We start from the raw sequence: 70874 nt of genomic DNA on the forward strand, positions 1-70874 counted from the left end.
CAAATAAAACGTGAATTTAGCATGATCCAGGTGCCAAAAAAACCCTAAGCCTGTTTGGGCCTTGCAGTGAAACTGAGCACGTAAGTGAGGGTGGGGGAGAGCAAGCGAGTGAGGGACAGGGGATGGAGGGGGCGGGGAGCAGGGGGTTGGACTAGATGACCTTCTGAGGTCCCTTCCAACCCTGATATTTTATGAGGGGCTCAGGAAGGGGCAGGGCAAGGGCGTTGGGGTTTTCTGGAATTAGAAAGTTGGCAACCCTAGCTGGGGCAAGGGGCTGTAGCTCATGTGCCCTGGTCTGTCTGACCCAGCTCGCTGTGACGAAACCTGGTGGGGTTCGGGTGCCTGGGAAGGGTGTGGTTAACAGAGGCCCCATAAGGCAGCCGCGCTCTGGCAGGCCCTTATGGGACTCCCCTGTCGGCTAGCAATGGGGGCATAGCTGAGTCTGGCTGTACTACAACAACCAGCAGCCCCTGGAGCCCGCCCCGCCCCGCCGCTCCACTCGGGCCCCGCCGCACGGTGCTCCTGGGAGTTGCAGTCCAGGCCTTGAGCTGGCTGGGGCAGGGGGAGTGAGAGGTGCTGGGGGCCGGAGCCGTGCTGGGGGCCGGAGCCATGCGGAGGTGAGAGGGGCGGGTTCCTGGTGATACGGGGCTGGGCGGGGTATCTCGGATCTCGCAGCTGGGCGCTCGTGACTCCCCCGGGGGCAGCCAGGGCCTGGGCTGCTGCAGGGTTCGGGCAGTTGGAGGGCGGGGAGGCAGAATAGGGGTGGCTCTGTGGAAGGAAGTGGGAGTGGGGTGCTCTGGGGTAGGGGTTGGGGGTGTTCTGGGGGAGGGAGGAAGGAAGGGGAGGTGGGGGGAAGGAGCAGGGTTGGGGAGGAAGGAAGGCTGGGGCATGCTGGGGCCTGCAGAGTTGTGGGTGCTCTGGAAGGGAGGGGATGGGGAAAGGATGATGACTGGGTGTTGGGGATGCTCAGGTGGGGGGAAGATGAGGGTTGGGGTGCTTTGGAGGAAGAGGGGGAGTTTGGGGGCAGGAAGGAAGGATGGGGAGTTGAAGTGCTCTGGGGGAGGAAGAGGGGGGGTTGAAGGTGCTCTGGGAGAATGATTTCCTTGTATGCAAGTTCCTGTGAGATTCCTCTAATGCAGACAGCCTGTACGTGAATTCCTGCATTGCCAGCTCTTGTGATTTTATTGAGTCCTACAATACTTAGTGTTTTTCTTAAAGCCCCAGTTCCTGGAATCAAGAGAGGGCAACAATATCTCAGCTTCCATTTTTAAAAAAAGGTACTAGCTCTCGTGATGGCAGAGAAAAGCTTGAAAACACCAAATGAGTTTGCCTTAAAGGATCTTAAACCTCAACACAAATAAAAAGCCCAGTATTTATTATTTTAAAATAAATCTAATTATTTCAGTGGGTGGCCCAAGTCATGATTTTTGAGGCTTTGGGTTGGCCACCTTGGAATCTTTCATGAGCCCGTCACCCCCTGGAGTGAGTGAGGCCAGCCTGTCTGCTCTGCAGTGAGAGATTTGAACAGTATCCATTTGCTACCAAAGTTCAATATCACTGATGCAATACCCTAAAAACTTCTGTGTTAATTTCTACTCCAGTTAAACACAGGAGATGATGGTGAGATGGGGAGAGTCTTTGGCAAGGGCAAAACCAAGTAGAGATTTTAAAAAAGCAAGTTCCTATTTAACACAGAGAGGGGTCATACTAAATTGGCACATCATACCAATAATAGATAGTAAAACAAAATATCATAATGCAACTATATAAAACCATGGTATGCCCACGCCTTGAATACTGCATGTAGTTCTGATCGCCTCATCTCAAAAAAGATATATTAGAATTGGGAAAAGTACTGAGAGAAGGGCAACAAAAATGACTAGGGGTATGGAACAGCTTCTGTATGAGGAGAAATTAAAAATGCTGGGCCTGTTCAGCTTAGAAAAGAGACAACTAAGGGCAGATGTGATAGAGGTCTATAAAATCATGAATGGTGTGGAGAACGTGAATAGGGAAGTATTATTTACCCCTTCACATAAGAACTGTGGATCACCTGATGAAATTAGTAGGCAGCAGGTTTAAAACAAACGTAAGAAAGTACATCTTCACCCAATGCACAGTCAATCTGTGGAACTCATTGCCAGGGGATGTTGTGAAGGCCAAAAGTATAACTGGGTTCAAAAAAGAATTAGATAAGTTCATGGAGGATAGGGCCATCAACTCCGTGATCTGGGTGTCCCTCCATCTTTGACTGCCAGAAGCTGGAACTGGACAATGGGATAGATCAGAGGTTCTCAAACTGTGGGATGGGACCCCATTTTAATGGAGTCTCCAGGGCCAGCATTAGATTTGCTGGGACCCAGGGCTGAAGCTGAAGCCTGAGCTCCACCCCCACCCAAGGTGGCGGGGCTTGGGCTCCGGCCCCCTCCTGGGGTCATGTAGTAACTTGTTTGTCAGAAGGGGGTCACGGTGCAATGAAGTTTGAGAACCCCTGGGATAGATCAATTGAAATTGCCCTGTCCTGTTCAGTCCCTCTGAAGTATCTAGCACCAGCCACTGTCAGAGACAGGATATTGGGCTAGATGGACCATTGGTCTGATCTAGTATGGCTGTTCTTATGTTCTTATACTGGCACTTTCTAAACTTTCATTTAAAAACAAAGTGAAGTTTCTAGCTATGATTGTTGTGAAGAAACCTTCACCCAACACTGGGCTGTTTGCCCAAATGTTCCCCAGTGCATGGCTGTCTGCCTGAGTTTAGAGGCAGCCTGAAACAATTGCCCTAGGAGAGGTGTGAGCAGCTCCATTCATACCAATAAAGTATTAAAGCCTGAATCTTAATAAGTGTTTAGACCTCTGCATTGTTAATCATTTCACTGTTCATAACTTTTGCCGGAACATCCTGTGCCTCTAAGATTGGGAGTTGGGCTTGAGAAGTGTATCAACTATTTCTTCCCTCCCCCTATTCTGACCTTGGTGCAGGCTCTGAGAGAAGGAAACAAAAAGCCACAGAACAGTAGATGCCAATGTCCTTTAAAGTTCTGTATGAAATAACAAATGCAAGGCAATGTGCCATGTGTGGAGCAAGTTCTCCCTTAGAAAGGCAGATTGATAATCAAGTTTATAACTATGTTCAAGCATGCTGCCAACTTTCTGCTTTCTTTGACGGTCTCGGATGGCTTTATTTTTTATTTTTTGGGGGGGGAGGGAGGGGTTTGCACTGAGTCATTTGAAGCTAGGTAGGATTATTTTTTTAAAATAGATCTTCCATAAATAAAAATAAGGTAGGATTAATTTTTTAAAATAGATGTTCCATAAATAAAAATACAGGATTGAATGTGAATAAAAAAAAGTGCTCCTAGGATATTTTTAATTTTCCAAAAATCATCTGTGTGCCTTTCTAATTGACATCAGTGAAAGTTCTGCCATGAAGGTTATTTTTAGTTCCAGCTTGTGCTTTATAGCCCATCTGGACTGTCACATTGTCTTCCTAGTGTTCTAATAAAGGGCTGAAAGACAGAATATCTGTAGAATTATCAATATGGTAGATTTGGGTGTGGGGGTTGGGGAGTAAAGCACTCTCTGTAACTTACTGACTCCCTCTGTTGTGTTTCCACGCCCAGGGTCAACAGCAGCCTGTCTAGCGATGATCTCCTCCTGGAGGATTTGGAGACAGAAGGAGAGAGGCAGCTGAAGAGCCTCCTTCATCATCAGCTTGATACTGCTGTCTCCATTGAACAGTAAGTATTGAACTAGCCAGCATTTCCCAGCAAAGCACAAGGCTAAAGGCTGCCCTTGCTGGCACTTGGGTGCTGGCCAACAGAGCATATTCAGATTATTGAGGGCAGCACCACCAGCTGTACAACAGCATTAATGCTGTAGCATGCAGATGATGAGAAGATATTGGTGTAGGTGAGTCATTGACAAACACATGGAGGCAGGTTGCACAAGCAGAGCTTCCTGTGCTGTCTCTCACTCAAGCAGTGAGCACTGGAGCATGGTTCTTTCTCCCAGCATTCTCATCATGCAAACACATGGTGTAGTTAGATTTTTCAGCCACTAGGTGACACTGCACATAATAGAAATATACACTGCTTGATGCGCCCCTGCCTTATAATCTTATAGTATCAGGTAAAAGAATGTGGAATGTGCCCAGGTTAGAGAGGACAGCCCTTCAGAAGCACAGCATCTCTGGTGCCCATGCTAGGCTGCCGGTGGTGAGAGTGTGTCCAGGTTTATCTAAAGGCTAGGATCCTACCCCCCACACTTAACTTCTGAGCCCTAAGGACTTCTCACTTTGCTGTTGATTTGTGTTACAGGTGCGTGTCCAAGCGGCGATGCTTCGCCCCAGCCGCTCTTTACAAGCCCTTTGGAGAGGAGGCGGCAGGGACTCTGACCTTATCGCAGTTCCAGGCACTGCAGGAGAATGAGCAAGAAACAGCCTCTCTTCGAGAACTGGGGCTCTCAGACTCAGAGATCCTGCTCTGGAAGAACCATGCTTCAGCAGATAAGGTGGGGAAGGAGCTTTACTAGCAACTGCAGGAACCTGGAATCCAGCATAGAGGGCCCTCTAGAACATAATGGAATCTGGAGTCCAAAGCTCTGCAGAGGGTATTAATAATAGCCAATAATAAATTGCAGCTTTTAAGGCACCTTAAGCATTCTACCAAGGAATGGCTAACAGTACGTCTACGTTCCATAGCGCTGCATTCACAAATAGGTAGAACCCTGTGCGGATACAAAATCTATATCCGTGGATGTAAATCGGTATCCACAGAACTGCAGGGCTCTATCGGGAAGTGCAGTGGCAAAAGCAGCAGCCTGGCAGGCTGCCGCTCCCAGAAGCCAGTGCCCTGCGCTGGCAGCTCCTCCTGCGTGGTTGTACCACCTCCAGCCCCGTCTATTGGGGCGGGCACCACGCTCACCGGCAGCTGTCCCTGGTTGCACTAGTGCAGTGGGCAGTGCTAGGAGCGGTACAGCCCAGCTGGAGGAGCTGCTGGCGCAGGGCACTGGCTCCTGGGAGCGGTGGCCCGCCAGGCCGCTGCTTTCGCCACTTCGGTTCCCGGTAGAGTTCCGCAGATACTGATTTATATCCGTGGATATAAATTTTGTATCTGTGCAGGGCTCTACAAATAGATCGGCGAACAGGAGCAGATGTTACCTATTGCTCAGTTAAAGAGAGCCAGAAACAGGTGGGTATATGGATACAAGTAAATAAGGAGCAAAGTAAATGAAATCAGAACTATCAGTAAGGTCAGATGAGAATGAGCTGCGTGTCCTTTTAACCCCCTCTGGGTCATGGGTTCCTAGCTTTGAGTATAATGCTGTCTCTGCCTCTTGTCGCTAATAAGCGTCCCTCTAGTCTGAATTGGGTGGGTTTTCTCTTAAGCAGTGCTGCTACTGCGTTTCAGGGCTCTGGGCTGGGGGCAGCCCCTGAAGCCATGCGGGAACGGCTGCGAGCCATCCAGGAGAAGATCACAGAGCGCCAGCGCATTTTGTCCCTGCCGCAGAGGTTTGCTGGCAGCAAACAGCTGAGCCGGCGGGAGATGGAGATTGAGAATGCGCTCTTCCAGGGGATGGACCGTCACTCCTTCCTGCGGGCACTCTACCACCAAGGTACACGGGCTCCCCAACGCCATCATGGTGGGAGTAACTCACTGAGCACCTGGGAGTGCAGGAGCAAGTGTTCTGTGAACGTAGATCTGGGGTGTGTCCTTCTTGCCCTTTCTCCCTGAAGAAATGGTTCTACTTCTGGACCCTGTGATGCGAGGGGAGGAGCTATTTTCCTTTTGCCCAGAGCATCTGGCATGAACAGACCATTTTAAAGAAAGGACTTTCTAGCATATGAGTCTGCACAGAGTCGCTGTTGGAATGAACACGCCCCCACTGGCAGGCTGAATTCGGCGCTGACAGCTGTGCAACACAGTTGGTTCACTGGGATGGCATGGGTGTAGCTGGAGACAGAGTTCAGCCTGTATATATAATAGCAGCATGTAACCTGGTTCTGTTATTAATTATTTATACTGCTGTAGTGCCTAGTGGGCCAACCAAAATCAGTGCCTATTGTGCTAGGCAGAGTGAATACACAAAGACTGTACCTATCCTGAATTTCTATCAGGCTAAATGTACAAGACAGACACAGGGTGGGACGGAAACTGAGCAGGAAAGTGACTTGGCCAAGGTCACCCAGCAGGGTCAGTGGCAGAGTCAGAACTAGAACCCAGGTGTCCTGATTCCCAGCCCAGGACCCTCTCCACTTCACCACACTGCTTCTCACCTGAGCATCACTTTTCTCCTGCCCCTTTGTTGTATTCTCTCTCACAATCTGACCCATATCTAGCACTGCCCTAGGCGACTGCGGAAACGCACCATACACCAGATCATAGCGAGGGTCACAGTTAAAGGGGTATTGCAAGCCTAACAATTAGGTTTTGTTTGTTAGAAAAACTGTTTAAAGAAGGTGCTTTTCACGACTTATTTAAAAAAATGCCTTTTTCATTACTATTATTATTATTTGTTGTTTGTATTATTGGAGTGGTTAGGAGCCCTGGTCATTGACCAGGGCCCCATTGTGCTAGGCGCTGTACAAACACAGTACGGAAAGATGGTCCTTGCCCCAAAGAGCTGACAATCTAATGACATTGGTACCCCATTCCCACCTACTGCTGCAGCGTCCAGGAAGTGCAGCTGCCCGTGGACTAACCCCTCTGGTGTTACACTGCACTCCGCTGGGACACTAACACAGTAAAAAAGCACCCTATTTAATGCTACATGGATGGGGGGAAAGTTTCATTTTTGCCCTTGCTTCCATTAAATAAACCAAGGCAGATGTTATTGGTAACCCAGGCAAGGAAGCTCCTTTAAATCCCTGATTTTTAACCTGATAGTGTCCCTGAAAGCTCAACAAAATGTGTTTGTTCAAAATAACATTTTAAAAAGCTGCATGGCAGGAAATAAGCTTCACTAGCTATAAGCACGGACCAGGTGGAGAAAGGTCTCTGCTAGCTGGAGCGCAGGGGAACCAGTCAGTGTGCTGATCTCTGGAACATATTGAAATCAAGTGGCAGATTATAAAGTCCACAGGATAATTGAGTTGGGAATGAGAGTCATAGATAACATTCTGGTAGAGTTGCTGTTCTTCCCAGAAACCTGTTCTAATCTAGAATACCATCAGTTACTGCTGGCAGCCTACATTTTGCCTTTCAGCAACCCCCAGTCTCCTGCTGGAGGCTGGACTGAGCTGCCCCAGAGCAGAACGTCCGGTCTTTGGGGCCCAGGCTCTAACTCTATCCAGTGATCTATCTATTTACTTGTGGTGGTGGTGGGTTTTGTCATGTCACCATATTTCTTTACTGTGGATTAGATGAAGCTCAGAAGAGGATGGTGAATGAAAAGGATCCCATGGGTCACTTGGAGACGGTCTGTCAAGAGATGCTAAAAAAGCCATTGCCCGGGGAATCCCAGTCTACAAAAAGTGATCCATGCTTGCCTTGCTTCCCCTCCCCAAGTGGACCTTTGGTTAAGGGTACCACACAGCTTCCAGACCAGGGAGAGCAGACAGAACAGTGTGGAGGTCCCAGCCTCCCCATGATTAAGACAGCGGGGACTGTGGCCCAGAGACCCACCCTGGGGCCTGCAACTGTAAAGGAGCCTGTGGAGTTCATCCCAGAAGAGGAGATCCGCAAGAATCGTCTCTCGGAGGAGGAGATCAGGAGCATCTCCCGATTTTCCTCCTACGAGCCGGGAGAGCCAAGCAAGGTATGATAAACGTCAAGCTGAAGGTAATAAACTGGGTATGTTCCCCCTTCCCAGTTATTATTGTACCATATAAGCTGGGTGCAAAACTGGATGGAAAACCGTTCCCAGAGAGTAATTATCAGTGGTTCACAGTCATGATGGAAGGGCATATCGAGTGCGGTCGTGCAGGGATCAGTTCTGTTAAGTATCTTCATCAATGATGTAGATAATGGCATAGAGAATACACTTATAAAGTCTGCGGACGATACCAAGCTAGGAGGGGTTGCAAGTGCTTTGGAGGATAGGATTAAAATTCAAAATGATCTGGACAAACTGGACAAGTGCTCTGAAATAAATAGGATGAAATTCAATAAGGTCAAATTCAATAAGGTCAAATCCTAAGTGGAAGGAAAGATTGTTCCTTCCACTTAGGAAGGAACAATCAGTTGCACCTGTACAAAATGGGAAATGACTGCCTAGGAAGGAGTACTGCGGAAAGGGATCTCGGGGTCATAGTGGACCACAAGCAAAATATGAGTCAACAGTGTAACACTGTTGCAGAAAAAACGAACATCATTCTGGGATGTATTAGCAGGAGTGTTGTAAGCAAGACACGAGAAGTAATTCTTCTGCTCTACTCCACGCTGATTAGGCCTCAACTGGAGTATTGTGTCCAATTCTGGATGCCACATTTCAGGAAAGATGTGGACAAACTGGAGAAAGTCCAGAGAAGAGCAACAAAAATGATGAAAGGTCTAGAAAACATGACCTATGAGGGAAGATTGGAAAAAATTGGGTTGTTTAATCTGGAAAAGAGAAGACTGAGAGGAGACATGATAACCGTTTTCAAGTACATAAAAGGCTGTTACAAGGAGGAGGGAGAAGAATTGTTCTTCTTAACCTCTGAGGATAGGACAAGAAGCAATGGGCTTAAATTGCAGCAAGGGCAGTTTAGGTTGGACATTAGGAAAAACTTCCTAACTATCAGAGTGGTTAAGCACTGGAATAATTTGCCTAGGGAGGTTGTGGAATCTCCATCATTGGAGATTTTGAAGAGCGGGTTAGACAAACACCTGTCAGGGATGGTCTAGATAATACTTCTTCCTGCCAAGAGTACAGGGGACAGGACTAGATGACCTCTTGAGGTTCCTTCCAGTCCTATGATTGTATGTCCTAACGCAGAGCTCTGGGGACACTGTTCTGGCACCTGTATTAGATTTCTGGATTCCAAGGCCAGAAGGGGCTAGTGGGCAGAATCCTAATGGGTAAAGATTCCTGCTTGCTAATGATGGAGCATCACCAAACAAGTGTGTGCAGTTGCCTCCCAGCCAAAGGAGAAATAGTTTCCTCTGCTGAGGGAATAAAGATGATCTTTGGAGTCGACAAAAGAGATTCCCCTGCTTAAATACTCCTAGGATACCTAACTGCCAGCCATGCTTCAAACCCAGCCCCAGATGGACTATAGTGGGAGGAAGATCTCTGGCTCTCAGAGACCTAGACAAACATAGGGCCGCCTCCATAACTAGTTATGAGCAATCTGAATGCCTTCCCACAATGCTATGTTTAAACCTTGTTTAACAGGCAGCAAGAGCTCATGATATAAATAACTGGAGCCAACAAGAACCGATGTAGATATAGCATGATACAGCCTCAAAAAAGCCATAAGATGCCCTCCTATATATGCCTGTCTCTGTCTTCTAAACATACAACCACCAGTGTGGGGCAGGGGGAGGGCTGTAGGGGGGTGAGAGGGGCAGCGTCAGCCCCTCCCCATGTGGAGCAGAAGGGGCTGTAGGGGGGCGAGAGGGGCAGGGCTAGCCCCTCGCCGTGTGGGGTGGGGCTAGCCCCTCGCCGTGTGGGGTGGGGGGCTGTAGGGGGGCGAGAGAGGCAGGGCCAGCCCCTTCCGGTGTGTGGCAGAGGGGCTGTGGAAGTGAGAGGGGAGTTAGCTGTATAGAGATGGCCCTTCTCACACAAGGCTGTGGTGTCTCTTTCTCTCTTCCCCCCTATTGTTCTGGGGGCTGATTAGGTGCTGTATTTGAAGAACCTGAGCACTCGGGTGACAGTGAGGGAGCTGGTCTCGCTGTTTGCTCGGTTCCAGGAGAAGGATGGCCCACCGATCCAGTTCCGCCTGCTGAGTGGCCGCATGAGGGGCCAGGCCTTCATCACCTTTCCCAGTGAGTTGCTCAGCTGCATCTCGCAGGCCTTTCCTGATGAATTATGGTGCAGTGTCAGCTCCACAGTGCACTGTGCTGGAAGGGCTATGCTCCCTGGGGTAGGAGGGGAATTTGGCCACCATGCTTATCTGACCTCAGCATCCCCACACTGCCCCAGTGATGAATTCCAGCCCTCCCATAGAATAAGGGGGATTCAGTGTCATATGTTCACTCAGTGCTGGCATTCCCCACACACTGCTCTACCAATGAGCTCCCAGCACTATGCTGTATAACAGTGCACAAGAGCTAGAAATAGCCAGGAGAAGGCCACATGGTCCTGAGGTCTGTGCTTCAACCCAGTGGCCTTGAGAGCAGAGATGGTTATAAGAGCAGTTATATGTGCCCTGTAACCTGAGCTCACTTTACTCTCCTGTTCCAGGTGTCAAGGTTGCACGGGAAGCAATGCTGCTGGTGAACGGCTATAGCCTGCTGGGGAAAACGCTGGTGATAGAGTTTGGGAAAAGTAAGGTGCAGTCATCAAGTGCTGACTCTGCCTCCCACAGCTCGTGTGCCACAGACAGTGCAGAGAAACCCACTACCAACTAGTGGACAAGTAATCTGTGGGGTGTGTGTGGATCCTCATGGATTGTGGTTATTCAGCTGTTGGAACAGTCCTTTAATGCTCTGATTCTGAGCTCAACATTCAGGTATATAAGTCCCAGCTTGGGGCAGGGGAGTCCTGGGAGCTAAGTTCCTTCAAGTGAGACGCAGAGGAAAGCTAGAGGCAGCCCCACTCAGCATGGGACAGAGGTGACTCTTAGGATGACAGGAACAGAGGCAACCTCACCCGGTGTAAGGCAGAAGGGATGCTGAGGTCAGTGGCTTGGTAACAGACACTGGTCTGAAGGAGTCTGAGGATCTTAAATTGCTGTGTGTTTGAACACTCATACCATGCAGCATATTCTGAGGGCTGAGTCCTGTGCTGTATTCCATTCTGTATATAGTTTAAACAAATAGCTTTATGCTGTTTGTACAGGATGCCTGTTTTGTCACCACCTCCAGGGTAAGTGATAGCTGTTCCCGCCTGTTTATAGCTGTATTTTGGTGCTGCCGTCTGAATGGCCTTTAAGGGGGGAGAATATGTAAATAAATGTGTTCAAGTTGTATTTTCCTAGTGCATGTCTCAGTTCTCCAGATGCTCTTGAGCCTTTTGCCCTCTCAGTATTGCAGGAGAGCTGCATCCATCATCTCCTTTGCCCGGAAATCTTTTTGGAGACTGTAGAAGCCTTCTGCATAGGGCCTTTCTTTTAGGACCAGGTATATTGTGCTTTGCAGACTCTAGATAATAACAGCAGATCTCACTCCTTCCTCACAAGTTACTGTACTGGAGCAGACCAGCAATGGTCTGTCTGGTCTGGGAGCCTGTCTCTGACAGTGGATAGCACTGGAGGGTTCAGAAGAAAGACATAAATGCCCCTCCCCTCACCCCATAGCACCACGATTACATCAGTGTATTTGATTATACTGTGCTATGTGACTGGGAAAACGACTTGACCCCTCACTCTTGATCCACTAAAGCCCCGAAGCACAAAGATTGGTAGCCTTTATAATTTTTCCTAGCTAGTCTCACTGCAGATGCTGTTCTTGATATAAATGTTCAATTGCTTTCTGAGAATTATGCTATTTTCTTCAGGAATAGCCTCCTCTGTCAATAAATATGGCAGGCCATTGTAATGCTTCTTCTCCACCAACCTGACTGTCTCTGTAGAGAAGCATTTGAGATTCTCTTGCCCTCTGATTGATGGAACCAGATTTCATGGCTTTAACAGAGATGAGCTGTGCAACACCTGCCACACACCCAGAAGGGATGCAAATTCCCTATAACAGCTGGTTCCTTCCCCAAGCATCCAGCTATAGCCCTGCTGTCTGTTGCTTTTTTCTCCCCTTGTCTAGTCTACCCCTAGCCTGTCAGTTTGATTTTTCTGGCTATTGTCAGCTCTCGGTAGCCTTTCATCGTGTGCCATGCGCAAAATCCAGGCTTGAGTTCAAATGTCAAATGGAGCGATGTGTAGTGTCCTACTTGCAATGCTGGCGGGGGTGGGGGTGGCTTTGGAGCAAAACAAAAGCAGAATGCAGAAGTGTTACTACATCCAGTCTTGAAGAATGCTCTACACAGTACAACAGAGCTCTCTGGCTTTGGTCCTGACCACCTTTGTCCTTACAAACTCTGGAGGCTTAATTCTTCAAAACAGCAGCGTGATAGGCACAATGGCTGAGGAGCATTCTTGGACTCTTCAAACACCAGAGTTCCTTTGGGCCCTGTCTGGTGACCTCAGCCTGCTTAGTTCACATTGCCACGGAATGTTTGTGCGTCACAATGGGGATGGTTCCAAGCTCAACACTGGCTGGGATTTAAATTTAATTTCATAGGGAGCGGAGAAGGTGGAATTTTCTTCCACTTTACAGGAGAGTAGAAAACAGAGGGACATGCCAGAGGTAGGTCTAAATTACCTATTTTGTTTCCTTTCATTGGCAAGTTTTTTAATTCAGGTTACACCTTTCATGCCCACGCTTCCCTGAACGTCTGCATACTTGAATGATCATACAGAACTGGTAGTGGGACTGGGGATAGGATTAATTGCTGGGCAGGGGGCAGGCAGATAGGGTGAGAGCTCCAGCAACAGGGGCCAAAATCACCTTACCTAATACATTTGGGCAAGTGGGGTGCATTAATTGTTACATGCATGCACTGAGATTGGGTAGGGTAAGTTCAAAAATCAAGACAGACCAAAAAACACAATATAGTCCTTTTAAAAAAACAAAAAAACTCACCATTTTTTGGGTCTGACTCATGATTTTTGATCTCTAGAGATTGGCAGTACAGGAGTAGGGTTAGGGGGTTACCGTATTTCAAATTCCCAAATAGAGAGCACTACTGGGGGGGAGGAAGAGCTGAGGTAGTGCTGGTGGAGGCACTGCCTTCAGAGCTGGGTGCCCAACTAGCAGCTGCCACTTTCTGGGCCTCCAGCAGCAGTGCGTAAGTACAGCTGGCAAAATCACAAACATTTACTCTTTTCAAAAATCTTCCCTGATAGAGATTGGTTTCCTGACCTGGACATATGGGAATCCTAGTTACAGGAGAGCCAGAGTGGGGGCAGCTCCCAGAGACAGAGACGGGCTGCTGCCCCAGGCGGTGGGTATGCAAATACGTCCAGGCCTTTAGGGAGCCCCAGGTGGGGGATCTCTCATTAGGATAGGTGAGAAGTCCGCCATATTGCTGTACGGACGTGGAAATGTCCCTTTGGAGGTCGCCATCTTTCTGTACTGCAGCGTGAAGGGGGAATCAGTATTGCTGTAGCGCAGGCCGTGAAGACCTCCATGTTGCTGTACGGCAGCGAGCTCCTAGCAGGGGTTGGAGCTCCCTCCGGGTTGGGGGCCGCCATATTGCTGTGGTTGAGGGAGAAGGGGGCTCTCGGCGTTGCTGCAGTCGGAGCTGTCACTGCGCGGCTCCCCGCCTTCTCCCGCTGGAGCCCGCGGCGCGGAGCGCTGGGCCGCCATGGCCCGGAGGCTGAACACGGAGCAGGGCATCCGCCTCAGCGCGGTAGGTGGGGGCCCGGATCCGGGTCCGGGGCGGCGGGTCCGGCCTGCGGGAGCCCGTCCCTGACCGCCCCGCTCTGTCACTTTCCCCGCAGATGAGCCCGCGCTACCTGCAGAGCAACAGCACCAGCCACACGCGGCCCTTCAGCGCCATGGCCGAGCTGCTGGGTGAGGCCGGCTAGGCACTGGGGATGCTCGGGGAACTGGAAGCTGTGCGGGGGGTAGGGCAGGGGGGCTGGAGGGCAGTGGGGAGGGTGTCCAGGCACCGGTAGCTGTGCTGGGGGGCGGGGGGGCAGAGGGGTTGGAGGGCACTGGGGAGGGTGTCCAGGTGTCCAGGGCACCGGTAGTTGTGCTGGGGGGGAGGGCAGGGGGGGTTGGAGGGCACTGGGGAGGGTGTCCAGGGCACCGGTAGCTGTGCTATGGTGGGGGGCAGGGGGGTTGGAGGGCACTGGGGAGGGTGTCCAGGGCACCGGTAGCTGTGCTGTGGGGGAGGGCAGGGGGGGTTGGAGGGCACTGGGGAGGGTGTCCAGGGCACCGGTAGTTGTGCTGGGGGGGGTTGGAGGGCACTGGGGAGGGTGTCCAGGGCACCGGTAGCTGTGCTGTGGGGGAGGGCAGGGGGGGTTGGAGGGCACTGGGGAGGGTGTCCAGGGCACCGGTAGCTGTGCTGTGGGGGAGGGCAGGGGGGGTTGGAGGGCACTGGAGAGGGTGTCCAGGGCACCGGTAGCTGTGCTGTGGGGCGGGGGTCAGAGGGGTTGGAGGGCACTGGGGAGGGTGTCCAGGCACCCGGTAACTGTGCTGTGGGGCGGGGGTCAGAGGGGTTGGAGGGCACTGGGGAGGGTGTCCAGGCACCGGTAACTGTGCTGTGGGGCGGGGGTCAGAGGGGTTGGAGGGCACTGGGGAGGGTGTCCAGGGCACCGGTAGCTGTGCTGGGAGGGGGCAGGGGGTTGGAGGGCACTGGGGAGGGTGTCCAGGGCACCGGTAGTTGTGCTGGGGGGGTGCGGGGGGGGGGTTGGAGGGCACTGGGGAGGGTGTCCAGGGCACCGGTAGCTGTGCTGTGGGGGAGGGCAGGGGGGGTTGGAGGGCACTGGGGAGGGTGTCCAGGGCACCGGTAGTTCTGCTGTGGGGAGGGGCAGGGGGTAGGAGGGCACTGGAGAGGGTATCCAGGCACCGGTAGCTGTGCTGGGGGGGGGGAGGGGCAGGAGGTTGGAGGGCACTGGGGAGGGTGTCGGGCACTGGGGAGGGTGTCCAGGGCACCGATAGTTCTGCTGTGGGGAGGGGCAGGAGGCTGGAGGGCACTGGGGAGGGTGTCCAGGGCACTGGTAACTGCTGGGGGGAGGGGCAGGGCAGGGGGGGTTGGAGGGTACTGGGGAGGGTGTTCAGGGCACCGGTAGCTGTGCTGGCGGGGGGGGGGGGGGGCACGGGGGTTGGAGGGCACTGGGGAAGGGTGTTCATGGCACTGGTACCAGTTCTATATACTATATTAGTGGTTCTCAAACTGTGGTTGAGTTCGTTTTAATGGGGTCGCCAGTGCCAGTGTTAGACTCGCTGGGGCCCAGGGCAGAAAGACGAAGCCCGAGTTTTTAAGTGAGGAGAAACTTGGGGTATGCAGGACAAATCATATTTCTGAAAGGGGTATAGTAGTCTGGAATAGTTGAGAACCACTGTGCTAAGTCACTGTGCATGTGCTAGGCAGGGCAGCTCTGCCAGGGAGAGGGGAAGCAGCCATCTGAGTCTCAGCTCCCTCCTCATTTAACAGTGATGCAATTCTTTAGCCTCATGTTTGAAGCTCTTATTGACCTGAATGTGACTGGTGCAGCAATGCCTATATGTGTCTTGTCCAACAGCAGGAATGTAAAATTAAGAACACTGTTACATTTTGCTGTTGCTATTCGGAACCCTATGGACAGCAGTAAAGCTGTGGTTTCATGCTGCTTGAGAAAACTCTGAGCAAGTACTGAGGACAAGGAGTCATAAGCAGGCTAGCATAGGGTAGTGCAAACCTCTCTTGTGGCATCTGGGGATTGAACTTTACATGTCCTGTGCCTCAGGTAGGCACAATTCGATGGAAAGTTCCACAATTGGATGCAGAAGGATGAAATGTTCTAGGACAGGCAACTTAAAAAAACCAAAGTGTTGGCTGTTTGAACTTGCTCAGAAATTTGGAATGTTAGAATAAATTCCAGGTGAGATGGAATAATGGCAGTCAAAGGGGCATGATCACTACTTAACCCATGATACAGTGAATATTATCATCACTTTTGTGGTGTGTGTCTACTTACATAATATAATATATATTACCGTGGTTTTGCAATTATCATACATTCTTTGACTGCCTCCTCTGACCGTCAGTCCATGTTCCTTTAGCAGTTTCCAACTGTGCAAACTTCGGAGCAGCTACAAATAGCCAGTCATCTTAATTTTTTTTTTAAGCATCTTGCTGAAGTGATTCTTGCTTTCACCTCACATGCAACATTCCCGCCACCAGTTCTGTCAAATTCTACCTGCCTGATGCTCAAGATTGGCTGTGATCAGTCCTACATGGGCTTAAGGGCTGATATTTTATGACCCTTCAGGATTACAAGAGAGCTTCCTCTTGAGACCTTCCAGGGCTACAAGGAAGTGTCCCAAGATATCAATCTTAAAATCATGTTCTTTTTATGTATAGAAAAGGCACTTTTTTTTAGAAATTCACATTGACTTCCTCTAAGCCCTATATAAGTGAACTGAAGGTAACCATGGTACCTGGGTTACAATGCAAGGGTTCCAATAACATTTTTATTTCTAAACCATTTTCAAAACAGTTCTTCTGTAATGCGTGTAGCACATACAGAATACACAAGGATGACGTGGGGTTGATTTTATTAGCAATTGTTTGAGATGACTCGCATAACTCATTTGTGGCTTCCTCACTCATAAAAAATATGCCCCCCCCCCCACCTCATTCTGTTTAAATCTTTTTGTGTTATACAATAGTATTCCTGTATTCTCTGTATGTATAATTTATATTTACACACTCTTCTGCAGATAAGTTATTTTCTTGTGATAAGCAGTTTTGGGGAATATGGGAGAGATTAATAAGACAGGGACCTTTCAGCTTGGAAAAGAGACGACTAAGTGGGGGATATTATAGAGGTCTATAAAATCATGACTGGGGTGTAGAAAGTAAATAAGGAAGCGTTATTTAGTCCTCATAACACAAGAACTAGGGGTCACCAAATGAAATTAATAGGCAGCAGGTTTAAAACAAACAAAAGGAAATATTTCTTCACACAACGAACAGTCAACCCATGGAACTCCTTGCCAGAGGATGTTGTGAAGGCCAAGACTATAACAAGGTTCAAAAAAGAACTAGATAAGTTCATGGAGGATAGGTCCATCTATGGCTATTAGCCTGTGTTTGCCAGAAGCTGGGAATGGGCGACAGGGAATGGATCACTTGATGATTACCTGTTCTATTTATTCCCTCTGAAGCACCTGGCATTGGCCGCTGTCGGAAGACAGGATACTGGGCTATATGGACCTTTGATCTGACCCAGTATGGCCTTTCTTATGTTCTTATGGTACATCCTCTATCAGACATTTCCTTGTATTTGGGAGAAGAAGGGTTCAAGAATGCTTTCATTTCCAAGATCTGAGGAGATGATCTGTGTGTCAGGAATAGTTGAGGACCATGAGTATGCCTAACTGGCCAGGATTTTTCCTTTCACAGACAATGCCTCAGATCCAGGTGTGACGGCTAAGCTTCTCTGCATTGATGTTGTGGAGATCAAGGGGGAGCTTTGTTTGACTTTCACAGATAATGGTGCTGGAATGACGCCTCACAAACTTCACCGTATGCTCAGGTAACAAGCTAAAAATTCACCCCAGATATGGTAAGAATTCACCCCAGATGTGGCTTTGATACCGTAGATTCAGATCTTGCAAGCAAATGTTGTCGTTGACCCAGGGTTCTGGACTTAAGGAATCCTGATTCCGATGTACACAGGGCTCTCCCTGTGGTTTCTCTTCTCTTCCTTTCCCTCACACTGTGCAAAATTCTAAGATAACTGCTTTTAGATTTACCCTCCCACAAGCTGCTTTTTAACATACAGTGCATGGTCCGGGGACTCCTGACCTTTTACATTCAGGGCTGTTCCATACACAGGGTTCCTCATGTAATAACTGTCCCTGGCTTAGCTGAAGTAATTTGGCATGAATTAGAAGCCGTAAGCAAGAGAACATGCTTCAGTACAGTACATGGGGCAAGGAGTATTTGCTTAAAATAAACAAATGTCTCCTGGAGTTAGTAAATGAAATCAGAAGTCCATGAAATCATTTGGGGGGGAGGGATAGCTCAGTGGTTTGAGCATTGGCCTGCTAAACCTAGGGTTGTGAGTTCAATCCTTGAGGGGGCCATTTAGGGACATGGGGCAAAATTTGTTGGATGATTTAATTGGGGATTGGTCCTGCTTTGAGCAGGGGGTTGGACTAGATGATCTCCTGAGGTCCCTTCTAACCCTGATATTCTATGATTCTATGATCTCGTTTCTGAAGACTTGTAGTAATGATGAGTTGCCCATCTTGTCTCCCTTCCCTTCAGAATGTTAAAATGGCTTGTGGTTTTAGAGAACGTGACTTTTCTTTAATCTTTCATTCTGTGATGTAAGAAGATAGGCTTTCCTCATTGCCAGTTTCATGCCTTCTCATTAACAGTGGTAGAGAGAGACACGGCCTGACTCTCTACAGTGAGGAATTTCAATTCAATTTTTATTATATAACTAACTTTAAAAAATTAAAATTTGACTTGTTACTTTTTATTCTAAACCACAGAATATCAAATTTGCCTCAGTGTAACATCATCTAAAATATTTTTTATCCCTAACACTCAATAGCATTCTCTAAGAGATGACCTCTCATCCTGTCCCCTGCCAAAGGCATAAAGATCAGCTGGATGCTCTTGCAGTTGGGTCCTAGGGTCAAATTCTCAAGAGTTGGCTCTCTCAGTAGAGTCTCCACCCCTCACTCAGATCTGCCACAGCCTGAGTTCAACAAACTTTAGGGTGTGATGCAAGGCCTGCTGATCTTATTTGCTCTTGTTTAGGTTAGTTTATTCCTCTTGTGCTTTAATTGTATCTGCTGGTAGTAGTCATACTAGACGCCATGTGATCATCATCCTTTGCTGAGGGTAGAGAAGGGCATGGAATCTGTATCTTAAACACCAAAAAGATGTGCCTGAGCGGCTATGGCAGTAGGTGCTATGTACATTGAAGAAGCATGTTAGAACTGGCAGTTAATTTTCCAGGAGTTTATCATAGACTAGAAAATAGTAAAAACTTGCTTCTGCATCTTCCTGTGCCTGCCTCTTCCGTTATGCCTCTGTGACTGGCAGATGCCCGGGAACATCAGCTGTCTACTCCTTCGGGGCCACACCAGTCACACATTCCCATCTTCCTGCTTAGTCTTGGTGCTCATGTCTGTCTTTCCTAGGAGCATCACCAAGCCCTCCCTCCTTTCTCTCCCTAGGCTGCAGTTCCAGTACATCTGTGGGTATTTCTCCTCACTTGGATGCTGCTGCACTATCCATTGTCCTGTTCTGCTATTTCTCCTCTCAGAACAAATGCCATGTAACCTCTAGGTTTCCATTAGACCTAATAATAATTTTGCTGTTTCCAGCAGGCCGTCTGCAAAGCAGATAGTCACTTGCGGTAGGGCGTGGTTTGGTTGTTCCTCTGCAACAATTTGTAGCTAGATAAGAAAAGGTGGGGGACAGAGGCAGAGAATCTATCATTTCTTCAAATGCTGTGAACACAAAACCACAATTCTTCCGAAAAGTCAGAGGGGTTCAGGAAGTGAAAACCAGAAGCCTTAGCCCCTTCCTGCTCTGTGTGGTGAGGGAGGAAAGCAATGGATTGGTCTCTTATTTCAGGTTCTCTTGAGTTAACATGAAGTGGCTGTGAAATTGAAGTGGGGGAGGGACAGCAGGCCTCTCTAGCTGTTAAAATTCGAAGACTGAGATCATTTCACTTGGGAAGCTCATTGCAAAATTCTTCCCCAGAACTAGAGAGAGACGCTTTCCAAATCTTCAGTAGGACTAATCTAGGGTGAGCTAGAATGAGGTGTGACAAAGCCACAAAGTGACCCTCTTTCCTTCCTACATCACTTCTTCACCCTTCTTGTCATGGTGTGTGGTGGAGGGGAAGGACTGACTGTCTCATGCATGCACACCAAGAGGAAAGAATGAAAAGAGAATTGGATGGAGGGGCCCAGAGTTGCTGACACATAGATACCTATGTGGAGGACAGATAATGAGAGGCGGGAAGGGAATTTTCTGGTTATTTTTCCTTATTCTCCCCTCCCTCTCCAAAGGCAGCCACCATATCAAAGAGCCACCTTTTATTAACTCTCCTGACTGCAGACTATTAAGTGTAGAGTTATAAAAATGGGTGAATTGGACATGCAAAGCGTTAGAGGAGTAATGGAGTAGTGCTGTGGGCTTTAACAAGTACAAGGTTGGTTTTAGTAGTTTGGGTCACAGTGGCTGAGTCTTGAAGATGCACTTCTTATCTAAACTGCATTGTTGCAACGTCTTGAAGTTCTTCTTCACATATCATGCTCTACTGGTGCGTTAGGCTGATCACATTGAGGTAGCATGTAATGTAATTGCAGTATCAGTGAGGCGTGGTGTTGTCAGTTTGTTGTGACCCATGAAGTAAAATATGGGCAGTCGTGACAAACCCTTTCTTGAAAATCAGGGCAGCGGGCATTGTAGATGCCTGAACCAACCTCGATTATGTATCTGATGGGAGGGGAAGCTGGACTCTCTTCAGTCTTGCCAACCCCTACTGAGGATTTTATTCCACTTGGGGAGTAAACATGCTTGTTTGTCTAATGTCTACTGTGCTGGCATAGTCTAGTGCTTAGAGCACAGTCAGACAGGGACACATGGGGTCTAATCCTGATTGTCATTAGCCTAGTGTGCAAACTATGGCAGATTGTTTCACCTCTCTGTAACTCATTTTCCCCATCTGTAAAAGGAGGATAATGAGCGCCACATTCCAGAGTTATAAGGATTAATTAATGCTAGAAGTCCTTGGGCAGAAGGCACTAAAGAAATTCTAATTAATTATAAAACTTACACTCACTGCCACATAGTGCAATAAGAAGCACCACTGTCTAATGATTAGAGCATAGGATTGGGCATCAGGAGAACAGGATTCTAATGACAACTCTGCTACTGGTTTATTGTGTGACCTTGGGTAAGTCTCTTAACCTCCCTGAATCTCCATTTGCAAAGTGCTTTGAGATTTTTTGGATGGGAAATGCTGTATTAAGGCAAAGTATTATTCATTTCATAGAATCATAAGGTTGGAAGGGACCTCAGGAGGTCATTTAGTCCAAGCCCCTGCTCAAAGCAGGACCAATCCCCAGACAGATTTTTGCCCCAGATCCCTAAATGGCCCCCTCAAGGATTGAACTCACAGCCCTGGGTTTAGCAGGCCAATGCTCAAACCACTGAGCTATCCCTCTCCCCACTTTGTGAGCCAGGTGACCACCATGGAGTTCCACATTTAAAATTGCTTTCCACTCCAACTATTCCTCTTCCTGCTCACCTCTGTCTATCAGACAGCTCTCCACTTGACTGACTGACTGTGTGTGATTTGCAGCTTTGGCTTCACAGACAAGGCAGTGAAGAAGAACCACCCATCCATTGGAGTGTATGGTAATGGTTTCAAGTCAGGCTCCATGCGTCTGGGAAAGGATGCCATTGTCTTCACCAAGAATGGAGGTGCACTCAGCGTGGGGCTCCTTTCGCAGACCTATTTGGAACGTGTCCATGCTCAGGCTGTTGTTGTCCCGGTGATACCATTCAACCAGCAAAACAATATCCTTCCCTGTAAGGCAAGAGTGGCTGTGTAATCTGAACCATCTGGGTGGTGAGGCAGGGGTAGGAGAAGTGTGGTACTGAGGAAGCCCATGGGTCACTGTTTCATGAGGCACCATTGTTGCATAGTGTCTTCACACAAGGAGATATATCTGGGTAGCCTCCCACAGTGTCACCTGCATGTGCTGCTGCCTCCAGGTAACATCTGTGGAGGGCGTCAGCCCTATGGAGTACTAGGACAAGGGTGGACAAACTTTTTGGCCTGAGGGCCACATCTGGGTGGGGAAATTGCATGCAGGGCCATGAATGTAGGGCTGGGGCAGGGGGTCGGGGTGCGGGAGGGAGTGTGGAGTGTATGAGGGGGCTTAGGGCAGGGGGTTGGGGTGCAGGAGGAGGTGTGGAGTGCAGGAGGGGGCTCAGGGCAGGTGGTTGGGGTGCGACAGGGGGTTGAGGTGCAGGAGGGGTGCAGCAGGGAGCTCAGGGCAGGGGTTGGGGTGCAGGAGGGGTGCGCGGCGGGGCTAAGGCAGGCTCCCTGCCTGCCCTGGCCCCATGCTGCTCCTGGAAGAAGCCAACCCCACGGCCCTGGGGAGGGGGAGGAAAGGGCTCCGCGCGCGCTGCACTCTCCTGCGGGTACCTTCCCCGAAGCTCCCATTGGCCACGGTTCCCCGTTCCCGGCCAATGGAGGCTGGGGGGTGGGTGGGAGGGGAGGGTGTCTGAAGGCGAGGGCAGTGTGCGGAGCCCTCTGCCCCCTCCCCCCCGCCTTCCTCCTGATGGGTGCTATGTCCATGTACATCCCCTGCCTATGCAGTAGTGTCTGAATTTGTAATGTCTCATTGGTAGTGAGGAGAGGGGAAACCAGGGGCAGTCTTGTTCTTTCTTTGACTCTGTGGCTTCTAAAGAAAATGATTGTTACGGAAGACTCTGGGCCCAGCCTCGAGGCCATCCTGAAACATACGCTCTTCAGTACTGAGGAGGAGTTGCTTGCTCAGTTTGATGCCATTCCAGGCAAAAAGGGCACACGGATCCTCATCTGGAACATCCGCAGGTACAGGGAGCCAGGGCACATAAGGAGGGATGAGTGGGAAATGATAGGTTCAGCCCTTTGTAAGGCTGAGGGGAGAAAGAGGTAATAACTCAGTAGCCTAAGGATTGAGTACAGTAACTCCTCACTTAACGTTGTAGTTATGTTCCTGAAAAATGCGACTTTATGCGAAACGATGTTAAGCTAGTCCAATTTCCCCATAAAAATTAATGTAAATGGGGGGGTTAGGTTCCAGGGAATTTTTTTTCGCCAGACAAAAGACATTATATACATATACAATATAAGTTTTAAACAAACAGTTTAATATTGTACACAGCAATGAATGATTGTGAGTGTGTGGTGGAGTAAGAGGGTGGACTATTTCCCAGGGAATGCCTTGCTGCTAAATGATGAACTAGCACTTGGTTGAGCCCTCAACGGTTAATACGCTGTTGTTAATGTAGCCTCATACTCTACAAGGCAGCATGGACTGAGGCAGGAGGGAGGAAACACAATAGATGCAGGGCAGTAGCTGCAAACACTTCCCTGGATAACATGGGCTCATCATCATGTTCAAAAGCCTTATTGACTTTAATAAGGCTTTTGAACATGATGATGAGCCCACGTTATCCAGCTGGAGCGCACCAGTCCCTCCTCCTGACAGCACATCCACGACTGCACAGGTGCTGACTTTCCAAAGTGCTGGGGGGTGCATGCATGAGTGAGAGAGACATGCATTGTCCCTTTAAGTGTGCTGACCCCACTTCAAGCAACAGCTTCCATCAAGCTCCCTCCTTTCTGTCCCTGAGTCCGGTCTCCCTCCTCCACTTTGTGGAGAGGGTCTACGGAGGTGCGGGGGATGGGGGGGAGAGAGGGGCAGGAGCAGGGGGACATCCTGATATCAGCACCCCCCTCCCCCCAGCAAGCAGGAAGCTCCCAGGAGCAGCTCCAAGGCAGAGGGCAGGGCAGGAGCAGCAGGGCAGTGGGGGGAGGGACAGCTGAACTGCTGCTGGGCAGCTGCCAAGCCACATACCTTACAGGGAATTTAGGGGAACTGGGGGGGGGGGCTGCTGGCCCCCCCTGGTTCTAATCCCCACAAGGCGGGGCTGCTCTTCCAGAGAATCCTGCAAGCAGTGGACAAAGCAATGACTACAAGGGAGCATTGCACAACTTTAAATGAGCTTGTTCCCAAATAGTCAGCACCATAACAACAAAACAACAGCGTTAAGTGAGGAGTTACTGTACCTAGACAGGCCCAATTTGCACCAGGGTCAAATACCCAGTTTTATGCAACTTGCTATGTTTGGGTCTTTCAAGTGTAACAATGGCAGCGCCTACTCCACAAGTTTGCTTCTTGGGTGGATCCCAGTCAGATCTTCTGGCATTTGTGACTAAATATGTTTTGCTGCTGCTCTTCCCTCCTGTTAGCCCTGCAGAGCCACCACAGCTAAGGGCTTGTCTACACTAGCAATTTACATTGCTGCAACTTTCTTGCTCAGGGGTGTGGGGAAAAAAAATCCTGAGCACAGCAAGTTTCAGCACTGTAAAGCACCAGTGTAGACAGTGCCCCAGCACTGGGAGCCATGCCCCTTGTGGAGGTGGTTTTTTTTATTTTTTTAGAGTGCTGGGAGAGCTCTCTCCCAGTGTTGCGCCACGACCACACAAAGCTTTAGCATTTCCAGTGTAGATTAGCCCTAATAAGAGAGAATCTTCTGAAGTGTATTCTCCCTAGTGGGTTAGCATGGGTGTCACTGAGGGCCTGCAGATCTTTTATTAGAGCTTGTGGCACATGAGAAGTGAAGAACCCAGCTTGAATCTCAGAATTTTCAGGCTTGGCCCTCAGAAATACTTCATTTTATTTGTAGACTGAGCACATTTGATACAGAAGTCATTGAGATCCCAGTAATGAAACTGCACGGTACCCTCTTTAGTCACTTTTCGCAATAGAACTGCACTTTGATGACCAAGATCCTGCTTTTGGTGCGTAGCGATATAAAGGTCCTGTGTGTTGCTCATTAGAGTAGGGTGCTGCCTAAGTCTCTTTGCAAAATTTCCCCTTTACCTATTATTGTGTAGTGTTCTGTGTCAGTTGTCTGTCACATGCTACCCTAAAGGTTTTCACCAAGAAAGTTGGTGGCGACTGGACATCTAACATAGTGAATGCCAGTGAAAATGAGCTAGGATCAGAGTCTAAAATAGGGAAAGAACAAGTCAAAAATTACTTAGATAAGTTAGATGTCTTCAAATCACCAGGGCCTGATGAAATGCATCCTAAAATACTTAAGGAGCTGACTAAGGACATATCTGAGCCATTAGCAATTATTTTTGAAAGGTCATGGAAGATGGGAGAGATTCCAGGCAACTGGAAAGGGACAAATATAATGCCCATCTATAAAAAGAGAAATAAGGACAACCCGGGAAATTACAGACTAGTCAGCTTAATTTCTGTACCCGGAAAGATAATGGAGCAAATAATTAAGCAATCAGTTTGTAAACACCTAGAAGATAATAAGGTGATAAATAACTGTCAGCATGGATTTGTCAAGAACAAATTGTGTCAAACCAACCTGATACCCTGTCAAAGAAAGCTAACAAGCCTTGTGGATAGGGGGAAGCGGTAGATGTTGTATATCTTGACTTTAATAAGGCTTTTGATACTGTCTCACATGACCTTCTCATAAACAAACTAGGGAAATACAACCTAGATGGAACTACTATAAGGTGGGTGCATAACTGGTTGGAAAATCATTCCCAGAGAGTAGTTATCAGTGGTTCACAGTCATGATGGAAGGGCATAACGAGTGGGGTCCCGCAAGGATAGGTTCTGGGTCCGGTTCTGTTCAATATCTTCATCAATGATTTCGATAATGGCATAGAGAGTACACTTATAAAGTTTGCGGACGATACCAAGCTGGGAGGGGCTGCAAGTGCTTTGGGGGATAGGATTAAAATTCAAAATTATCTGGACAAACTAGAGAAATGGTCTGAAGTAAATAGGATGAAATTAAATAAGGACAAATGCAAAGTCCTCCACTTAGGAAGGAACAATAAGTTGCACACATACAAAATGGGAAATGACTGCCTAGGAAGGAGTACTGCGGAAAGGAATCTGGGGGTCATAGTGGATCGCAAGCTGAATATGAGTCAACAGTGTAATGCTGTTTCAAAAAAAGCAAACATCATTCTGGGATGTATTAGCAGGAGTGTTGTAAGCAAGACACGAGAAGTAATTCTGCTCTACTCCGCGCTGATTAGGCCTCAACTGGAGTATTGTGTCCAATTCTGGGCACCACATTTCAGGAAAGATGTGGACAAATTGGAGAGAGTCCAGAGAAGAGCAACAAAAATGACGAAAGGTTTAGAAAACATGACCTATGAGGGAAGATTGAAAAAATTGGGTTTGTTTAGTCTGGAGAAGAGAAGACTAAGAGGGGACATAACAGTTTTCAAGTACATAAAAGGTTGTTACAAGGAGGAGGGAGAAGAATTGTTCTTCTTAACTTCTGAAGATAGGACAAGAAGCAATGTGCTTAAATTGCAGCAAGGGCGGTTTAGGTTGGACATTAGGAAAAACTTCCTAACTGTCAGAGTGGTTAAGCACTGGAATAATTTGTCTAGGGAGATTGCGGAATCTCCATAATTGGGGATTTTTAAGAGCAGGTTGGACAAACACCTGTCAGGGATGGTCTAGATAATACTTAGTCCTGCCTTGAATTGCAGGGGACTGGACTAGATGACTTCTCGAGGTCCCTTCCAGTTCTATGATTCGGGGAGGGGGCATGGTGGGGCCAGGCCAGCCCCCCACGGGGTGGCGGGGAGGGAGCACCACACAGCCCCGCTCCACCCCCAGCTCTGCTCTGGCCCAGCCACCGGCCCCTGACCACTCCCAGCCCCACCCCCAGCTTTGGCCCCGGCCGGGGCACTACTCCCAGCCCTGCCACTGGCTCCGTTCCTGGCCCACCCAGAGGGGGGGCAAGTGGGGCAATTTGCCCCGGGCCCCACAGGGGCCCCCACGAGAGTTTTCAGGGGCCCCCATGAGAGTTTTCGGTGGGTCTTCAGTGCTGCCGAACACACCCGGAGCGAGTGAAGGACCCGCTGCCAAAGACCCGGAGCTTCTTCCGCTCCGGGTCTTCGGCGGCAAGGGCTTCTTCCACTCTGGGTCTTCGACGGCAATTCGGCGGCGAGGGCTTCTTCCGCTCCGGGTCTTCGGCCGCAATTCGGCGGCGAGGGCTCCTTCCGCTCCGGATCTTTGGCGACGGGTCCTTCACTTGCTCCGGGACCTGCCGCCGAAGTGCCCCGAAGACCTGGAGCGGAAGGACCCCCGCCGCCGAAGACCTCAGGCCCCCTGAATCCTCTGGGCGGCCCCACCACCCTGGCCCCCAGCTGTGGCACCCTTACCCCGTCTGCATTCTCCCCCCTCACTGGGAGCTGCAGCCCCGCTCCCGGCCCTGGCTAGCAGGAGACGGGGCGCGGATACGGTTAAGGGGAGGGGGGGGCACAACCCTGAAAAGTTTGGGGACCACTGCTGTATAGCTTGACTGCTATTGCTGATACAGAGTGGCTGGATAGGATGTCCTGATTTTTGTTTATCATGTTTTTCAGAAATAAAGATGGGAAGCCTGAATTGGACTTTGATACAGACCAGTATGACATTCGGATATCAGACTTCAGCACGGAGGAATCAGAGAATGCTGGGAGGAAGGTTCCTCCTCGCCTTGAGAAGGTTCAAGAGTCCTCTGCACCAGAAACTGAGTACTCCTTACGGGTGAGTTAGGGATGCTGGAGTTACACCAAAGAAGTAGATTGGTCCTTGCCCTGTGTCTGTCCTAGATAAACAGTGTGAGCTAAGAGTCTGTGTTGATGTTAGACATGCCAGGGCCCCTCAGTGTAGCACTTCCCATGGAATTAAAAGCTGTGGAATCCAAGCTGTGTTTGCCTGGAAAGGACTCAGCTACTTGGCTATACGGGACTGATTGTGTTGTCAAATGACTTCACTTTTTTCCCTAAAGGTCTCCAGTGAAGTCTGTGTCCATAATACCTCTTTTCTTGCCCTGTCTCCTGCCCCCAGGCATACTGCAGTATCTTGTACCTGAAGCCCCGCATGCAGATTGTTCTGCGACAGAAGAAAGTGAAGACTCAGCTGATCTCCAAGAGCTTGGCTAATATTGAATATGATGTGTACAGACCTACCTCCACGGTATCCTTATAGCTGCCTCTAACCTTTCCTGCCTCCTGGTGACTTCTTTGCATCCAGGGTAGCACACAATGAGGATCACTTGTTTCCCAATTGAAATTAACTCCTCCTTTATACTCAAAGCTGGATTGGGTGGCCTGGAGCAGCAGTGTGGAGAAGCCGAGGTTTGAAATGAATTTGGAGACTGACTTTTCTTCTCCTGCCCTCCCTTTACCCCCATAGAGGCTAGATCCCAACCTGAATAGTTCAAGAAAGAGCCTTGAAAACTGTTTGTTGGAGAAGGAAAGGGTATGTCAACTTACTGGATGGAAGCCCTTGCATGTTTTAAGTCTGAGTGAGGGTCCAGATGAGTGGAAGGAATCTTCATGCTTCAGTAGTCCTGGCAACTGAATTCCAATACCAAGCTTATCTGATGTTATCAGCACAAACCTATTTAAACCCGTTTAAAGCTATAAACATCTTTAAAAATATATAGGGAAGAATCCTCAGTATAAACCAGGGCCTGATTTCTATGTACAAGACCAGAACTTGTGTATGATAAAAGGGAAACCTTGCTCCATGCTCCCCTCTTTAACCCATTTATCAGCATTCAGTTGCTAGCTTTATTTTTCCTGACTGAATGGAAAGCTTGAGATCTGTGTTCATTTCATTCATTTTTTTTTTGCCTGTTAGCTGTATGAATACACGATTTTTCTTTACTCTTTGTGTGCGTTTTGAGAACACACTGACTGAAGAAGAGAGACATGATTCCAAGTCAAGGCAAAGCACAAAGCGAGCTGTGCTTACCTAGATGTCTATTAAAATATCCCTGAAACAGAATGTGGCTTACATTTAATATTAAATAAATGACATTTTGTAAAAATCTACCCTCCCCCTAAACACACTTAAAAAGTGGTTCTGCTCTGAAAAGTGACTCTGCAAAATGGTATCCTGGGATTCCACCTGTCTCAGTTTCCACATCAAATGTGAAAAGAATAAAAAGATGGAGTTGTTTTTAACTTCCAGCCCTGCATACTCAGCCAGGGATCAGAGACTCAGCATGGGTCCTTTCTTGTTTGTGCATCCTGCTCACTATTAAAGATTTTACAGATTTAGATCCTGCCTTCGGTGACACTCGAGCATAAGTATGCCTAAGTGGAGTTTAGTAAGCGATGACAATGAACAAGAAGGAATGGACTTTGGCTTGTTCTCTCACAACTTTGTTGGTTCTGCAGAGCCAACATGCGTAAAATGTAATATATCCCTGACGCTGAAGAATAAAAATTGTTAGAATACACTTAAGGTAACCCCAGAAGGTGACACACAATGAAAATATACCATCTTCACATATATTCCGTAAATGTGGGAGCCCTCTTAAAGGGATAGGCCAACCAGAAGGATACTTCTGGTGTAACAAGATTGTTCTTTATAAATAGCTTCTATTTTTTTAAATCTAGTAGCAGAATTTCTTCCCCAGAACTGAAACTAAGTGAAGTGGGTGTCTGCTGAATTTCCTCTACCTTTGTGGGCCTTGATGTCTTCATTTCATTATTTCTTGAGGTTTCTTTGGTCTTGTTTACAAAGCCAAAACAACCAAATTTAATCACGTTTTTAGTCATTTGCTGGCCCGTCTGGGTTATAACTCAGTTTGATCGTGGTTCTTTGGTCAGAACTTGACTGCTTTATAACAAAATTAATATTGTAGCCTTTTTAGAGACCTAGGGTAAAACATGTTATTTTAACCTATCTGTAACAGTCTTGTTCTGTCCAGACTGGCTGTGTTAAACTGTTGGAACTCAGATGGGCTACAGTTATGCCTATCCACCTTTTTTGGCTGTGTATGCCGGGCCTTCCTCATTCTACAAAGGCCAATGCTCAGCTCTGCTCTCCTGCTAAAGAGGCAAAGGTGTTGCTCTAGTCTAAACAGCACAATATCTGCATCACACAACCTACATCATGAGGTTGAGACATTGAAAACTTGTGGGATTTACCTCTCTTTGGAGACACTTCACCTTCTGCTGTTCTCCATCAGTGGCCCCTTTCACACACCCCCGCCACCCCCAACCACACACACAATGGCCTTCCCACAAAATGCCATTCATTTCTTTCTTCCTCCTTGGAGCTTGCTGTTTTTTCTCCTTTGACGAGTTTTCTCTCAGAACAAGAGGGTGAAGATCACCTTTGGGTTCAATTGCAAGAACAATAGCCACTTTGGGATCATGATGTACCACAACAACCGACTCATCAAGTCCTACGAGAAAGTGGGCTGCCAAATGAAGGTGAGTGATCAGTGCTTCCCCTCTGCTCTCAGGAATGGGGGAGGAGAGAGGAACATGGCTTCACCAAAGGTAGGCCCTGTCCATAGATCCTTACTCTGGTCCCATGGGCCTCCAGGTTCTCACCAGCTTAGCGCAGGAGTTTTGAACCTGGTAACTGGACTGTCTGTCCCCATCAGCCGTTTACTATACATATATCCATATTGTATACTTGTCTAGAAGCTGAGATCCAAGTGCGTCCTCTGAGATTATTTATTGCTGCTATAAGGGGTAGATGCTGGTGGGGAACTCAAGTTGTGAAAGTCATCCTCTTTGCTCAGCCAGACTGCTCCCTTCTCTGAGTGGTGTACTCATTACAGAATCGTGTGTGCAGTGATGGGGCAGCATAGCTGTGCCAGCAAGCTGGCTGTCATTCCTTTGCTTCTAGGGGTCATCTTAAATACAGATACATTGGTGGCTTTCAGAGTAAGGAAGCTAGATGATATTCCAGGTTTATACCCTATGGATTTGTGCTTACGCCTTTCCTTGTCCGCACTGTCTCAAAGGGATCTGCCAGCTGGGGATTGAGATCAGGCCCTTGGAGATTGTCAAGCGTTCATATCTGATGCATGTTGCTGCTGTACATGGCACATGCAGAGGTGTTACCATCAACTCTTGTATCAGAGAGGGGATGTGTGGTAACTTGAATCTTGTTGCCAGGATTCCAGGGGAATAGGAATTGTTCTCCTGAAGGTGCAACCTCCTTTTCTGTAACCAGTATGGCTGAAATGATTGGTTTTCTTCCTTCTTTTTTGACCATTGGTGTAGGGGGATGGCATGGGCGTGATCGGGGTGATTGAATGCAACTTCTTGAAACCAGCACACAACAAACAGGACTTTGAAGAAAGCAAGGAATACCGGTAAGGGTGGCCTGCCGCTGGGGCTACTGCTATGCATGGGCTTTACATATGAAGTAGCTCCATGTTGGCCTATCTTCCTTCTGACACCCCTACCAGAAAATGTCTGGCCATGTTTCTGAGCAGTCTGGAGAGACCTTGCTCTCCTGGATTGAGAGAGGGACTAGTCTCCATATTCATCTAGTGCTGGTTTTCATGCATGTCTCCACCCATGAACCCTAAACCGTGCCCCAGAGATTTATCTGAAATAGAACAGTGTGTTTTCATTCACTAAAGCAGTGCCCCACAGCTGGAAAATTAAACCAGTCATGTCCCCCACTTGAACCCTGTCATGATAGCAGGGCAGCATGAGAGAAACTGGCATTGGCACTGTTCCATGTCCCCCCCACCTACTCAGTTGGACATACCACTAACTTTGGGGAAATGCTGCGCTATAGAGATGAACATTTACAAATGAGTGTAAGCATCAAATTTAGAACGGGCAGTTGGGGAGGGAAGGGGGGTCAGAGCAGACCCTGCCGTTTGTCTTTGCTTTGCAGATAGCCAGCTGCTCTTAAGTTAGTGCAAATAGCTACCAGAGCTCTGGGCTGCTGTGCTGAGGTTAGGGGCCCCCTTGTCTCAGCAGGAAGTGAGAGGTGAGATGTTTGTGAACGCCTCTCTGGTCTGTCATCTTCATGACCCCCTCCCCCACCAAGCTGCTAGGTTATTGACTTGACCAGAACTTACATCCTTCTGAGGTGCACGGGTTTCATGCTGCTGCTCGATGGGGGCTTTTGCTGTCAATCTGACACCAGGAAGCCTGTTTTATCAGTGGAAAGGGTATATTATGGATGCAATTAATCCTTGAATGCAGGGGCTCCCTAAAGTTAAGGGAGACTAGGCGTCCCCAAATCTTGCTCCCTATAGCAGGCTGGTCTGTAGAACAAGAAAGCCAGTAATTTGGGTTGAGATTTGGCTAGGCCTGTGCTTTGTGTTCCCATCTGAACATGGCTATCTAGAATTTGGACTTTCTCTTTTCATAACTGTGTCAGGTCTCTCTGCATTGTAAGGTATCCTCTGGTGAGTGTGATGAGACATTTTCTGTTGGGATGTGTAGGAGATAGCGAGACTGTCCCCAAAAGCACTTAAAGACCTTATTCTGATATACCGGCCTCATCCAAATGCAAAGGGTAGAAATGCAGTTTTCCTATTGGGAGAAGAAAACCCTATGTCTGCTCCACCCTCTCTACCTGTGCACAATACCCATGCTTGGGCTTGTATCTAATTTGTTTTAAGTTAATTGATGCTGGCCTTAGTCCCAGTGATTACTTGAATCGTATATAGCAGCCAGTGGCTGGATGAGACATTTCATTAGGCTACCTGGAAATGTTAGGAGGCTTGATGGCTTCTCTTTGGAGGGTGTGGGGGAATTGCCCAAAGGTTCCAGGCAGGGCTACCCAGGACTAGTTAGCTGCCTGGGTTTGGTCTTAGCCCGTGAAGCCTCAGTCTTCCTTGGTAAAAATTGTGTTTATACTGTAGCCGAATTTTGGGGCCAAAGATGAGACCTTAGCTTCTGTGCACAGCCTGACCTTGAGCCCTAAAGGATGCAGAAAGTATAGGGTGAAGTTCTCTAGCCTGTGTTGTACAGGAGGTCAGATGATCTTAATGGTCCCTTCTGGCTTTAAACTCTGTGAAAACTGGGGTGCTCCTACCCCTGGTTTGGAAAGGAAATGACCCTGACTCTGAACAAAAAGGCAATCCTGCTCCAATGAGAGGCTCTAAGAGCATTTTGGGCGGCAGAGAGTAAGACCCCAGAGATCTTGAGCATCAGGAGCCCTGTGTACTGGTAACATAGGGTGGTATTGGCAGACTTCTGAAGCTGTGGGACGGGTGATACATCAGGGTTATTCTTGGTACAAATCTCGATGAATGTTCCAAAACCCAAGCTGTTCCTGCAGTGGCACATCTGAGTGCCTTCTCCGTCCCCACCACTGTCATATCTGAGCACCTGTGGTTACTGAAGTGAAAGGCAGAGACAGGCAGTAAAGGAGGTTTGCTTCTTCACCTGGGTTGTTACTTGTGCTACCTGTTGTGACTTTCAGTGGAATTTGCCTGATTTTCACTGCTCTTGCCTTCCCTCTAGACGGACAATTACTGCACTGGGACAGAAACTCAACACTTATTGGAAGGCGAAGGTGGCACAGATGAACTTGGGTAGTTCCAGTGCTGTCAATGTGATAGCGTGAGTTCGAACATGATATTGGTCTAATTTTAGTGCAGCATTAAAAGCACTGGGCCTTTCATCTGCAGAGAAGGGGTGGGGAGTTGAGGAAGGGCAGAGAGTATGGAGGGTTGATTAGTATCCCTTTACATTGGGAGATCTAGCTGCAAAGGCTGCTAGTGTAATAAGTTTTTAGTGATCTCAGCTTAGTTCACTGGCTAATGTTGGGGGTGAGCAGGACATGTAACAATAGTGAGAATGGAGGGTCATTGGCAAACGTATGGAGGGTACTGTGACTAGGATAATGTGGTGTCCCAGGCTGGGACGTGCAATGCCTTGGCTGAGCTACTTGTCCGGATTAGGTGCTAATGCAATCGAGCCTTCACTTTTCATAGCTCTGATATGAACAGCACAATAGTGAGGTGAGCAATCTATTCTGAGGGAGCTATGTGCAGCAGACGGAGCATGGCGAGGTGTGGGGTTGAGGCGATGGGGAATGGGTATGGTGCTGATGGCTATCGCTCCTCTGCAAGGCCAAGCACTTTATGTCCACAGGGAATCTGTTGCTGGTGATGGGGAAGGAGTTTCACTGGGGGCTGCTCATGTTATACAAGCACTACCTGCAGAGTGAATGGGAACATCTGAGAATGGACAGTTGTTAAAAACGAAACTAAATAGGGACATGCACTGCCAGAAACTGTAGACCAGGCTAGCCAGCCACACAGTTGCAGCACTGGATGCAGTGTTCTCAGTATTCAAGGGATGAAATATAGGGCAGGGGTAGTTCTTTGCTTTGTATCCTAGTCCATGTATTTCTCTTTCCAGAGGGAGACCAGACCAGACTTGGGTGCAGTGTGAGGAGTGTTTGAAATGGAGGAAGCTCCCTGACAAGGTTGATCCTGCATCATTACCTGAGAAGTGGTTCTGTCATCTCCATCCCCACCCCAAGTACAAGTAAGGAACTCATCTATCTCAGTCCTTGTCTGAACTTTCTACCCTGCTGCCTCCCACTCTTAATACAAACACTCACTGTCCCAGTTTTTGCTGACCCCTGCTTCCCTTCCCATGTACATCTGCATAGACCTTGAAATATAGACGCTTACCTGGCCAGCCCTTATTATTGCCACTCGGAAAATATAGGCATGGAACAAAAATCCCACTTGAAATACAGGTCCCCACATGGGTGGAGGTTAATAGAAGGATGGCTCAAGATTCTGGACTAGGATGGTGGCTGTTTAATATATTAATTGGTGATCTGGAAAAGGAGGTGTCAGATTACAGATGACACAATTTTCAGTCAAGATGAGTGGATTGTGAGCAACTTCAGCTGGGTCTACTTAAACTGAGTAGTCGGGGAGCAAGATAAACGAGTGATAAAGATAAACACAGGAATGGGGCAAGGATGCCAGACCACTGATCTCGAGGCCAGGCCTCCCGTAGGGCTGTCCTCTCAAAGGCCAGAAGGTATGCCTCTACATCATCCTCCCTTGTCATTTTCTGCAGCCAATGGCTGGCCCGTATGAGCCGTGTCCCATCATGGCCGCAATTCAGCTCTGTAAGGGACTTTACCTGGTTTACCAGTTCCCGCAACATAGCTCAGTCTTGAGCAGCCTGGTCCATCAGCAGACCATTAGTCTCTTGCTGCAGCCGCACTGCCTCCTGTTGTGCAGCTGCCTGGACACGGGTAGCCTCCTGCTGGGCCGCCGTAGCTTGTATCAGTGCCCGCACTACGTCATCCATCGTGGTGAAAAAAATAAACCCTCTCCCTTTTTTTTTGTTTTTTTTGTTTTTTGTTTAAATCACCCTCCTTCTTCCGCCGCGCTGTGCACCCCAAGATCCCACTCCTGACACGAGTGTGACAAAGTTCCTCCTCTATCTTGGTGGGTCCTGCGCTTATTGGCGGATTTTCTTGCCTCAGAGATTCACCATATGGGTTGGGGAACAGCCCAGAGACCTTCCCCTCTGGAAGAACCCACAGTCCAGGTCAATTGGGAGGTTTGGGGGGAACCCGGGCCCGCCCTCTACTCCGGGTTCCAGCCCAGGGCCCTGTGGACTGCAGCTGTCTATAGTGCCTCCTGTAACAGCTGCATGACAGCTACAACTCCCTGGGCTACTTCCCCATGGCCTCCTCCAAACACCTTCCTTATTCTCACCACAGGACCTTCCTCCTAGTGTCTGATAACGCTTGTGCTCCTCAGTCCTCCAGCAGCACACCCTCTCACTCTCAGCTCCTTGCGCCTCTTGCTCCCAGCTCCTCACACTCCCACCACAAACTGAAGTGAGCTCCTTTTTAAAACTCAGGTGCCCTGATTAGCCTGCCTTAATTGATTCTAGCAGCTTCTTCTTAATTGGCTCCAGGTGTCCTAATTAGCCTGCCTGCCTTAACTGGTTCTAGCAGGTTCCTGATTACTCTAGTGCAGCCCCTGCTCTGGTCACTCAGGGAACAGAAAACTACTCATCAAGTGACCAGTATATTTGCCCTCTACCAGACTCCTGTACCCCACTGGTCTGGGTCTGTCACAGAGTGCAAAGCAATTCAGGTTAGAAGGAACAATCAAGGTTACTCATACGTACAGATGGTTTATAAATTAACTGTAACCTCTCAGGAGAAAGACCTAAGATCATTATGAACAGTTGAGTGAAAACATCTGCTCAATGTGCCATAGTTGTGGTTTAAAAAAGAAAAACAACAACCGTCAAGGTGTTACTAGGAGGGTAGGGTACTTTAAAAAGGGATAGAGAATATTACTGAGACTATTATAATGCTTTTATATAAATCACTGGTAAACCCAAACCTGGAATTCTGTGCCTACTCATGGTCACCCTATCTCACAAAGAAGAAGGTCAATGAAAATTATTAGAACCATGGAAAGACTTCCATAGGAGGAGAAATCAAAAGGATTAGGACCGACTAGTTTAGACATACTAATAATTAGTTAGTTTAGACTAACTAATAAATTTGTTAGTCTCTAAGGTGCCACAAGTACTCCTGTTATTTTTGCGGATACAGACTAACACGGCTGCTACTCTGAAACCTAGTTTAGACATAGGACATACTGGATGTATACACAATAATGAATGGTGTAAAGGTGGTCAGTCGGGAACTCCTCTTTGCCCTTTCTCATAATATAAGGACCAGGGAATATTCAGTCAAATTTAAAAGTGACACGGAAACTCAGTGTTTACACAGCACATTAGCCACAAGGTAAAATGGAGGCCAGGAATTCAGTAGAATTAGATATTTTTATACAATTCATATCCACAGTTGCAATTTTTTTTACACTAGTGTATAAGGGATGTAAACCCTCCTACTTCAGGTTATAAGCAACCACTAACTGTCTGGGATTAGGAGTTACTTTTCCCTATAGGCATATTACAGTCTAATTGTTCGTTATGGGGGTCTTATGCTTTCCCCTGAGGCATCTGGTATTGGCCACTGTGGGAGGCAGGGATTGCCACACTTCTTCTCCATAGTAACTCATAATTTGAGAGGAAATGACACACATGCAACAATACTTGACGCCGTAAACTCAGATCTTAAAAGCTTCGCTTTCTGCCTCCTCATCTGTGTAATTTTAGGAGGTAAGTGGCTTGTTTTCCCCTAAATATTTTAAATTTTGTTGTTTCCAGGCTGCTCCCATAGCTCTCTTTGTCTGAAATAGATGCAAAGGTTATAAGGAAAGATAAAGTACTGAAGAGTCTGAGAGAGCAGCTGGAGACGTATACAAAGATCCTAAAGATTTGGGGAATTCGTAGGCGACAATCAAACTGTACTCTCTCATGCTCAAGCATGACGGACTGATCTCATTGCAGAAGCTGCTCAGCACCTGAGGAGCAGGAGCCCAGTGATGAGGAGATGAGCCCCAGCTATGACCGAAAATTCAGGAAACAGTTAAGTATATGCTGACTCCATCCTGCAGATGGACTAGCCAACAGCAAGGGAGTCAGCAAACCAATTTTGTTTTCCCTCCCCAGTCCTGTTGCTGCTTTTGCCCATTCAACCCAACCAGGGAGGGGGAGAAGGAAACAGCAGTACCTCTGCATAGCAGCTCAAGGTCCAGGTGACATGTCCCAGTTTTCTCACAGGAGGTGCACATGTCAGTGGTTCCTGGGTCAACATCAATGATGTCCCCTTGGTTTCTCTCACCCACTTTCTAGGATCTCTATCTCTGAAACTAGACTTCGGTAGTTAATCCAAACTGCCTGCTCACTGGAGTCACAGAGGTAATACCATGAAAGTGTTCTTGCACTGTGGTAATAAACTCTCCTCATGCTGTGGTATCTTAATGTCCTAAGTCTTGCCCATGCCACCTCCCAACTGTTTCTCCTGGCAGAGATAAACTTCAGATCCTGGTTGAGCCTTACAGAGAACGGAAACTGAATGCCTTCTTCCTTCCCATCATTTAGAGAGCAGACCGCAGAGAGAAAGAGGAGGAGGTCGTCATCATCTTTGGAGAACCTGGAACACCAGGTGAGAGGAAGGAAATGACTGGAGAAGGCTTTGTCATGGTCTGGAGAGTGGGGAACCCTGCTCTGTGCTGTTGGGGATGGCAAAGTCTCTGCCCTGCCCCGGTCTTTCTTATTTCTGTCTTCTGCTGAGAGGAGCTGACACGAGGATCACGGTGTATTGGCTGGAACAAGAAAACCCTGTGTATGCACAGCTTGGACATGCAAACACCAGAGCAATATTAACACTATACTTATTAACAGCGTGACAGTGCTTAGGAGCTCCAGCTCACATGCCATTCTTTCTCCCAAGCCCTGTCTTAATCAAGGGGCTTGATCTTGCCCCCTCTCAACACAGAAGAGGGGTCGGTGAGGTCCCCCTTCCCGTCCTGCGGTCGCAGGGCTGGTTCTCTCAGGCCCTTTCCCACTTTCAGGTTATCTAGTTATATAAAGACTGATGTTTTGAATTTTCAGGAGCACTGTCTTTCGGACACGGCTGCCCAGGATGGGTTCTCCGGGCAGCTCTGGACACTGCAGCGTGCGATCAGGTTGGCCGTCCTTTAGGGACAATTCCCTCCCAACAATCATCATGGTATTAAAACATCTTCCCGCTCCCATTCCAACCCCAGCCTAATCTTGTTGCATGCCCTCTTCCCAAAGATACCCTCATGTCGCATGCTAGACTAGTCTTTCCCTGATCCATTGGGAAGGACAAACCTGGTGAGGACAGGAGGACTTCTCACTCCCACCTTCTCTCCTCCCCATAAGCCACCTCCCAATAAGCCATGCATACCGTGAAGCACGTAAGTAGATGAGACTTTGATCACTGTTGCAGAGTATTTGATCTGGTTTGAGACTAGGAGGTTCTCTGAGGTGTTACTCTGTCCTCACTCATGTTTGTCGTGTCTTCCCACAGTAGTGGCATCAATCCCTCCTCTCTTCCCTTAGTCATTAATGTTTCTTTTGTGACATGGTCATTCCACAATATCCCCAGGTGCATGCCCGTGTATGTGTAGAAAGAAAATCAGTTTGTCGCTTGCATGCATCCCTCTGTGCATGGACATTCTCACAGAAGCACCAGGAAACGCCTCACATCCTGGCATGGAGAAGCTAAAGCACCATTGCCTGAATTGGGAAGGAGATGAACTCTTATAGTTCTAAACACTAACCGTGCCACCTGTGGTAGTGACTGGGGAAGTGGAGGAGAGAGGAATTCCCCTTCGGGACAGTGACCGTGCAGTAATTTGGTTCGGTTCTCAGCTGGTAAAGTCTGCTGAGGTGGTTATTGCAAGGGGGACCAGTTCAACATCTAGCTGGCAGAGCCCCTGAAGTGGTAACCGCAAGGGGAATGGGTGAGGCCTGGATTTGTAGAGACTTGTCTGATGGTGATGTGGGTGCAGTCCATGACCCATCAGAGAATGGTGATGGGGGTGAGTGGACGTTGGTCTTAGCTGGCAGAGCCCCAGTGATGGTACCTACTAGGAAAATTTTCTTTTAATTCCCAGTTGGTGGATCTGCTCGAATGGGGACTCAGGCTGAATATTCAAGTACACTCCTGTGCTGCTTTCAGTTTGGTTAAGTAACTTTTTCCAAAGCTGCAGCTGGCATGTGAGAGGGGCTGTTTGTTTTATTGTTTCAATGCTCCCTTCTTTGCCAGGTATTATCCACTACACCAGAGCCCTGTCCTGCTCAGAATAACAGTGTAACACGTGTGGCAAAGCAAGAGCCTGCAGAAGAGGGGCCTGATGGGATTGCTGGCTCTCTCACTCCTCCCCCTGCTCTTGACAAGATCGGTGCTGTCTGTCTGACCACTGGGCCTTTGGAGCAAAATATACCACAGACAGCTTCAAGGTAGGTGCGATGGTGCAAACAACTGCCTCCTTATCAATAACAACCCTCCTCCTGTTGTGGGACACCCACCCTGTGTGTGAGATTCTATGTGGGGGCAGGGGTATGCTTGCTCTTGGAGTGTAGGGACATGAGGCAGAGAGTGAGAAAGGATTATCTGAGAATCTGATTAAAGCAGGTGTTGGCTGGAGCCAGAAGATCTGCCCTCATTCCTCTTACACTTTCCTTTTTTAACTACAGATTCTCTGAACACAATTCAGCTTTCTTCTTAGTGTTTTCTGGCCTTGAAATGGGAACACGGAGAGCTTTGATAAATGGATTGCAAGGCCGTCTGGTTTAATTACGGCTTCAGCTAGTATCTGTGTATCCTCTGCTGAACCTTCAGTGCTGAGGTTATAGCAGCACTCAGTGAATCACAGTACACGGGGGAAGGGATGGTGGTTCACTTAATTCTCTAACAAGTACCTAGGGCATGCATGACTAGGCTTCTCCAGTCCTTGACATTGGTACCTATGATGCCCTCCCTTAAATGCTGAAAGGACAAAGTTTGGAATATTGCTAACTAATCAGGATCACGTTTGCAGAGTCGTTTTTCCTTTTGTGTTTCTCTTTGAGGTGAGCCTCTTGCCGTTTGTGACACAAATTTGATTTTTTACCTTAGCCTAGGACAAGGAAAGTGGGAGCAGGGTGGGAATACAGGAAGGAACAGAAATCCTTGCTATGTCCTAATTTTTTAATCTTTTCCTCCTTTCACGTTGACCAGTGCCTTTTTCTATCTCGTTGGTGTCACCACCTTCACAGCTCTACATACATAGTCTCAACCTAAATTCATCTCAGCAGTTCTTTGCACTGGTTCTAGGGTTGCCAGGTGTCTGGTTTTCGACCAGAATGCCCAGTCAAAAAGGGACCCTGGTGGCTCTGGTCAGCTGACTGTGCAGTTAAAAGTCCGGTCAACAGTGCAGTTGGGCTAAGGCAGGCTCCCTGCCTGCCGTGGCTCCATGCGGCTCCCGGCAGCAGCGGCATGTCCCCTCTCCGGCTCCTACGTGTAGGGGCAGACAGGGGGCTCCACACGCTGCCCCCGCCCCAAGTGCCACTTGGCCACGCTTCCACGTAGGAGCCAGAGTGGGGACATACCTTAAGCAGCTCCTGGAAGCAGGGGCAAGTGCCGCCTGGAGCCTGCACCCCTGACCCCCTCCCGATCCCGACCCCATGCCCCAGCCCTGATTTCCCCCCCCCTCCCCGCCTTCCGAACCCCTCGGTCCCTGCCCGGAGCACCCTCCTGCACCCCAAACTCCTCATTCCCCAGAGCCCGCACCCCCAGTCGGAGCCCTCACATCCCTGCGCCCCAACCCTCTGCCTCCGCCCTGATCCCCCTCCCGCCCTCTGAACCCCTCGGACCCAGCTCGGAGCACCCTTCTACACCCCAAACATCTCAGCCCCACCCCAGAGTCTGCACCCCAGCCAGAGCCCTCACCCCCCCCCCCCCCGCACCCAACCCCCTTCCCCAACTCAGACCTGCCTCCCACACTCCAAACCCCTCAGCCCCAGCCTGGAGCCCCCTCCTGCACTCCTGGCCCCACCCCAGAGCCAGAGCCCTCACCCCCTCTTGCATCCCAACCCAGTGCTCTTCATTTCTGGAGCCCGCACCCCCAGCCAGAGTCCGCACCCCACCCCCTGAGCCAGCCTGGTGAAAAGAGTGAGTGAGGGTGAGGAGAGCGAGCGACAGTGGGAGGGGGAATGGAGTGAGCAGGGGCGTAGCCTCAGAGAAAGGGCAGGGCAGGGGTGTGGCCTCAGAGGAGGGGCGGGGCAAGGGTGTTTGGTTTTGTGCGAGTAGAAAGTTGGCAAACCTAACTGGTGCAGTTCTGGTTCTCCCACAGCCCCTAGGGTCAGTCTGGATAATGGGCAATGTGACTTCCTGTCATCAGATGGAGACAGGAAATTCAGCAAAATTTGTGAAGTCAGCCCTTAAGAGCTCAAGCTGAAAATTCAGTTGATTTCTGGCCACGAGCAGGTGGAACAGTTCCTTTGGTTAAGAGAAACTTCTTAGTTAAATCTGAACTTCACTTGGGTTTTAGGTGCATTTTCTCCCCTCATCTCACTTGTCCTAGCATTGTCTCCAGTTCTGTATTTACTATGTGAGAAGTCATCGATCATTGTTTAAGTGCTGCAGTACACCCTTCTATGCACTTGGTGGCACAATTTGTCCACCTTCCCTTTTAGAGCCCCACTCTGGGTGACAGCTTGGAAGAGGAGCTGCTCAGATGGTGAAGCCTGTTCTATATGCACAAGGGTAGTGAAATGTAACATAAGTGAATTTAAAATACTTTAGAAATAATGCAATGTCATGAGCAGAAGTTCTGAAACTGTGGTCAGTGGAACACTTTGGTAATGCTGCTTACCTGGTGCTTTTATTTCCAGCTACTAATTCATGCCAAGAAGCTGAAAATACATTCAACACCTTCCTAACACTGCTTTTCCCCCTGAGCAGTCACTGTAGTTGCCATTGCAAATGGTAGACCGAATCTTCGTATTGAAACATTCCATGGTGTTGAAGAGTTTGAGAACTCTTGTAGTAGAGGATCAAACCTTTCAATCATAACAGATCTCCAAGTAGACCATACATGAGAGGAACCACTTAGCCTGTCACTAAAACACAGCCACCTCTGGGTAGATGATGGCAGCCATTCTGAATCAGCCAGACTGCATACCAGATTTTAGGGTTTTCTAGGCACAGAAGTGAAAATTAAATTCTGGCTGACTGTTGTACCAGGAAGTTTAGGAAGGTAGAATGGAATTGGCCAAGGTGGATTTGGCCAGGGTAATGGCCAACTCCTGCTCTTTTCTAATGTAAAGAATCAAGTGCAAAGCAACCTGGAGAAATGTAAAGCAGTGTGGGATGGAGGCAACAAGGGGAGATTTGAATAAACCTGAAGCCTTACAATCAGGGAGCAAAACTAAACAACCTAAATATGAATAAAGGGGGGGACATAAGCAGGAAGCCACTTTGTGCTAAAGCAAATGTATGTTCATCTAGTTAATACTGCCCTGATTATTTTTTTCTGACATAAGCAAGCACTGTAGTTACTGCAGAGACAGTGTGAAATTGAGAGGAAGGTGTCTGCCCGCTGGGGAAGATCTGTTTTAAGAAGTGGCCTGGAATGCGCGAGTCTGAGAGTTTAGCGAACGCAGACCAGCTTCTCTAGATCAGTGCAGGGTTTTTATGGGTGTAGGTGCACTGTGCACGTACAAATGAGCTGGCTTCTTCCTGGCTGAAGTTCAGTTTTGTTTTTAATTATGTGAATAAGTCCATCAGCCATCTGACTGTGTGAGTGGCGCAGATTTCGCTTGAGAATGTGGGCAATATATGCTTCACAATGTATTGTAAACTTTATTTAACTGGGTCATTTTCCTGATACTTAAAAAAGCCCAACATTTTAAACATACCCTGTGTTGTGTTTAATGAAATGTATCAACCAAACATTTTTCATGAGAGATTTTGCAAGCTGCAGCTGGCTTCCATTCAGGGACACAGATTCACAGGCTTTGCTATACTGGATTAGAGGGGCAGTGGGTTCTAGTGGATTGAGTTTGGGGAGGAGTGAGGAGCCAGGAACTCCAGAGATCTAATCCCAGCTCTGCCACTGACGTGGCAAGTTCCCCATCTGTAAAATGAAGATAACAGTTAATTACCTCTTTCTCTTAGGGGCTGGGGAGAGAGTTGTGATGATTATTAGTTAGTTTCTGTATAGCACTTTGAAAATCTAAAGTGCTGTGTTAGTGCTGAGGGTAGTCAGACCAGTAGGCCTGCAGAACTGGTCTCCTGCCTCCAGCAGTGGTCTCATCTTAATGTTTCTGTGGAGCCTTCCCCCCCCCCCCCCCGAGCACCCCTGACCAGTGGGGGAGGGGGAGAGGGAAAGCGACTCTTGACTGCTCTTGGAGATCAGCATTACTCCCTAAACACTGAGGTTAGTTTTCTCAGTGGGATGGGGTGGCACTGCCTGGCTGCTGTACAGAGTGGGGTTCAGGCTCGCTGATCCAGTCCTCTCTTTTGCAGCAAGCACAAGCTGTCCACAGAAGAAGAGCTGCTGGAAAAGCGGAAGCGATATCAGGAGCAGATAGACCCATCCCCCCCAGAGCTGACCAGTCCCAGCCCCCCAACTTCTTTTGAAAGGGAGAGCTCCACTGAAGTGGACCAGGACCAGGAATGCAGCGAGTCTGACAAGGATGATGAGAGTGTAGAGGGGAGCATAGACTCCTGCCTAGTCAGAGAACATCTGGATGCACTCAGTGGCACCAACCAAGCTGGGGATGCTTCACACAATGGGGGTCTCTGTCCTACCAAAGAGACTCCAGCAAGTCTCGGTCACTTTGAAGGAGAGCAAAAGGAGACTGCAGTGGTCCAGGCGGAACTGGAAGAGGAAATGCCGGCCTTAATATCAGAAAGCCAGGCAGCAGATAAGAGTGTCTGTGTAAATACTTGTGGGAACGTGGAGGAGGTGGACAAGAGGCCCTTCGTGGCTGTTGTTGGTATTTCAAAGGCTGCTGCAGATGGTGAGGCTCCCATTCAGCTAATCCCCTTTGGGTGGGAGGAGAGACTCGATAAAGCAAAGGTTGAGGTGAAGGCCCGGAGCCACAACGATCCTCCCCCTGATGGGGACAGAGGAGGAGGAGACCTGCAGGTACCAAAGACCACAAATCAGAGGGATATGGTGGAGCAGGAGGAGCTGAGACAAACTGTGGAGAATTTCTCGGTGGAGCTGAAGAGGGTCTCAGCAGAACGGGATTTGCTCCAGGGCAAGGTAACATTAGCACCTGGCTGTGAATTCTGGTGGGGCAGGAGGGATAAAGTTCTGCAGCAATAGGGAATTGGATGGGGAAGATCAAGACTGACTTAACAAGGAGAGAAAATCCCCTTGCCTTGTGTCTCACGTAAGGCTAGTAGGGGTTAGGATTCCTTCCTTACTCTACTAGCCATTACCCTGTTCCTCAGCTCCTGGAAAGTTTGGTGTTTTGTGTTTTGTTTCCCCCCCCCCCCCCTTTCTTTTCCCCCTTAATGTGCAACCTCACTTCCTGTGCATTCCCCTGCATTTGCTATTTCTTTAACTCAGGTGGAGGAACTAGAACAGGAGAAGTGCCACTTGGAGACAGATTTCTTGAAAAGCCAACAGGAGTTGGCAACTCTCAGGGCCCAGGAGACCGAAGGCTTGTACTGGAGCAAGAAACACATGGGTTACCGCCAGGCTGAACTGCAAGAGCTGAAGGCTCAGCTGGAGAGGACCATAGAGGAAAAGACGGAGCTGAAGGAGCGGCTCAAGGAGACGGAGATGCACCTGGAGGTGCTTAGGGAGGCACATGTCTCCTGCAGGAGCCCAGAGAGGGGAGACTTGAAAAGGTCAGAACTGTGGGTTAAACCATAGACAATATCAGTCAGTCCCAAGGGGAGAGAACATGGGTTACCTTGCGGGGGAACATCCACGTAGGAAACTGACTTCTGGGAGAACACTTTGGTACCCATGAATTGAAGATGCTGCATGAGTAACAGTGGGTTATTACTAAGGATTGCTAGGTTGTGAGGAGAAGGGGGGCTACAGAGGAGAGCTACAGGTGAAGCCAAATAGCTACAGGTTTGAAGGATACCCCACACAGAGTTCCTTTGCCAGGGCTGGATTCTCTCCTGCAGTACATTGTTCACTTTATGGAGTATTCCTGTTGAATCATTCAGACAATATTGGCTTCCTTAAGGATAAGAGAATGTGTCAGGGGAAAGAAATACTCTGTAGGTACTGAACTGTCTTTCCCACAAATATGGGACTTTCCATATCGAGGATGTGTTTTTTAGCCCTGCTTCTGACCTGACAGCACTTATGGAATCATAAGGAACAAGTGCGAATGTTGAGCTATGCAAACCTAAGTTAGATTTACAAATACAACCTCTCTGTGTGGCAAGTATTGTTGCCCCCCTGTTACAGAGAAGTGAACTGATTTGCACAATGTCATATGAGAAACTGACAACAGAGTTGAGAACTGAGTTACATTCCCCTATTTCCAATCCTGTGCATTGGCCCCAGATCTTCCCATCCTACCATCTGCAGCCTGCACTGCCTTTAGAATGGAGCAAAGAACCTCAGCCTCCCACGGCACTGGTAATAGGAAGGAAGACAGCAAGTTAAGGGAAGGGATGTATTGGAACTACCGTTTGTCTCTGACTTTTGACTCTTCTCCTCTTGTCCACAGCACTATGGAGAAGCTGAAGAACCTGCGTAGGAATGTCAGCCAGCTCCTCTCACTGGTCCTCCCTCACCTAGAACTGCAGGATGTTAACTATGAGTCGGACCAGATTGATGAGATCTTGCAGACCGTGTTGGAGACGAACAGGATGTCATAGTAGCCCTTCCCCCATGCTGCCATTGTGCCTTTTTGTATAGTTTCTTTAATAAACCCATACGTTCTTCATCCTAACTCTGGGCCTTCCTTCATTTCATTAGGAGTGGGGCTTCCATTCCCTTCTCCTTTCTTGTGGCTCTGTAAACTTGTCATCAGAGTCCTGTGGAGATCAACATGGATAGCTCATCCCTCTGTGTCCTGGCCAGTCTCCTTTGTTTAAAGCTGCTTTTGGGGTGTGCTGGCCGGCTTCCAGGGAGTTGGGTCCTCAGATGATTTTGTCTCTTAAATGCTTTTTCGGTTTGTTTGTTAAATAATGGAGTGAGACGATTCTTTGAACTAATTTTAACATTCCAAGTTGCTATGGGAACCCGTTGGTGACTCACTGACACTATCCTGATGTCAGTTTAATTGCAAAGCTCTAGAATGATATTGATGAGGTTCTTTGGCATCTTTCAGCAGATGGGGCTTCGTGTAAAACTCTTCTCTGCCCAAACTTCCCTGTAAGAATACCCTCATTCTCAGACCCATAAGAAACAAAGCCAGTATTGAAGCCTGCCTTTTGGGGGCAGAGACTAAAGAGATCATTGAGCACCTCTTGTAAGTAAAACAAACAAAACCAGAAACCATGATGATGAGGGCCATAGAAGTACCTGGATAAGATCACACACAGATTGCCGGTTAGGGGCCAGTGGCTCCAGAGACTCTACTTGGAGTTTCCAAAGGTTCTAAAACGCTTAAAATTCTTCATTCATCTTCCTGCTTTGAAACAAACTCTCCTTCTCATCTGATTAAAAGTGGAAGGAACACCCCCACATGCAAGTGTTGCACAATTGGCCTGGCTGCTTTGATTTAACTTGGAATCATGTCTGTCTTGTGGAAGGATTAGTCCAGACTTAAGAAACAAATGGCCTAATAGGTTATAGCAAATGTATATGTAAATGTATATCAAGGAGGAGCCTGGACAACTTTGCTATGCCTTTAGGCAGTACTGCTGTGTGACCACCAACTCAATCCATTTCAAAGCCTCCTGCTTTCGGGTCATCCAGAACAGTCTGGCAGACCAGTGAGCAGGTCTTTCACCAGCCACCACAAGTGGGGTCTCCACCCAGATGTAGCCAGGTTCATTTTTCAGCTGTGGAGATTCCCCATATAGATCTGTTTGCAACCAAAATCAACAGGAAATGTTATCAGTTTTGTTCATGTGCAGGTCACAGTCTTGGAGCTCTCGGATGTTTTTCTGTTGCCCTGGATGAACGAGTTCCTATAAGCTCCGTCCTAGTCCACTCCTACCCAGAAAGTTGTTAAAAAATCAAGCAGGACCATGCCCAAGTGATACTCATAGCACCAGTGTAGCATCCCCAATACTGGTTTTCCACTCCACTGAACCTGTCAGACTAGGCTCCTTTGACTCTACCATGGGATCTAGGCCTGATCTCACAGGACCAGGGTCGCCTCCTCCATCCCAACCTAGGAGGCCTTTCAGCTGACAGCCTGCATACTCTGTGGTTGACACCTCAAAAGGAGATCTATTCAAAGGGGCGCAAGATGTGCTCTTGAATAGTAAAAAACCTTTTAATCAGGTATACTTACTTGGTGAATGGAAGAGATTGTCCATCTGGTCTCAACAGAAAGGAGTTTCCCTGGTCTGGGCTCCAGTACATGTGCTGGACTCTTTGGTATGCCTGAAACAGGAAGGTCTGGTCATTAGTTCTATCAGGGTCCACCTGGCAGCTATCTTAGCTTTCCACCCTCCAATTGGTAATAGCTCTCTTTTTTGCATTCCCATGTAAATCAGGTTTTTGAAGGGTGTGGACCAGTCATATCCCCAAGTAGAGAATCCTGTTTCCCCTTGGGACTTAAACCTGGTATTGACAAAGCTAATTGCTCCTCCTTTTGAATCGTTAGCCACTTGTTCTTTACTCCATCTCTTGATGAAGGTAGCCTTCATGATGGCAATCACCTCAGCCAGGAGAGTGGATGAATTATGAGCTCTAGTGTCGACCTCCGAGTCCTGTCTTCTACAGGACAAGGGACGCCTGCACCCTTATCTGAAGTTTCTCACCAAAGTGGTTCTGACTTCCACATCCATCAGGCAATATATTTGTCAACTTTCTTCCCGAACCTTCATGTTCATAAGGAATGAGGTGAGACTCCACATGTGAGATGTGTTTTACTTGGACAGGACTAACCCAATTGTTTGTGGCAGTTACAGACAGGATTAAAAGACTTAAAATCTCTTACATTTGTGCTACAACACAGCCAATGTAACTCCTCCGAAGAGGGTGCTGGCGCATTCAACCAGATCTCACGCAACCTCTGCAGGCCTTCTAGCCCTGGTGCCTATTCTGGACATTTGTAGAGCTGCAGCTCGGTTTACACTGCATGCCTTTGCCTCACATTATGCCATCTCTCAGCAATCTAGAGATGATGCTAGATTTGAATAGGTAGTCCTTCAGTCATTATCCAGGTAGACTCTAGTTCCACCTCTAGACCAAACTGCTTGTGAGTCATCTGAAGTGGAGTGGACACGTGCTATCACTTGAAGAAGAAACTGTTACTAACCTGTTCCGTAACTACTGTTCGAGATATTGCACATGTCCATTCCACAATGCAGCTTCCTTTCCCTCTGTAGCAGAGTCTGTCCTAGCAGAAGGAGCTGAGGTGGGGATTGGGATGGCACGGCCCTTTATACCATCACACAGTAGCACGAGGCAGCAGAAGGCACCATCACAACAGGTACCAAAAATCTCTGAGCACTGTGCACATGTGAAGTGGAATGGACGTATGCAACATATATTGAAGAACAATGATTACAGAACAGGTTAGTAAGTTTCTTATCCCTAGATCTATTCACTGTCTTCTATTTCCTTGCATTCTCATTTTCTCTTCCTAGGATAGTTAGGTCTGGGTTCAAAGGTTGTATCCATTTCTAGTAGTTCTGATTTTTTTTTTTTTTTAAATTTACCTCCAGAGATCTGTCCTCTTACTCTGTATCTGCCCGGGCTTTAGCCATGTTTCCAGCACACTTGCCATTCACCAGTAGAAAAAATAACAAAGGTTACTATGGCTAAATAAAGGTTACGGTGGTTAAATAAAATCCATGAACAAATTTAGGTGACTCGTCTTAATTTTATGCTTTGGAAACTGAAAACAGCTTTCCAGATATCTAGCCAGTTCTGCTGCCCCTGGGGAAACTTCAAGGTCTCTTTCTTCAGTTTCTTTTTATTTTGCAGGTAATTAATTCCTTTCCTAAGTATACTGATACATCAGAGAAATTAAACTCCCCTTCACTATTTTCTTCTGCAGTAAATTGTCTTTGCCATTATTCCAGTGAATATTTGTAGATCTGTTAACCACAACTAGATGTTAGCTCTAATTTAGAAATAGTCTGCAAATCACAACCCGGGATTTTATATTTCTCCATGATCTTCCCAGAACACAAGACCACCTTTACCTACTAGCTATGCTTCCTTTTAAAAAGTCCACTGTTTCTATTACATTATTTTTCAGATATAGTGCAGTGAGTACTTCCATAGAATCAGCCCTGAGGAAATTAGATCCACTGACCTTTATTCTCTTTCTCAGCTTCTTGGCTACCTTGACACTGGCTTATCTATTTTTGAAACTACGCACTTCCCTGTTATAACCTTGCAAAGCTAATTTACCAGCTCAGATACCAAAATATTCTTGTACCTCAATGATCATCAAAAATTAATATTTAACTTGCCTATCAAAAATTATCCATCTCAGGTGAGCAGGCAAGAAGAATATTGTGATACCATCTTTTGACCGGCTTACCCTTCCAGAAACTCTTCATTTTTTTCCCTTTCTGTACTGAGCTATGTTTAGAGAGAGGCCAATTCTATTAGATATATGGTAATGAAAAGCAAATTCAAGATTTTGGAGACAGTCCCTCTCTTCCTTATTTTAATATTTACACTGAAATACTAGAATGCTTGAACTTCCTTACAAAGTGTGACGTGTGCAAATAACTTGTTGTATTCTCTTAACCACTTAACCGGAAACCTGGATGGGAGGGCAAATAATCAAACCAGGAGTGTAGGTTTGTATCTTAAACAGAGCCTAATTTTACCCCAGATGAATTGGGAATAAACTGCATTGTCTGCCCAGATCCTTTTCAACTGTGTCCAGTAGTTTTAAAGCTACGGATTTTCTCAATGCATGGGTGTAACTTAATCCCAAAGTATTAGCCCTGGGACTCTCTGTCTGAAGGTTAAACCATGTTGTGTCAGTCAGAGACGATCTTGCTTCAGAATATAAATAAAACCCCAGAATAACTCTATTCTCTTGCCAATTAAACATAGCACCTGTTAGATTACTAGTTTCTGCACTATGGGTATTTGCTTACTGTGGGCATGGATGCTCCCCTGGCTTCGTTTGAGAAAGGGTCACTACCTATGGCCCTGATCCTGCACTGTTAAAGTCAATGGGAATTTTACCATTGATTTCAATAAGTGCAGGATCAAGTCCTATGTTCCTTGTGCAGTTACAGGGATATCTGTTGGAAGAGGTGGACTCAACCTTCATGTCTAAAGTGTGACTCTCCTCTGAAGAGGCTGTATAACAATGGCACCTTCATACTTGCTGCCCACTGTGTGTGTTTGGTCATAGCAGTTCGCTTGACTACATTTTTATTCATATTTGCACTGGACAGCTAATACAGTTGTGAGGATTCCCTGGATTCACTTTCTGGCTCACATGCCAACAAGACTTGTTAACCTACTTTCAATTGCAGACTCTATTGTTGATGATCCATAAGCTAGAAAGACCCGATGGGGTGAATGTGTTGTACTGGCTGCTTAAGAGGTGGTAGGGAGAATATGCTGCAGATGGGTTGTCATTTTTAGGCAATGGGACATTATTAAAATCAAGATAACTGTCAGTTTGTAAGCCTGGGATGTTAGCTTTCCAGCCCTGTGGGGATCTGTCTGAGAAATGTGTAACTATGCTCACCATAAGATCCTCAGATCCTACATCCTCTAATGCTGACCTAAGGTATTTTCCTCTCCATTGGATGGAAGACTTGGCACTGTTTTCCTTCTCCAACTTGTTTATCTATGAGTCATTCAGAGTTTGTAGGTTCTTTCCCCAACAAGGCAAGAGAGGCCTCCCTGCATGGATCTTAAAAGGAAGAGGGAAATTATTTTTACATTTGCAGTGATCCAGATCCCGGCTGTCTGAAGTGGCTCACAACCAGGAATGCCTACCTTTCAAGGCAGATACCCAAAACTGGTGGTATGTTCTATAATTAGATTTCACCCAGCCAGTAACAAATGTGAACTCCAGGGTCACTGTAACAGTCTTATCATGGAGTCACAGCCTGGAGAGTCTAAGGGGACTGTCTATCTTGTCACCCAGGCAAGCTGGACTTAGTGATAAATGGTCACTTAAACCAAAAATCACAAAATATTCAGGTTCCTTCCAGTCCCAAGAGACCAGTCACCTACCCCAGCCCTAGATCTTACTCCAAAGACAACAATGCCTGTAGCCAATCCTGTAAAAAACATCTAAAGGTTTATTAACTAGGAAAAAAATAGTTATTTACAGGTTAAAGCAATCAAACATCTACACACAAATGAGTTTTTAGCTAAGTCAGTGGCTCTCAAACTTTTATACTAGTGACCCCTTTCACACAGCAAGTCTCTGAGTACGACCGCCCCCTCATACATTAAAAACACACACACATATATATATATATAAATTTTTTTAACACTATTATAAATGCTGGAGGCAAAGCTGGGTTTGAGGTGGAGGGTGACAGCTCGCGACCCCCCACGTAATAACCTCGTGACCCCCTGAGGGGTCCCGATCCCCAGTTTGAGAACCCCTGATCTAAGTCCTAAGAGTGACAGGGTTGTAGAGATCTGTCAATTCAAAATGTCTTTCAGGGCAGGCCTTGGGGTAACTCCTGGGTATCTCTGGCTTCAGTTTTAGTCTCTCTGGTCCTGTGAGAGTTCAAATAGCAAAGAGATGACAAATTTTCCTGTCTTTGTTTTTATTTCACTCATGCAGCCTCTAAGACCAGAGAATGAGCTTCCTTGCATGTAGCATTTCCAGGGTGTGATGGGGCTATTCATCAGTGCTTGGTATTGCAATGTTCCTTGATGGCCCATCTGATTTTCATAGTTTTTCTGGACGGGTGGGAGGAAACACTCTTCACATCTGAATTCACAGGTTTAGAGCAAATTTGCTTTATAACTTCATAAACAACTTACATATTTCCTTATAATATGGAATATAGACATTACAAATATTCTGTAGAGTCTAAACACTAAATACATTCTTATAAGTCTATTACCTATTTTGAGCAAAACTAACACAAAAGTGAACTGGTGTGGTCTCCAGCTATGAATTTGTGAGTTCATAGAGGGCAGGGGAAGCATGCCAACCAGGAAACCTATCATTAATGGGCAGGGTAGGGCTTATCAGAATCTAATCCCTGCTCCCCAGCCCCTGACCTCTTTCATATTCAGTATCTACTCTGCATCATCGCAATGAACTTAAGGCACCCAGAAAAAGGGAAAATCCAAAGGCTAAGAGCAGCAATATCTTTACAGTAAAGAGATTAAGTAAAGTTGCAGAAAAATGACTTAAAGGGCATTAATATATTGGAGACACATTTGAGAAAACATGGGTCCAATGAAGTTCAAGGCTTTACCTGTTTTATCTCTTCACCCATCCACAAAATCCTCTGGCTTCTATGAGGCTGAACTAGGGTAATTAATCCAGTTCCCCTAAACCTGGGATCCTTATGTATCACCCTCCCAAAACAGGAAAGCTTACAAACTTGGGTCAGCTAATGACAGTTTCCCCATCCCAACTGAATTATTGGAGTCCCTGTGAAATGTACCTGGAGTCCTGGAACTCTTCATATAAGCAGTGACAATTCCTTCAAGATTCCAGGCACATTTATCAAGGAGCTCAGTGTTTATCCCAGTTCCGGGTTCCGGGGTTAAGTTACTTGAAAACTTAGCTCACAAGCTGAAAGGGATGACTTTTCCCCTTGGACTGAGTGAAAAGCTGCTACTGCTGTCCCACAGCTCTCTCCTGCTATCCCACTGTCCACCAGAAACAGTCCCTTAGCTTTCATCCCTGCTCCCCAGAGAAGGGAGCTGGTTTAATGAAGCTTCTCCAGCAGAGACTGTTTGCTCTCTCTTTTCTTCAGCAATGATATAGCAAAGTACCCAATCATGTTAAGAACCCCCCACTGGATCAGTTGTCTGTACTGCTAGAAGCTCTGAGGATTCCTTGACTTGGGTGGGAGGGAGGCTTAGTGGGAAATTAGAGCGCCTGGTAGCACTCTCCAGACCTTAGTCTTTGGAAGCTTTGGTCCAGTCTAACTGGTTCTGAGGAATCCATCAAAAGTCTCTCAAGAAAAAAAATAAAAAATGAGCTTCCTCAGGAGTGCTGCATGCTGCAGGTTCAGAACCAGAAATTCTTCTGCTTCCTGGGTCTGTTTATCTTTTAGGTATGAAGCTATGTAGATTTTTCTTTTACTGCTCCATTATTTTACTAGAGATTGAAGTGAGACTTGTTGTGAAGGTGAAACTGCATGTTTCTCCAATCCTCCAGTTCCTTCCCAATTCTCTGAGGCCAGATCTACACTAGAAACTTTTGCTGGAATAGCAATATCAAGTGTGTGTACACAACACTTATACCAGCAGAAGCCCTAGTTGGGATGCAGTAATACTGGCATAAAAGTCTTTTTGCTGATATAGCTTATTTCTCTTGTGCAACAGGTATAAGTTATACTGGCAAAAGCACGTTTGTCATTATAAGCTGCTTCTATGCTAAGAGGATTTGGTGGTAAAGCTACACCAGCCAACCTTTTCTAGAGTAAACTTTATTATCAGAAAAAAGCATCCGTCATTTGATAGTCAACTTCCCATAATGGTCTGGAGGTCAAGTCCTCCAGCCCTTCTGATTTTCTTACAGTGTGTTACTGTTTTTCAGGCATTCCCAAATCTGTTCTGAATCAATAGCTGCTTTTAAGTGTTTTCATAATTGTCCAACTTTCTTTTTTTATTATTAAAAAATATTTTTAAAAGGGAAGTGTCTGATGTGCTTGAGACATCAATTTCATCCATTAATGAATCTACTTTCTAATATGCCTCTGTCAAGATGTCCTGAATGGCTCAAGAGTGTGAGTACCAATCTCAGGGCCGACTGTTAAGAACCGTGGCACAAACCCCAAATTGGTTGAGAGTTCTATACTTAAATATCACCAACCAATTATCAAGTGTAAACTCCTCAGGGGCCTTAACAGCCTTAACAACACTTGCATCTGAAGAAGTGAGGTTCTTACCCACGAAAGCTTATGCTCCCAATACTTCTGTTAGTCTTAAAGGTGCCACAGGACCCTCTGTTGCTTTTTACAGATTCAGACTAACACGGCTACCCCTCTGAGCCTTAACATGGAGTCACAGACTGTCCCCCTGAGTACTCCAGTCTGTCTTGCCATCCCAGTGAGTCTGCCTCTGTGATAGATGGTCCCTTACACCACAAATCACAGCAATATCCAGATTACTTCCAGTCCCAGAGGACCAGTCACTTACCCCAGGTCAATTTCACCTTAGATCTCTCGCCAAAGACAATGGTTGTTGCCAATCCTATAATAAACTATGTACAGATTTAGTAATAGGAAAAGGAAATGAGAGCTATTTACAAAATTAAAGCAGGTAAACATACATACACAAATGAGTTACAATCTTAAATTTCAACATGTAGTAGAAGCTTCTATAATAAGCAAGCTCTATATGTCCTTTAGGGCTAACCCAGGCTAAGCAGCTGGGGATCCCTCACTTATATCTAGAAACCTGGCCCTGAGAGTCCAAACAGCATAGAGATCCAGTTCCTTCTTGTTAGGGATTTTTTTCCCCTTCCCCCTTCTGCTTTGAGCTGCACACTCAGCTGATGGGAGGAATCCACTTGCAAGACTCATCTTCATGGGCAGGGGAGAGTAAACAACAAAGTCTTTTGTCCTCTTCCACTCTATTCCGTCTGTGTTGAAGGGTTTGCTGTGTTGTGTAGGACATAACACCTTATTTCTGAGACCAGCACTTCACACTCTCCTGTCTTGATGATTTACACAGTTATAGAGGCTTATAATGTGAATGCTCAAATATTTCCTTACCCCATGGGATACGGATGTTTTAAGTGAGATTAATGCTTGCAGCAACTTGCAAACATTCAATAAAGTCTAAACACATTCTTATAATTCTAATACCTATTTGAACAACACTAACACAGGTGAGCCCAACTGATTCCAGCTATGTGTTTGTCAGTGATCAACTGAGGCCTGGGGACCTTCAGTGTCCCAGCCTCACATGGTAAATTTGTGAAAGTCCTTATTTCCCTTAACTCTACTATGTAGCTGTGATTTTTATGCCCTTTTTCTCCTCCCATCTTTTACCCTAAATGTCTTAATTGGCTGTGCTCCTGTTTGTCTTCCCTCTTCTGTTTCCCATGCGGCTTTTCTAAACTGCCTTGAACAGTCTCTTTTATGAAGGTGGACTGGCCATTTCTTCCTCCCTTGTTTGCTTGCTTTGGCAGAGGAATTGTTCTCTGTGCCTTGATATGGTGTCTCTTAGGATTCCCAGCATTGCCTTGTGCACAGGTAGATTTTCACCCTTCCACCCTTTGTCCCTTACTCACTAAATTTCATAATTCCCCCTAGCTTGCCTTCTTGAAATGTCATACTCTTAAACTGCTGTGTTCTGTACAGTGCTGCCTTCAAATAGTGTGTGGTTGCTGGTGTGAAGCTGTCCTGTCAAAGGTTCTCTTACCACTTCCTACTGCTGTATCCAGTTTTAGTTTAAATTAAAACCGTCCCCGCTTTGAATCCAGGCGCTTGCTCTCACTTCTGCTGAAGTGAAGATTGTGTGATGGGAACAATCCCTTCCTATGGCATTCAGTGCTCTGTGAATCCCAACTCCTCTCCTCCCCCTTCACCATTGCTGCTCTTCAGTATCGGTCTTCTCCTTGTTTTCTTACATGCACTTGGCACAAGATTCCTAGCTTGGCAGAGAGAAGTGCTGAAGGAACTTGAGTGCCTTTCATTCCCTTTCGCAGCATTCCTGGTTCTTAATGTGTGACTCTAGTGGCCTTTAGCTTTTTTCCTAGGCAGTGTTCAGAGAGGCACGGAAGCTGTTTTCTAAAGACACAGTAGTTTCTCATTGTACCCTGACCTGGGGCATCTCCTGCACTCCAGAGCAGTCCACATCTCCCCATCTTACCTTGTCATTTCCATGTAATATTGGCACTGGAACTGGAACAGCAGATGATCCTCAGGATTTTCTGGGGCAGTGTGGGAAGGATGGAAAAGGGGAAGAGGCTGGGGGAGCAAAGGGTTAATGTAAATTGTTGGCCAATCAATAAACAGCCTTCACTGCTGCTCCCATGACCCAGGAGACAAGCACCCTGCTGGGATTTCCGTCCCCTCCACCAGCAATGACAGGTTCTTATAAACCAGGGGTTCTCAAACTGGGGGTTGGGACCCCTCAGGGGGTTGCGAGGCTATTATGGGGGGGGGGGAGGGGAATGGGGCACGTGCTGTCAGCCTCCACCCCAAGCCCTGCTTTGCCTCCAGCATTTATAATGGTGTTAAATACATTAAAAAGTGTTTTTAATTGATAAAGGGGGGGTTGCACTCAGAGGCTTGCTATGTGAAGGGGTCACCAGTACAAAAGTTTGAGAACCCCTGTTATAAACACTCCCTGCACTTCCAAGGGATCTTCCTTCTCTGATCCCGATAAATGAGTACTGGTTGAAAACAGGAATGTGGTGACTCAGGGTGCACCCTGGGGGAAATACAGTTTTCCTGTATTTCAGAAATACAGGAAAACTGCGGCAAGAGGCTGGTTTTATTCTACGTCTCTTATTGTATGCACTAGTCAGTCCACACAAGCAGGCAGGATTCTCAGATGTCTGTTGGCACTAAGGGCTTGTCTACATGGGGTAAAAAGCTCAATAGAGCTACGCCACACTAGCTCCCCATATGGACACCCCGATTCCACACTAGGCGCCTTTGTGCAGATGAGGTTAATCCACTTTGGAAGTGTGGAAATCGAGTGCCCATAGGGGAAGTTAATGTGAAATAGCTACTGCGGTTTAAATTTCCACTCTAGCTATTTAGCCCTAACTTCCCCATGTAGACAGACCCTTAAGAATTCAACTTCATTTGTCCAGCCGCGAGGTGTTTGCCCCAGGTTGCTAGGGGAAAAGATTGGCTTTAGCCTGGCTGAGAGGCACAGACGCACTGCACCTTCTCCAGCTGTGGAGTGAGTGCCAAGGTAGCCCTTCCTAGTGTGGATGGGAGGTTCCGGGCATGAGAGTTACTGACATTGGTCTGATGAGAGGGGGAGAAGAGGGGGCAATTGTACCTGGGCCTCGAGCTCAGGGGAGCCCCCAAAACATCTGTAACTGGACTGAAATGGGAGGGGATTGGGCCCCAGTGAACACTACATACCAGGCCCCAAATTTCTCTCAGTGGGCCCAGAGGCGTAGCGAGCGCCCTCCGTACCCTCCGACCGGAGGGGGCCCCGCAAGGAAGGGGGCCCCTAAAAGTGGCAAAATAAATACTGCATTCCAGTTTCTGCATTGTAAGGGGCCCCGCCCGGACATATGTTCGGAGGGGGCCACCGTTCGGAGGGGGCCACGTTCTTTGTTGCTACGGCCCTGAGTGGGCCTGTGACCCCTTCCCAATGTGAGGCAGAGGTAACTGGCAGGTTAAAAAGTGGAATGTTCCCTCACATGGCAGGGGTAATGACTAGAGTTTGAGTTGTGATAGAAGCCAGGTTCTCATTGTGGTAGGCACTGCACAAATGTATGATAGACTGTCCCTGCCCCAAACTGCTTATAATCTGTGTAATACTATAGACAGCAAGCAAAGGCAGGCAGGCAGGCAGGGGAGCACCAGGAAGCGAGGAGACGACACTGGTCAGCCTGCAAAGCAGCAGTCCCAGCACACCACCTGCTTAACCATTGTCGAGTGTTTTGAAGACATCATGCCGAAGGAGAGTTCAAAGGAGGACAAGGGGGTGGCTTTGCAGATATTTTTGGAGTGCTTCTCCCATGCATGGCAGAGAGCATGAAGCTGCCTGTTGAAAATTTATAATCATGGGTAATCAAGACTGCGAAGAGAAGGTGGAGGGGTTGACGTCTTGATACAGAAAGAAATATGATGGGTAGGGTGAGGATAGGCCATGAGGGGCCTTCAAAGTGAAAGCAAGTTTTTGGGTGCAGTGGGGAAGGGGAAGCTAGTGGAGGGATAAGAAGAGAGGGGTGACGTGGTGAAAGCCAGTAAAACCCTCTTTGCAGCAGCACTAATGCTGAATTCTGCAGCCCCCAGATCCAGGTGTGGCTGCTGGTTTCTACCCAGATCTGTTTATGGTGCCTGTATCGCATTTGGAGATAAGAGCATGTTAATATTTTATTGCCCCTTGCTTGATCTGAGACACCAGTCGGGCAACAAGGCAATCAAAACTAGCTTTCCTGGTGGGGATATATTTATATGAGTCATCAAAGCAGGGCCACCGCTTAGCAGAGAAGGCTGGGCTCTGGCCCTCCTGGTCCCACTCTTTCCAGTGTGGGGGTGGCTGAAGGGCTCTCGGGAATGGAAGTGATCCCTGTCCTTGGAAGGAAGTACAGTGAGAGTGCTGCTGCAGGGGTAGCACCTGGTGCTGGTTGCTAAAGCCTGGGGGGAGGGGTCGCTCCTGCCCTGGCCACTAACTCTGGTGCCCTCAGTGCCTTGTTCTTTCTGTTTCACCGAGTCCATTGCACTCACTGTCCTGCTTGCCTTGGCCTTTCTTCAGAGTGATTCATCCTTGGTGTGTAGTGCAGCATGGCCAGCCCTGCCAAGAAGGCTCTGAGGGCTGATGATAGACAACTTGCCCATAAAGATACAGGGCATGCTGGCAACAGCCCAGCACAGACAGCTGCGAGGGCATGGAGACAAAACAGGCCTCTGGTCCCGAGAGAGTGTGCCCTGAATGCATAGCTGAGCTGAGTTAGCAGAGGGAGAGGGGGAAGATGGTCTACTCTTTGGGCGGCATATTAAAAGAACCCATCAATCAGGCACAATCCACTAGCGTGAAATTCACATTAACATTGAGAAAACAAAGGCAGCTTGGAGAACAGGGAACTTCAGACAGTGCCACGTTTTCAACATTATTGTACTGAATGAGCTTCCAGCCACCCGTCAGGGTGCAGCTTCTCCATCCCCAGCACCTCACACTCATTCACATGCCTGATTATTGACTGGCTTTGGTTCAGACAGGAAATGATTCTGCTCACAAATCCTTTCGGCTTGAAACATGCACAGCAGTGATGCAAATCGTGATTCCTCAATGGTCTTGAAAAATACTCATTTGTAGCTATATCCGCAGGCGTTCTTTAGGGCTGTAGAGTGTGGGCCCCTGGCTGTCAAATACCACAGTGCATACACCATGTCGCTGAGCTGGGCTGCACTGGGAGAACCCCAAGTGACCTGCTTACTTGATTTAACCTAATTGATATGTTTCCCTATCATATATTGCAATTGCGTGTAGTGAAGATTGTGACTGGGTTTACATGATCTGACCAATTTTTCCCCCCTTTTCCTGTCCTTAATCCTAGTTTAAAAGTAAACCAGCTCTTTCCAGCTCACGTTTCGTAGGTCGTCTGAAGCCAGCAGAGATTGTTGCAACTTTCCAGGTGTGTTAAAGTTGGATGAAGGCCTGATGATGCATTTTGAAAATCCTTATGCTAATTTTCTTTTGTTGCTTCATAGCTCAAACACAGCTTGGCTTGGCCACTTCAGAGTTGGTTCCAGAGTGGCTGGGACATAGCACGCAGGACTGCTGGAGAAGGGGGTGCTTACTTTTGAAGTTCGTTACAGGATCTTGATGAAAGGATTGATCACGTGTGAGGGACTTTTTGTGCTCTGTTGGCATGCCACCTGAGTCTTGGATTCTGGGGCTGCTGTGAAAGCTTTCCCCATGCCTGCCAGAGCCAGGCCCTGTTAGTTACTATTTGTATTACAGCAGTACCAACTGAGCTCAGGGACCCATTGTTCTGGGCACTGTACAAACACCCAGTGAGAGACAGCGCCTGCCCTGCGGAGCTTACAGTATACATAGACAAGACAGACAAATGATGAGAGGAGAAATAGAGGCATGGAAAGCAAAGGTCACACAGCAGCTCAGCGGCAGAACCAGGGTTGGAATGTAGATCTAGCGCCCTTCCCACTGCTGACTCAACTTAAAAGTGCCACTAGGCCTATGGGCTGTCCACAGTAAGTTACCAGAGTAAATCACAATAGTACCTGGGCACTGTCTACGTTAGGGCTCTGCTCCAGCGTAGTTATGTTGATGCAAATTTCCCTGCTGCGATCAGGCCCCTAGATCTCTGGTTTCAGAGTCTTGTAAATTGCAACATTGGTTCCGGTGCACTTTACAATTGCTGCTAACTCTGGAGTTCTACTTGGAGCCCTAAGTGCTCATGGATCAATCCTAACACACTGTTTTGGAAATGAAAAAGGAAATTCCAAGGCAGCGATTCTAAGCTCCTATTGGTAATTTAAGAGAACGTTAGATTTACAAAAGCCATACGTTGTGCTAAGAAACCCTACTTTAAGGTTACACATACTTCTTGTCTATTACATTATCCTAAACAACCTTAATGTTGCCCCCGTAGCCCTGCAAATTGTGTGCCCAACACTCAGACATCCTTACATCTGTTATTTTGATTATATCAGCCACATATTCTGTTCTTCCCTCAGCCTGTCCTGTGAATTGGGAGTGCTCTCAGCCCTTAATTGTAGCTGCTGGGGTGTTGAATCTTTTAACAAAAGAGCTTTACTTCTGTTTGTTTGGACATTTGCATTAATTTGGAGTGGCTAAAATAAACCCCAGAATTTTTAATAGCCTGAATAAAGTATGCCCTCTTCTCAATCGGGTCTCCCTGAATATCGATGATATCATAAACCTACTGGTTCTCCTGTCATCCGTAGAATCTTTGAGCAGGGGCAGGACAACACTGGATAGACAAAACCTGAATTTCTAGGGCAGGGGAAAAAAATTATTTCAAGCCACCATTGTACATCATATGCAAAGAAGCAAGCATTTACAATTGAATGGCTTAAGTAAATGTAAATGGCACCTGGTCTACACTACAGTTAGGCCAACACATGGCAGCCTATGTCAACCTAACTATGGAAGTGTCACCACTAAAATTTCACTCTCACCGACGTAACTGCCACGCTACGCTGACTTCATAACTCCACCTCCATGAGTGGCGTAGAGTCAAGGTTGACGTAGTTAGGTCACTGACACTGTGTTGCTTACATTGACTGTTACTGGCTTTCGGAAGCCGTCCCACAATGCCCCCCACTGACCATACGGTTGGTACAAGCGCTCCTGATGAGCACATGCACGGCCAACACAAGAAGCGTAGTGTGGATGTGCAAAAGCGATTTAATTACTGTGGTGGCTGTATGCCGACGTAACTTAAGTCAAGATAATTTTGTAGTGTAGACATGTCCTGAGTGATGATCTCACCACCTTTCCTCGACTCAAATGAAGGTGTCTTTTTGTGTGAGGAACAGTCTTTAGAAAGGACTTGCTGCATAGTAGGTGGCCAGTGTTTTGCAGAGCCCTCTGGGCTATTGCCACCTGCTGCAGTGAGTTTTCTCCTTGTCCTGTGCTCCTTCTGCTGGACCAGGACCCAAGTTCTCTCTCCTGCCCCAGTGGCAGGTTACCGCTGATACATGGGTTGGCCAACAGATTGGTCCCACCAAACTATTTGCTCATCTGTCTCAGAGCCTTTTGGGACTTTTGATTCCTTGTGCCCTCTGTGGAAGAGATTTCAGGCTCATTGTTTTGCTCCAGAGGAAGCTGTGCCCAGAGAGGTGAAGGCTCTTCGCCTTGCAATGAGCTGCAGCCTCCCCTAACTAACATCTCCATTATCACTGGAGACAGGTCCCTGGGGTTGCTGCTGCAACAAACCTGGATGGGAGAAAGCATGAGTCATGCTATTATCAGGAGTATTAGCGCTTCAGGTAAACATGATTTCCCTGGTGCAAGGTTAATGGTGGAGGCGGTGACGTCTGAGCAATGAACCTGCTGCCCCCCTTGCCCTTGCTAATCTAAATTGCTTTATGTTGGGACGGCATGCAGGGAACTTTTAAAACTGCACCCAATGCCCCCAAGTTCATTAAAGGAATCTTGGCAAGTGAAGAGGCATTCACTGTGCATCAGATAAGGAGCAGCTGGAGGATGTTCATACTGATACTGGGCCCAGCTATGTGTGATTACTCGTTGCAGTGCACTGGTCGTGCCAGCCATGACTACAGAATTCTGCAGGGCTCTGCGATGTAGTGCTTGGCAGTGCCACCCCAGACCTCAGCAAGATGGGGCAGCACCATGGCAAAACCAGCTGCCCACTAAATGATGGATGGTCCCTGCAGACTTTGCCAGTGCTCCAGTCTGACTGGACTGTCCCTTATCACCTTTGTCCATTGTCGCACATGTTTGTTTCATCGCTGCATCTTCAGGCCTGGCATCCTATGCTGTTGCCATGGTGTGCTTTCCTCTAGCTTATTGCATTTGTGCAGGGCTTTTTAATTATATAGCATCTAACGATGTATCCAAGGGCTCGTAGCATGTGCAGACCATATTGAGGCTGCCATGTTTAATTAGTTTATTTCTCATTTTTGATTGATGTCTCTAATAAAATGCAGCAGGGCCAGCATAAGCATGTCAGCAAAATCCTTCATCTCTGACCTCCTGGAGTGGGTGGCAGAGTTCAGCTGAATGTGCCCTGGAAATACGCAACTCTGTAAGGCACCCTTGTCTCCTGAGCCCAAAGGCAGTGGGGTGAGAGCATCCCGTAACTCATCCAGACAGGTTGGGAAACTGACCATGGTGGTGCAGAATGTGCCATGTTATTCTCCAGCAGGTTAGAGGATTTACGAGAAACCAGTTTGCTCAGCGAGAGGGTTCCTGCGCTGGGATTGCTGAACCAGCCTACTGCAGCATAGCATCATGGTCTGAGCACAGGAATTCCTATATTTAGACTAGCTGTACCACTGCTAGCTCTGCTTTTTTGGGCAAGCTACCCGGCGCACTGTCAGTTTACCTATCTGTAAAATGAGACCAATAAAACCCACTGTGACGGGTTGGATCACAGAAACCCCCTGGGAGCTGCCACCTGATGTGCCAAGACTACTTCTTGCCCCTGCTTTCCCTACCAGCCTGGGATCCCACCACCCTGTCTTGCTGAGCCAGATACGCCCGTCTGCTCCAACACAGACCCAGGGTCTGAATTACTTGCCCCAAAGCTGCAGACTTGACTGAAAGCAGCTCACAGAAGTGTTCCTGCCTTTAACACTCAGATGCCCAACTCCCAATGTGGTCTAAACCCAAATAAATCCTTTTTACCCTGCATAAAGCTTATACAGGGTAAACTCATAAATTGTTCGCCCTCCATAACACTGATAGAGAGATATGCACAGCTGTTTGCCGCCCAAGTATTAATACATAATTAATGTATTAATTAATAATCTGGATTAATTAATAAGTAAAAAGTGATTTTATTAAATACAGAAAGTAGAATTTAAGTGGTTCCAAGTAGTAACAGACAGAACAAAGTGAATTACCAAGCAAAATAAAATAAAACATGCAAAGCTAAACCTAATACAGTAATAAACTGAATACAGATAAGATCTCACCCTCAGAGATGTTTCAATAAGTTTATTTTCTCAGACTGGACGCCTTCCTAGTCTGGGCATAGTCCTTTCCCCGGTATAGCCCTTGTTCCAGCTCAGGTGGTAGCTAGGAGATTTCTCATGATGGCTCTCCCTGCTTTGTTCTGTTCCACCCATTTATATATCTTTTGCATAAGGCAGGAATCCTTTGTCTCTCTCTGGATTTCCACCCCCCCCCCCCTCACTGGAAAAGCACTAGGTTAAAGATGGATTCCAGTTCAGGTGACATAATCACATGTCACTGTAAGACCCCAAGTCTTCATTCCTCACAGGAGGATTCCAAACCACTATTAATGGCCCACACTTTGCATAATTACAATAGGCCCTCAGAGTTATATTTCATATTTCTAGTTTCAGATACAAGAGTGGTACATTTATATAAATAGGATGACCACACTCTGTAGACAATAAGCTTTGTAATGATACCATACAAGAGACCTTTTGCATGAAGCATATTCCAGTTACATTATATTCACCATTAGCATATTTTTATAAAATCATATAGACTGCAACGTCACACCCACCTTACAGGCATTGGGGAGGATGAACTGGTGTCTGCGAGAGCTACAGAAATGCCAGAAATTACTAGCAAAGGCGGGGCTTTTAAATGTTTGGAAAGATCCTCGTTAGCCACAGTGTTTTAAAGTGACAGGCAGAGGCCATTGTGCTGCCGCCTGGCCTGGCCTGGTTTTCCCAGACTGGGCAGTGCCCTTGGCCCTCTCCGATCTTTTTCTTTCTTTAAGTGTCTAAAGGATTAAACATTCCAGCTTCTGGGTCTCTCACTCCCTAGAGAGCTTATTTAATATTCCTTCCATGGGGTAAGTCTATGGCTGGCCCTGCACAGGGACGTGCTCTGTTTATACGCGAAACAGGTACAGCCTGGGCAGTGCAAGCTGCCCCCGGCCCAGACCCACAGGGGACTGCAGAGAGGGGGGTTCTCTCCCCATGGCCTCTCCCTTCCTGTTCCCAAGTACCAAGGGAGTGAATTGTGATTACAGTGCTTGTGTGATTACACCTGCCTGCTAATATGGCAATGACTGTGTTACTGCTGCCCCAGGGTGGATTTTCCCCCTTGTCCTGAAGGTGAAAGGTGCTATCTCAGTACCAGTCCTCCGAGCCAGATGGTCCCACACACAATCAGCTTGAAAGATACCCCTTTGCTCACCTATGGCACATTCCTGTGGAGGGTCTCAAAGCACTTGGCAAATATCAGTGCATTTAGGCCTGGCAGTTCCCCCTCTGAGGTAAGTGGCTGTTATCCCCATTTTACAGAAAGGGAAACTGAGGCATAGAGCGATGGTGTGAGTGGCTAAGGCCCCATGGCAAATCACTGGCAGCACTGGGTATAGAGCCCAGACTCCAGTTCCCTGGCCTGGCTGCTAGCCCAGAGGCTTTCCCACCTGTGGTCTGCAGAGACCTTCCTGGTCATGTGGTGCCGGCTCTCCTTATTCTGGCAGAGGATAGACGGGGTGATGGACTGAAGAGCAACAGGAGATGGTGGCACTAATTTTTAAGAACACCAAAACCTGATCACTAGCGAGAGAGAGAGAGAGAGAAACACCCCGGTTCTCGCTGTCCGTGTACACAGCTTCTGCAGGGATGTTATGCCCGTGCACGTGGCGGGGAGACGGCTCATGATTGCTGTGTATTGCCACAGCCCCTACAGATCTCAGCCAAGATCAGGGCCCCTTGTGGTGTGTTGGGAGGTGGTAAGGATGGTCCTTACCCCCAGACACTGATTTTTCCGTAAGGGAGTGGTCCTCACCAAGGGTGAAAGTGGATTGAAACCGGAATGGGATCTCTCACTGCGCCAGCCAAAGAGATGGGGAGTTGTGCAGGAGTGGTGTTTACCCAAGCCAGAGAGAGGAGGGGGAGCTGCACTTCCCTGCTCCATCGTCCTTTGACCCCGGTCCATGTTGTGAAAACATTTGGGTTCCCTCACACTGGGAAACCGTCTCTGATCATGATGGGGTGGAGGCTGCCACAGGGTGCAAACCTGCACCTTCTGCTTTTCCACTCACCTCCTGGACTCATCTTCGGTTGCTAGAAGTGACTGATGTATGGGAGGAGCAGACAGAGCAAAGCTGTGAGTGACAGAGCAGTGCAGAGACAGTGCAGCCAGATAGATGACAGGCCCCGGACTAGAGAAGACAGGCACCGGCCCTCAGCATGGAGAGGGAGACCAGAACCTCTGAGCCTCTTGGAGCGGGGCCTGACGAGGTAATTGCTATCCCAGGTCTGGGGAGCACTGGAGTGTTTGCCCTGGGAAAGAAGGGTGCCCCTGGCTTTGGGCTGTTATTTAGCGAGGGATAATGTGATGTTCTGATGCACAGGATTGCTCAGGGGGATGGAGTCAGTGGCCCATCTGATCTGCCAATGCCAGTCACATCAGGGATGCTCTGCACCTGTGCGATCCCTTCTCACTGGGGGAGCTTTCCTGCAGACCCCGAGCAGGGATCATTTCACACGTGGGCCTGGAAAGCCTTGTTGTGTATCCTGGCTAGTGTTGCTGTGTATGGGGATGCGGGGAGGGCCGTACTACTTGAGTGACTGCTTGGGGCCCTGCATGCCTGTGGACGCATCCCCTCTCCCCCTCAGCTCGCTGTTGGAGCCTGTGGCCAGAGCAAGAGGCAATGTGCGTTCCGATTTGGGCAACATGGGGCCCTGGGCTGGCACAGCAGAAGGCTGCACATGCTTTTTGCCCTGAAGAGTAGCCAAGGCAGAGAGAGAGGAAGGGTTGAAGCATGGAGGGTGCCGGGGAAGAAGGCTCAGTGTCCGAGGGGAAACCAGGCAGTGTCTTCCAACCTCAGCATCTGAAAGGGGGAATTTGCTGCCAGTGAGCACTGAAATGGTCATTGCTAGCACAGGTCTTTCGGGATGCCCAGATCAGCCACCCCCTGGGGCTGGTGTGGGAGCGTTTGTGAAGTCCCTGTGTATTTCCATTGTAATGTGAAAACCTTCACACACACAGGACAGCAAGGCTATCACCCCCGCCACTGGGGCTATACTCCTAAATCCCTAGTCAGGGCTGGCTCTAGGCACCAGCAAACCAAGCACGTGCTTGGGGCAGCACATTTTCAAGGGCAGCATTCTGGCCATTTTTTTTTTTTGTGCTTCTGGCGGCAAAAGCCTAGAGCCGGCCCTGGCAGCAGCAGCACGTCGTGCGCGGGGGGCGCCCGGGGGGCGCCCTGGGGCCGCTGCAGTTTGCGCCGCAGGGGAGCAGCGCCCGCACCTTGTGGCTGGGCCGGGCAGGCTTCGAGCGGGGCACACTCAGGCTGGGGGAGCGGGGCACACTCAGGCTGGGGCGCTGCAGCCGGGGCTGGGCGAAGCAGCCCAAGCCGCCCAGGGACTGTGGCAGGGTGGCCAGAAGCAGCAGCTGCAGCGGGGCCATAGAGGGCGGGGCACTGTCGTGCGGGGCCTGCGTCCCACTCTCCGGGGCTCTGCTGCCTCTGGGGCTACCCTGTCCCAGCTTCTTAGCCCTCTGCCGGGGTCGTCCCCCGGCTCTGCCCTCCCGGGTCCCGGCCGGTCCTGGAGGTGGGAGCCCTGGATGGAGGGACCCTGGGCTGAGGCGCGGCCTGGGAGCCCCGCTGCTTACCCCGACCCTGCCAGTGCCGGACCGGCTGGAGGTGAGGGGGGAGCGGGCAGAGTCATCACTGGTGGGGGGGAGCCAGGGCTGGGGCAGCAGGGGGTGCGGGTGTGGGGGTGGAGGAGAGAGCCCAGGACTGGGGTGGCAGGAGGTGCGGGTGGGAGGGGGGAAGAGAGAGCCCAGGGCTGGGGTGGGGGACAGCCAAAAATTTTTTTGCTTGGGGCGGCAAAAAACCTAGAGCCGGCCCTGTCCCTAGTCCCCCTCTTGCCCCCCATCACACACACACACACTCAGCGCTGTGTGCAGCTGCCGTCCTCCACTGCTAAAGAACATGGGAAGGAGCTTTCACTGGAAGCCCTCAGGGCCCATCAGTCATCCAGCAAGGGTTGCTGCTAGGCAAGGAATGCCCTCTGCCCTCCGCATCCCAGCGCCTTGAGCTGGGGAATTCCAGGCTGCTCTTAGACTAGCTTTGCCTGTGGGGCTCTGAATTAACAGCAGTGAGTGACGCATGGGGCGTCACACCGAGCTGTTTGCCCCCCGCACACGCCGGGAGGGTCTCTAGTAGGCTCATGTGAGGAGGAGCCCACCAAAGTCCTTAATAACAATACTGTGTGTCTGTTGAGAGACCCTTCCAGTCGAGGGTCTCCAGGCATTTACCATGGGAGGTGTTAGCCCTGTTTTACATGGAGGAATGGAGTCTTGCCCAAGGTCACTAGGCTTAAGCTCAGGCATTCCTGGCTCCCCGGGCCCTGCTCCATCCACTGGACCATGCTGCCTTTCTGCTCCCTGCGAATCTCTGGCAGGACTGGTGCTGTGCTCCCAGAGGTGACAGGGTTGTGCTAATATATCTGCTCCCCACACTGAGTTCCTGTCGCCTGTTTATCTCAGGGCCCATTTCTGCTCCCCGAAGGTCAGTGGGTATTTTCCCACTGAGTTGAGTGAGACCAGAATCGGGCCCTTCCTGAGCAGCAGCCTGTCTTCTTTTAAATGTTTGTTTACTCGGACCATCTGCAAGGGGCCGTGGCGTTCCCATGCCCGAGGGTCACGGCTCTTCAAAGCCAAGCACAGAAACAAGCACAGGATTGCACGGGGGGTTGGGTTTGGGGCTCCCAATCCCCTTTGAAATATGCCTCCCAGCCTCTGCCCTCTGGTTGGGCAGCAAGTGGGCAGCTGTAATGGGCACAAGGTGGCCTGGCCCAGCGTGGGTGGGGTTCCCTGGGGGTGAGGGCAGAGCCCCTTTGGCGCAGAAGGAAAGCTAATTCAGCTTCAGCATGACTGTAACACAGATTTATTGCAACGCCTCATCATTCTTGACCCACGGGGCCATTCAGCAAATGTGCTGCTCCCGGAGAGCCGCTGCCTCTCCCCCGTCCCCTCCCCAAACCACTCCTAAGTACAGTAAGTGCTTCATGGCCAGTCCCAGCAAGCTCATCCCTGACCGGCCGCCCTGTCAAAAGCTCTCCCACCCACTGTGTGACTGCACCCTTCCCGTCTTCCCTGTCCTTCACCTGCAGGCGGGCGCCGTTGGCAAACATGCCCCTTGTTCTGTGTCCAGTGCACATGAGCATGTAGGCCAGTGACCACTTGCGAGAGCCAGGTGCTGGGGCCGAGTTCCACAAGTCCATCTGTTGCTGTGCCGACTGAGCACTCACTGGTCTCTTGGGGACGGCCATCTGGGATGCTGCTCTTCCTCTTGGTGCAGAGGGGGGTTCCCAACGGAGAGCGCTCCCCTGGGCTTGTGTTTTGCTGCCTGCCACTTGAGGGGGCTATGGCAGAAGGCCAGAACCAGCCTAGTCCATGCGAGCTGCTGAGTGCTTTGAGGGAGCATCGGTCAGTCAGTGGAAATTGGGATTCAAGGACAAGTGTATGAGAGAGACGAGCTCAAGTGATTGGCTCAGCCTCTCCTCTTACCTCCCCCAGTCCAGTCCTTCTGAGTGGCCCCCAAGGCAGGTGAGGTACCATCCAGAGTTTAGATACCGACTGCCTTGCTGCTGGGGAGTTGGCCATGCCTTGGGGCTCCTACACGTACCCCGTCAGGTTGTAGGCATTGAACTCACTCTTAGGTTTTTGAGTATGGCTGATGGACGGCCGGGGGGTCGCCAGGGCTTTGGATTGGTAGGCGCTCTGGTAGGCTGTCTCAGACTCCCGGGGCGGGCAGGACGCGGAGAGTATGCAGCCGCCAAGGAGGGTGAGCAGGGCTGAGACGATGCCCAGGTACATCGCCTCCCCCATCTCATACTTGGCACTGTCTGGGATGAGCGGGTTGTAGAAATCCCGCAGCACCACGTGGGTGTTCCACACCATGGGGATGAAGCACAGCACGCCCCCCAGGATGAAGATCACCCCCCCTGTCACTGCTACCTTGTCCTTGGCAGGGGAGCCCTGGGCGAAGATGGTGCACTTCATCCCCATCACGGAGACAATACAGGCCAGCGAGGAGATGGCGCAGGAGGTCACCATCAAAGCCTGAGAAGCCTGGATGTCGGAGGGCAGGGACAACAGGGAGTTGTAGATATCGCACTGGGTGATGCCGGTGCTGTAGATGGCACACTCCATCCAAAGGCCCTTGGTGAAGCCCACCGCCGTCACGATGCTGGCGCCGATGTAGGAGCTGTTCTTCCAGTTGGGTAGGAGTGTGGTGATCACGGTGCCCAGCAACCCAAGCCCCCCCAGGATGAAGCCCACAAGCTGTAGCCCGACCGAGACCATCTTCAGTTGCTCTCCTCACCTGGCTGTGGCTGACTGCTCCTGCCTTTCCTTGCCAGCTGCCTGGCTCCTCACCACTAGCCCCTTTCCTGTCTTTCTATTGTCCCAGCTCTTAGAGAGCAGCTCTGCGGTCTGGGCTCATCTCCTCCCCGGTCCTTGTATGCTAGGTCTGTGGGGCTATCTATGTGGGGGCGGGAGAGAGGGGAGGAGAAACTCCCTGTAAGGAAAAAAAATCCATAGCAGATTAAATATTGACTAGAGACTCCTGAGAGATGCCAAGTGCCCTTTCACCTTCGCTATCATTCCAAACAACCTTTTGAGAGAAAAAGCCCCCCAAATAATAAATTCTGCCAAGGGAGTCTAAATGTGCCTTGGTGGCAGGGGCCTGGCGAAACACCCACCCGCAGGAATGTGAGATGAATCAGAGCTTTGCTTCACATCTCCATGTTCCCTTCCAGCCCAGCTGCTGGATCAGTGGCTCGTGGCATGTGCCATTGCATTGCCTGAGCTGGGGCACCCTGCGATTAGACGCTCTCTCTCTCCCACAGCCTGGCAGGGGAATCGCTCATGGCTGCCCACAGATCCTGACTTCTCCGGCCCCCGGTGTTTGAGAACACCACCTCCCCGGAGTCATCTCCGCCAGCCATCGCTAATGTCATGCACGTAGGGAAGGAGTGCGCTGTAAGTGCCAGGCCAGCGCCCAGCTCCCTGCCAGGCCAGGCCAGTTTGAGCAGTAGTGCAAAGGCAGCCTGAGGGGTAGTGCTGTCAGGATGCAAAGCCCTTCAAAATGGAGACCCTCTGTCCCTGCTCCGAGGTTCCGCTCATCTGGGATGACTCCACCTTGGTCCCTAGGTTCAGCAGTGACTGGGCCAGGGAGGAGGCTTTGTGTTTCCCTCCTGGAGAAGATCCCCTAGGCTCCCTCGCTGACTGCCTGATGGGAACAGTGCTAGTGAGAAGGCACAACTCCAGTACGCTGTCCCTGTGAGCCCTGCTGTGGCGTCTCAGGTGACAGCAGAGACCTGACCCTGAAGGAGCTCACCCTTCGGAGGTGAGGGGACAGCTCAGGTCTCCATGTCCATCTCATCCTGGGCTCTCTCAGACTGCTCCCCACCCTAAGCTACAAACCTGTCTCCTCTGGGGCGTGCAGCTACTCGGCCCCTGCCTGGCATTCGCTGGCCAATTCAGCACTTCTTAATGCTGTAGGAGCAGAATTAATTTCTGCTGGGG

At 48.5% G+C, this 70874-nt stretch overlaps 2 protein-coding genes across 2 annotated transcripts; one reads left to right on the forward strand and one right to left on the reverse strand.

Annotated features, from left to right (window-relative positions):
* The first annotated feature begins 578 nt into the window (after positions 1-578).
* On the forward strand, positions 579-45658 carry LOC135883385 (MORC family CW-type zinc finger protein 4-like). The gene is made up of 21 exons (XM_065410461.1): positions 579-617; positions 3623-3739; positions 4319-4511; positions 5411-5615; positions 7363-7757; positions 9763-9910; positions 17196-17328; positions 21130-21346; positions 22244-22392; positions 26971-27133; positions 27437-27565; positions 29701-29820; positions 30625-30716; positions 32836-32934; positions 33739-33867; positions 36727-36804; positions 37321-37384; positions 39017-39210; positions 43262-44006; positions 44316-44599; positions 45442-45658. The coding sequence occupies exons 1-21, from the start codon at positions 610-612 to the stop codon at positions 45590-45592; spliced, it is 3813 nt and encodes a 1270-aa protein (XP_065266533.1). The 5' UTR covers positions 579-609; the 3' UTR covers positions 45593-45658.
* A 23302-nt stretch (positions 45659-68960) lies between these two features.
* CLDN2 (claudin 2) lies at positions 68961-69650 on the reverse strand. The gene has a single exon (XM_065411325.1). The coding sequence runs from the start codon at positions 69648-69650 to the stop codon at positions 68961-68963; it is 690 nt and encodes a 229-aa protein (XP_065267397.1).
* Between the last annotated feature and the right edge of the window lie 1224 nt (positions 69651-70874).

This window comes from Emys orbicularis, chromosome 9 (assembly GCF_028017835.1).
Source record: "Emys orbicularis isolate rEmyOrb1 chromosome 9, rEmyOrb1.hap1, whole genome shotgun sequence".
NCBI classification, from domain to species: Eukaryota; Metazoa; Chordata; order Testudines; family Emydidae; genus Emys; species Emys orbicularis.

What these genes read in the sequence shown, in the direction of transcription:
- LOC135883385 (XM_065410461.1), top strand. An exon ending in TACCATTCAACCAGCAAAAC is followed by an intron (nt 21,347 to 22,243) that starts AATATCCTTCCC and finishes CTGTGGCTTCTA; the next exon opens with AAGAAAATGATTGTTACGGA. An exon ending in CATCCCCACCCCAAGTACAA is followed by an intron (nt 33,868 to 36,726) that starts GTAAGGAACTCA and finishes ATCTCATTGCAG; the next exon opens with AAGCTGCTCAGCACCTGAGG.
- CLDN2 (XM_065411325.1), bottom strand. Translation starts at nt 69,650, where the DNA reads ATGGTCTCGGTCGGGCTACAGCTTGTGGGCTTCATCCTGGGGGGGCTT.